General features: G+C 41.0%; 4 protein-coding genes across 10 annotated transcripts; 2 read left to right on the top strand and 2 right to left on the bottom strand.

The window, feature by feature from the left end:
- Window positions 1-15,289: 15,289 nt before the first annotated feature.
- Window positions 15,290-22,000, top strand: nadk2 (NAD kinase 2, mitochondrial). Of its 5 annotated transcripts, none has more exons than XM_026297603.1 (12): window positions 15,290-16,087; window positions 16,175-16,263; window positions 16,354-16,442; window positions 16,768-16,849; window positions 16,935-17,018; window positions 17,839-17,978; window positions 18,186-18,279; window positions 18,425-18,520; window positions 19,610-19,665; window positions 20,130-20,183; window positions 20,275-20,398; window positions 20,488-22,000. In XM_026297603.1, the coding sequence occupies exons 1-12, from the start codon at window positions 15,851-15,853 to the stop codon at window positions 20,624-20,626; spliced, it is 1,284 nt and encodes a 427-aa protein (XP_026153388.1). In that variant the 5' UTR covers window positions 15,290-15,850; the 3' UTR covers window positions 20,627-22,000. The 5 variants fall into 5 exon arrangements, with proteins under 5 accessions (XP_026153388.1, XP_026153387.1, XP_026153390.1 ...); XM_026297602.1 differs by having other exon boundaries at window positions 18,377-18,520; XM_026297605.1 differs by lacking the exon at window positions 18,425-18,520.
- A 93-nt stretch (window positions 22,001-22,093) lies between these two features.
- skp2 (S-phase kinase-associated protein 2, E3 ubiquitin protein ligase) lies at window positions 22,094-29,022 on the bottom strand. Of its 2 annotated transcripts, none has more exons than XM_026297607.2 (10): window positions 28,895-29,022; window positions 28,063-28,313; window positions 27,861-27,975; window positions 26,523-26,666; window positions 26,130-26,264; window positions 25,337-25,435; window positions 25,083-25,210; window positions 23,655-23,706; window positions 23,256-23,363; window positions 22,094-23,179 (listed from the first exon to the last, which is right to left on the bottom strand). In XM_026297607.2, exons 2-10 carry the CDS (start codon window positions 28,310-28,312, stop codon window positions 22,960-22,962), a joined length of 1,251 nt encoding a protein of 416 aa, XP_026153392.1. In that variant the 5' UTR covers window position 28,313; window positions 28,895-29,022; the 3' UTR covers window positions 22,094-22,959. The 2 variants fall into 2 exon arrangements, with proteins under 2 accessions (XP_026153392.1, XP_026153394.1); XM_026297609.2 differs by having other exon boundaries at window positions 27,861-27,972.
- A 4,879-nt stretch (window positions 29,023-33,901) lies between these two features.
- macir (macrophage immunometabolism regulator) lies at window positions 33,902-41,376 on the top strand. Of its 2 annotated transcripts, none has more exons than XM_026298003.1 (2): window positions 33,902-34,004; window positions 38,952-41,376. In XM_026298003.1, the coding sequence occupies exon 2, from the start codon at window positions 38,959-38,961 to the stop codon at window positions 39,610-39,612; it is 654 nt and encodes a 217-aa protein (XP_026153788.1). In that variant the 5' UTR covers window positions 33,902-34,004; window positions 38,952-38,958; the 3' UTR covers window positions 39,613-41,376. The 2 variants fall into 2 exon arrangements, with proteins under 2 accessions (XP_026153788.1, XP_026153789.1); XM_026298004.1 differs by having other exon boundaries at window positions 33,923-35,545.
- Window positions 41,377-47,622: 6,246 nt separating this feature from the next.
- pdzph1 (PDZ and pleckstrin homology domains 1) lies at window positions 47,623-52,852 on the bottom strand. Its single transcript, XM_026297754.1, has 11 exons — window positions 52,186-52,852; window positions 51,908-52,069; window positions 51,504-51,665; window positions 51,229-51,330; window positions 50,563-50,673; window positions 50,139-50,317; window positions 49,885-50,042; window positions 49,621-49,663; window positions 49,268-49,454; window positions 48,293-48,428; window positions 47,623-47,922 (listed from the first exon to the last, which is right to left on the bottom strand). Exons 1-11 carry the CDS (start codon window positions 52,850-52,852, stop codon window positions 47,823-47,825), a joined length of 2,007 nt encoding a protein of 668 aa, XP_026153539.1. The 3' UTR covers window positions 47,623-47,822.
- Between the last annotated feature and the right edge of the window lie 5,644 nt (window positions 52,853-58,496).

Here is a 58,496-nt window from a genome sequence, read left to right as displayed (position 1 = left end):
CTGTCTGGTACAGAGCCACTGGTAGAACTTTTCGATATCAGCCACTTCTTGCATCTGCTTCGGGCTTCTGTTGCCTGAGATATTCACTAAGTATTCCATCGCTTGAGGCCATCTTCCCGATGTACTCATGAATCTTTGCTGTTTCATCTTGGATGGTGGCTCTGGTGCTCACCAGTCCTCAGCCTCCTTCCTTCCTCTTAATGTACAGTGTCAGGATGCTGGATTTGGGGTGAAACCCTCTATGCACTCTGAAAAGCTTCCTTATCTTGATGTCAGTGGACTCTACCTCCTCCTTTGGCCAGGTTGTTATACCAGCGGGGTATCTAATGACTGACAGGGTGTAAGTGTTATTAGCCCGGACCTTGTTCTTCCCATTCAGCTGACCTCTCAGGACTTGTTGCTGCTCTCCTTGCGGCATCTACATGATTCCCATTTCCCAGTGAGTCGATGTCTTGTTCACTCCTCGCACACAGCTTGATGTGATTTTGCTGAGGGGGTTCAGGCCATTCCTTTCTCTGGACTTGCCTTACTCTTTGTAGGTATTTGGCAGTTGCTGCTCTCTTTGTGGCCTCTTCATGGTTCCCATCTACCTGAGGGATTCCAAGGTACTTGTAGCTGTCCTCAACATCTGCTATGTTGCCTTGTGGTAGTACAATCCGAACAATATTTATCTAATCCAAATGACATTCCAATGATGTTGCTGTACATCCTAGTATTATGGATCACTGAGTCGATGTCTTGTTCACTCCTCATACACAGCTTGATGTCATCCATGTCGAGGCGATGACTGATGGTTGCTCCATTCTGTAGTCAATATCCGTAACTACTCTTGGTGATGATTTCACTGAGGGGGTTCAGACCTAAGCAGAAAAGCAACAGGGACAGTGCATTTCTTTGATAGATACCACACTTGATAGTGACTTGTGTGATTGTCCTGAAGTTGGCCTCTAGGTTTGTTTTCCACATTCTTATTGAGTTCTTAATGAAGGCTCTTAGAGTTCTGTTGATGTACAGTTTCAAGCATTCCAGGATCCATGTGTGTGGCTTTGAGTCATAGGCTTTCTTGTGGTGGTGCACAGGTTTGTTTGTCTGGTCTTGCAGTTTCAGGTAACTGCTTTATCAATCAGTAGCTGGTGCTTAGTTCCTCTGGTGTTCCTACCAATTCCTTTCTGGGTCCTGCTCATGTATTGATGCCTGCTCTTATCTTATGTGCTATGATGGAGCTTCAATGTTGTGCAGAAGCAGGTTATTGAGCGGTAGTTGGATCCCTTCTGGGGGTCCATCAGGATTAGGACCGTCCTGCCTTCAGTTAACCATTCAGAGTGGGTGCCATCCACTAGCAAATGGATCATATGTGCAGCTAGGAATTCATGGAGTGAGGTTAGCTTCTTCAGCCAATAGGTGTAGATCATGTCTGGGCCTGGTGCTGTCCATGTTTGAGACTCTTTCTCTGATGTGTGCCTGTCACTGTGATGGTTACTGGATCTTAGTCAGGGAGGTTGCTGAGGTCTTTTCTTAGGTCCACCAGCCACTGAGCATTGTTGTTATATGATGCTTCCTTCTCTCAAATGTCTTCCAGTGTTGTTCAGTCTTCCTTGTTTCTATTCTCTGGTGGATAAAGTGGATGGGAGGGCTGCTCAGGGTTTCACCCCAAGGCCTGTTGTATTTCTTAGGTAAGCCTTTCTTCATCACATCTTTCTGCAGTTCTGATAGATGGCTAACATCTCCTCATGTTTCCTTGATCTTGTATTCCAACGTATTCCTCTACAGAGGATAGTACTTCTTATGCAAATTCATCTTGTTCATGTCATAGCCAAGCATCTATCCCATCTTGTTGGTTTCAGTGATGGTAGCCTTTGGGATTGTTCGTAGTACTGCATTCATGTCTCCTAGAGGATTTTCAGAAGGTAGTTCACTTGGTCTTGGTAAAAGCACCAGATGTTCTTGTTATCCATTCTTGCTACACATGCTACAAATGAGAGCAGGAAAAACTAAAATATTATACAAATAGACAAAACTTAACTTATTGAGCATGTCCTGTATCATATCTTTAATTAAAGACTGAAATGCAACTAGTGCATTACAAGGTCCAAAAGGCATAACCAAATACTCAAATTGTCCCATAGGTGTGATAAAGGCCTCTTATACTCATCACCTTCTTTTATACAAACCAGGTGGCTAGTTTGGTAAACACCAAACCACCATGGAGGAAGTCAAATGTGGAGTTAGTGAGTGGAAGTGGGTACTTATTTACAGTTATTACATTAAGCCTACTATTAATGCAGGAGGCTCAATCAATCAGTATAAGTCTATAAAATTATCATCAACCCCAGAGTCAATTAAAACCTTCAGGATCAAACTAAATAAGAAAAAAATACAGTTCCACACATCTCAGATTTGAGGGCTTCTCGTCATTAGACTAACTAATACCCCCTTGGTTATTAGTGAGCCCTGCCTTTTCCATGTAATGGGCATTTCACCTTGTAGTGCAACCTTCCTACAATACAAGCACTGTTGTTTAGGATGTCCTTGTCTCTGCCACTCTTCAGGTGGGAGGCGCATACTCCCCAACTATATGGGCTCCTTGATCTTTGGAGGATAGTGCAGGTGCTGGTAAATTAGGTGTCCAAGCTTTCGACTCTTGGTGGCCGATATACGGAAGTTAATAGAATATGTCACCACTGAATCAGAACCCTGTTTAAGAGACAGTAATATGCTGCTGATCTGAGATTTTTGTACTGGGTGGTCAAAAACTTCATACAGCTTGGCATAAATAAGTCATATGACTCACAACTGGGAGATTTATTTTTGATCTTTGATCTTTGTTTTATCTGTAAAATGTGAGTTGTTGTTGGTCAAAAACTAAAGAGCACTGACACAAAATTTTCTACAAATACCTGTCATCTGAATATCTGGCTGCTATGGGAATGTGGGGCTCACAAGAGAGACTAGGCTGGAGGTCTGGGTGACTGGAGAGACGGCCGAAGCTGGTTCAAAAGTTGAGGTGGTAGCTGCGGTTTGAGGAGATTGCAGAGATGTGATTTATTTCAGACAGTCATGAGAGTGTTCATTGCAAGTAAAGATGTCTTGAAGAGAGTTCTTTGTTTCATGAAGGGCCACACCAAGTTGACCCACCAAAGAACCTTGTGTTTTGCTTTGTCAATCTCTGCTTGGTCCTTGTTGTGGTCAGGAGATTCTGTTACGTTACAGTATCGTAGAACCAAAATGTAGACATAATTGAGAGTTAGCGAGAACAATAATATATTCACAAATGCTGATAACTGAAGTATACAAGAACTGAGAGGAACTCTGCTCGCTAACTGGAGACTGAAGGCTAAAGACTGAGGAGTAGCACACCAAAGAGAGAGCAGAGTGAATCTTCTGACAACTGAAGATGCTCAGCACACTGCTTAAGTAGACGACCTGATCACTTACGTGGTACAGCTGCGTCTAATCAGCTGGTCTCTATCACCACCTCCAGTGAAAGAGAAGGAGAGAAACACATAGGGCACATACACACCACCACCAATTCTAACACTGAAAGACACAAGGTACATTCAGCTACCAAAGGTTTTCTCACACAACAATATCCCTGTTCAAAAAGTAACCATTCCCATCCAACAGCATCTCACGAAATGGCCATATTTGAGTAATGAAAAATTACCACACACTGATGTGGGACTTCTTATGGGAGCCAACAACACAAAGGCAATGGAGTCATGACATATAATAAATACTCAAAATGACAGGTCCTGTGATACAACCCAGCTGTGCTGGGCTGGATGGTCTGTAGACGTGTAAAGAATGAAAAAGTAGCTCCCACACCATCGGATCTCTCTGGCAGAAATAGAATGGCCACTAGTCCAACAGTACAACACAGTCTTTCCAGAGCATCACTGTTATGACAAGAAGAAAAATGTATCCTGACTTTCCCTTTGGGGATGAGTAAAGTTTATCTTATCTTATCTTATCTTATCTTATCTTATCTTATCTTATCTTATCTTTATCTTTTATCTTATGTCTCAGGAAGACTAACAGTTTATGCTCTCTGTGCAACCAAGACAACCAAGAATGTTCATGGACATTACTGAATAAGGCTTTCACTGAGACATGAAGATGTTAAATAGCTGAACAACCACTGCATGTCAGAGCAACGAGGAAACTGTTTGAGATGCAAACTGCAAAAAAAAAAACAACAACAACAACAAAAAAAAAAAACAGAGTATCCCTGGAAAACTATGCAGCCATTATGAAGAGCTTGTTTGATAAGGGCTATGCCACTGAAGTTCCCTAAGAGCAACTTCATCGCACTAACAGGGTTCGGTACATCCGTCACCATGGGGTCTACCGTCCAAGGAAGAAGAAGAAGAAGATCCATGTTGACTGCACAGCTTAATTCCAGGATGCATCACTGAATGGTGAGTTACTGCAGGGTCCTGGCCTCACCAGTACACTTATTGGGATGAGCCAATAGCACAGACCGGATGAAGATAGTGATTTGCAATCAAGAAATGGAGTCGTTGGGTGGAAGAACTTACCCACCTCTTAGACTTCAGCATAAACCACTGGGCTTTGGACACTCAGTAGAGGCAAGGTTGTATCATTTTTCAGATACAAGCAAGAATGGCTGTGGTACAGCATGATATCTGTTGTTGGTGAATAAGTATGGCAAGACCCACTGTATAGGGAAGTCTAGGGTGCCTCACACCAGTACTCGCAGTGAAAGTTGAAAAGATGCTGCAAGAAAAAATACATATCTCACTGCAGTTTTCTGCATGGACAATACATTATACAGTGAGACTGTTCACTTTAAAGCCTTTATGGCAAACAAGATTAATCTCATATATGGGTCCAACCAACCTGAGCAGTGGAGGTATGTCAGGACAACTCAGTATCCTGCAGATCAGGTAACAAGAGACTTGTTGAAGGCTAAAAGTTGCAAGGTTGCAAGGAAACATGGCTGAGTGGACTACAGTTTCTGTTGCAGCCTGAAATTCAATGGCTACAAAGACTAGATGAGACAAAAGAAGCTTGATCCCAGTTTGTATTGTAGCCTCTTGAGAGTTGGAGGACAGCTGCACAGATTCTCTCAAAACAATCCAGAGTTGTTTAATTCATCTTACACAATGTGCATGAAAAAATTGACATTGTGGTCGTAAATACATGTTGTCACAGCTCAGTGTAGACTACATTGGACCCTTTGATGTTAAACAGGGCCAGGGAACAGTCATAAGGTATGGTGTACTGTTTATCTCCTTCACTATCAGGGCAGTACTTATCAAAGTAGCATATAGTCTTGACACCAGCTCCTGAATCAACGTGCTAGGACCTTTCATGAATAGTCTTGGAAAGGTCACCATTATGCACTCTGTCTGCTCAAATTTTTGTGAGCACTGAAAAGGAGTTATGAGAAGCCACTGAATCCAAGAACTGCTCATACATTGAAAAGCCTAAGCAGAAGAAGGCCATAAAGTTGATTTTCAAACAGGATTGTTGGAGATGACAGCTGGCCTGTGAAGCTGAAAGCATACTCAATAATCATCTCATTGTGAGACCATCAGATGATCCAAGAAATATGGAGCTGTTAACACCCAACCACTTGCTACACATGAAAGTTCAGCCCAGCATGCCTCCAAGAACCTTCCACAAAGATGATCAGTATGCTCAGAGACTGTGGAGGCAAGTGCACTATCTAGCAGACTTATTTTGTACCAGGTGGGCTAGGGAATACTTACCTCTTTACTAATGAACATGTGGATAATGGGAACAATCATCCAAACCATTCCTGACTTTAGTGGTATGCAGCGTGAAGTTACGGACCAAAACCACGACTTTAGAGAGACCTGTAAATATATTCTGCTTATTACAAGAGGCACTGTAAAGTAAAGAGGACTACCTAATGAAGAAAGAATGTGATGAAATATGAAGCAATGGCAGATGGCCGCCCAAACTGAGCCTGGTTCTGCTGGAGGTTTCTTCTGTTAAGGGGTTTTTCCTCTCCACTGTCACTAAGTGCTGCTCATAAGGGATTTGTTGGGTTTCTCTGTAGAGTTGAGATGATTGTATTGTGATTTGGTGCTATGTAAATAAATTGAACTGAATTGACATGAACTGAAGGGACTGACAAAAGACTTTATAGTTGTTTAGCTTAGATTAGTTTATTAATAGCTGAAGACTTAGGATTTAAGTTCATTACAAAATTCTTTAATGGCACTTAGTTTTTAATGATTTAAAGAAGTGTTCTGTTAACCAGTAGGGGCCAGATATGTATATATAGAAAGCTATAACATTAAAAAGTCTATAAATAATTAATATCTTAAAATAGTTAAAATGTAGAAATTCACAGTTTGTATTTCGTAGCGTAAAACAAGAAATTCGTGTATATTTCATGTTCACTGGGCAATGCTGAGAGTTATGCCACCTGCCCTGTGCAGTTAGTCAGTCAGAGTCGACATGGGAGTGTACAGTTTTTCTAACGTTTGAAGTGAAATGTAATTAAGACTTCTGTTTTTTGACCCAGATTACACCTCAAGTCATTTGCGTTAGATTCAAGTTCCTTGTCTATCGACTTATATGTGGCTTTGAAGACTAACAGAGGGAATGCCACTACCAGTTATGTTTAAGGCTATGGTTAGGCTTACAACTAGGATTAGGGATTTACAATAACCGTAACCATAACCCTACTTCTGGAAAAAGCTGAGAACCCTTAACCAAGGTTGGCAGCCCCAGAAGATGTTAAGGGCTTACATTGCCCTTATACAGTTGCTGCAAAAAATAGGGAGAACTGGGGATTGTCCTTACAGTGACCACAAACTCTTTAAACATATGTACGTACGTGTGAATAATGCATTCATATATTCTTGAAAAAAATGCAATCACAACCTTTGACATGCACACATCTCATTTTTGATTAACTCACTCACTCACTCACTTTTATATGAAGCCAAAAGTAATGAGGAAATGTTTTTCACATTTAATCTGCAATAAAAAACAACATTATGAAGATGACATTATATATTCAGTGAATGTCTAACAGTAATTCAGTAGTATGCAATAGTGGTAGTTATATTTGTCCAAATTTTGAAATATTTGTCCTAAGAGATTTAGATATATTTCAAAACCTGGCCAATTAACACCAACATTTTCTGTATGTTTGTTTTATTTGCTTGTTTCTGTGATTTTGGTGAATTGATTCTTTAATTTATAGTTCCACTTACTTAGACTCTTCATACACTCTCTTATTTCTCCTTTCTATAAAAAAAGTCTGTCAAAGAAAAGATAAGCGGGAAATGCTAACACTTTATCTAACTCTCAGTTCAATTAAAACATCTAGTACCCACCACACACGCATTTAAATAGCAACCATACCTCTTTGACCTGATGTTTGCTCGTCAGTTAACAGCGTTGAGGGTCGACCTTGCAGGCCTGTAAAGCAGCAGCAGAACAGGGCAAAAAACAAAAGGGGTTCCGATAGGATTTAGGAGGACAGACTGACTGGAAGATGAAGTTGGAAGAAGTGTGTGGGAAGGAGTGCTCTTTTGCACCTAATTGGAAAAAGAAGGGAGGGGAGAACATCCAGAAGAGAGAGACAGAAAGGGAGGGAGCATGAGAGGACAAATTAGGAAAATGGTCCTCCCATAATAACACTATTAGCCCTGTGACACAGTTTCATTTAAGGCCCAGATGTATGAAAAACTTTGTTGAGAATTGTTTGGAAAATCATCATAGAATTTCTTGCTTGGGAATAATCCATCTAAAATTAGATATGTTCCCTACTTGTCAACTAATCCTCTATATTTCCTTTTTCATATCTCCTCTGCCACTCTTTGTGTTTTAACTTGCTTGCTTTAACGGAGTCTGCATTGCAGAGACACATATCAAATTGTCACTGGCGTAAAACAATAAAACAATAACCAGGTACCACTGATACACATCATCTCACTTGGGAAGAGTTATAGTTTAAGGTAATTCCACAGAGCAAACGACACACCGCAATTAGCTGAAAAAAGTAGAGCTTGTGCTGTGCTAAGTGACCTCACTGTATGGAAAAATATTCCCTGGTGAAACTAAACATAATTAGTGAAGAATACCCTTCAAATCAGGTCACTTAGTCTTTTACAAACACTACTCCAGTCAGTGTCACACTAATGAATGAAATATTTTCATACTTGTTTTCTGGTGATCTCAGAAATGTCCTCTTGTCTAGCTGTGGATTTTAGAAGAGCTGAATTTTTCTTAGCTCTATTAGCTTACCTTTTTATGTCTAACATTAGTTCAAAGGAACAACTTGAGCACTTTATCCTGAAGTTCATAATCCCTGTTTTTGATATTCATATATTTACATGGTAGAAATATGCTCTGGTTGAGAAAGACACTATCATTTAATGTAATGTAAAGAATGTACACATCAGGATATTTTTAGTACAGTCGATATTAATGTACAGGTTGAAATAGTTACTGATTATATACATTTTTGTACGGATTTTGTCATTCCTAGTAAGACTTTTAAGGTATATCCTAATAACAAACGCTGGGTGTCTAAAAACTTAAATGAGAAAAGACTGTTGTGGAGCAGGAAGTAACAAAGATCAGTAAGGATGAAGTGAGGAAGGCGTTGACGAGGATGACGGGTGGAAAGGCAGTTGGTCCTGATGACATACCTGTGGAGGTATGGAAGTGTTTAGGAGAGGTGGCAGTAGAGTTTTTGACTGGGCTACTTAACAAGATCTTGGAGAGTGAGAGGATGCCTGAGGAATGGAGGAGAAGTGTGCTGGTGCCCATCTTTAAGAACAAGGGAGATGTGCAGAGTTGTGGAAACTACAGAGGAATAAAGCTGATGAGTCACACAATGAAGTTATGGGAAAGAGTAGTGGAGGATAGGCTGAGGTCAGAAGTGAGCATTTGTGAGCAGCAGTATGGTTCCATGCCAAGAAAGAGAACCACAGATGCAATATTTGCTTTGAGAATGCTGATGGAGAAGTACAGAGAAGGCCAGAAGGAGCTGCATTGTGTCTGTAGATTTGGAAAAAGCGTATGACAGGGTGCCGAGAGAAGAGCTGTGGTTTTGTATGAGGAAGTCTGGAGTGGCAGAGAAGTATGTTCGAGTGGTGCAGGACATGTAAGACAGTGGTGAGGTGTGCTGTAGGGGTGACAGAGGAGTTCAAGGTGGCGGTGGGACTGCACCAAGGATCGGCTTTGAGCCCCTTCTTGTTTGCTGTGGTGATGGACAGGCTGACATATGAGGTTAGACAGGAATCTCTGTGGACCATGATGTTTGCAGATGACTTTCGACTTTCAGGTGAAATTTATGGAAAATGTAAAAAGTTCATACTACAGTGATATTATATTATGAAAGTAGGGCATTTAAGTAGAAGTATGCAATGGTAATTTCTTCATCTCAAACAATTTATTGAAACAAAAGCTAACAACAGTGGTGGGTATACCACAACAAAAAATTTCAATGTCTCAATAAATTGTCAATTGTTAGGTGTCGTCTTGGTCTCATGATGTCAAAATGTGAACAGCATGATGAAGGGGACTGTTTAAATACAAACTGTCATTGAACCAGAACATTTAGTGGTCGATGGTCATGGATCAGACACTTGTTATGATTTTTGTGGTTAATCACCTTGTTAGAGAACACGTTATGCAATAAGTACTGAAACATTGAACAGTTGGACATGCGCATTCAAAAGTTTAGAGAAGGTCAAATTAAGTTCAGCTGTAAAGGTAATAGTGCATTCTGAAATTCTGTAAAAGTCAAATATCCCTAACTTTTTGTGAGTAGTGTATGTTCGAGTGGTGCAGGACATGTATGAGAGCTGTAAGACAGTGGTGAGGTGTGCTGTAGGGGTGACAGAGGAGTTCAAGGTGGAGGTCGGACTGCACCAAGGATCGGCTTTGAGCCCCTTCTTGTTTGCTGTGGTGATGGACAGGCTGACAGATGAGGTTAGACAGGAATCTCTGTGGACCATGATGTTTGCAGATGACATTGTCATCTGTAGTGAGAGCAGGGAGCAGGTGGAGGAAAATCTAGAGAGGTGGAGGATTGCTCTGGGAAGGAGAGGAATGAAGGTTAGCCGCAGTAAAACAGAGTACATGTGTGTAAATGAGAGGGACTCAAGTAGAACGGTGAGGTTACAGGGAGTAGAGGTGAAGAAAGTGGAGGATTTTAAGTACCTAGGGTCAACAGTCCAGAGCAACGGAGAGTGTGGAAAAGAAGTGAAGAGACGTGTGCAAGCAGGTTGGAACAGGTGGAGGAAAGTGTCTGGTGTGATGTGTGACAAAAGAGTGTCAGCAAGAATGAAAGGAAAGGTGGACAAGACAGTGGTGAGACCAGCAATGTTGTCTGGTTTAGAGACAGTGGCACTGAGAAAAAGACAGGAGGCAGAGCTGAAGGTAGCAGAGCTGAAGATGTTGAGGTTCTCTCTGGGAGTGACGAGGATGGATAGGATCAGGAATGAGGACATCAGAGGGACAGCTCATGTTAGATGTTTTGGAGAAAAAGCCAGGGAAGCCAGATTGAGATGGTTTGGACATGTTCAGAGGAGGGACAGTGAATACATTGGTAAAAGGATGCTGAGGTTAGAGCTGCCAGGAAGGAGGCCTAGAGGAAGACCAAAGAGGAGGTTCTTGGATGTAGTGAAGGAGGACATGAGGATAGTTAGTGTGGGTGAGGAGGATACAGAGGATAGGGTTGAATGGAGGCAGATGATTCGCTGTGGCGACCCCTGAAGGGAGCAGCCGCAAGGAAAAGAAGATAAATGAGAAAAGACAGGCATATAGAAATCAGGTTGAGGTGGCTCTGAGGGACACACAGAGACAGATTAAAAGACAAATACAAATAAACAAAAAATAGAGGCATCTTTTACACAAGGTAACTCTCAATATGCTTGGCAAGAGATCAAGAATATGACAAATATTCCCCATAAGGGAAGACGCAGACCATCTCCGGTGCTCCAGGGACATGAGGAGCTGGAGATGGCAAATCAGCTCATATTATTGTCACTTTGATAGTGGAAGTGGTAATGCTATCCCAGTGTTTGCAATATCATCTGTTAGAAATCCTTCAGTAGGTTTCCACATTAATGAAACAGAGGTCCGAGATTTTTAGGAAATGTAATCCCCGTAAAAGTCCAGGTCCAGATAAGATATGTGAAAATGTTTTAAAACATTGTGCTGTACAGTTAGTGCCAGTTTTTACCGATATTTTTAGAGCATCCTATTATTCTGGTATTGTTCCTGTCTTATGGAAAACATCCACGATAATTCCAGTGGCAAAAGTTTCTAGGCCCTCAGGTTTAAATGATTTCCATCCAATAGCACTTACATCAATCAAGTGCATTGACCACTTAGTGAAAAAGTACATTGTATTTGAAACACAGCATCATATAGATCCTCTGCAATTTGCATATCAATCCTCTAAAGGGGTTGATGATGCAATTTTAACTGTGTTTGCACCTACTACATTCACATTTAGAAAAACCAAAAAAACATGCAAAGTTTCTTTTCGTGGATTTCTCATCAGCTTTTAACTCTATTTCTCCTAATATATTAGCTGCCACCTTGGCCAAAGAATTTTCATTAGATAGCGGGATGCTTGCTTGGGTAATCAATTTTCTTAGTCTTAGAATACAGAAAGTCAAAAAAGGAGGATCTATTTCAGATAAAATGATCACTTTGGTCAGAACTCCCCAGGGATGTGTTTTATCTCCTTTATTATTTATTTTATATGCAAATTCTTGTGTAAGTTCTTTTAATAACAGACAAATTGTAAAGTATGCAGTATGTAGTGAGCCTTTTACACGATGGGGATGAAGAACATGGGTCTGTTTTAGATTTCTTTTTAAACTGGTGGGAAAATTCAAATCTCCTTTTAAATATCTCCAAAACTAAGGAGATGGTTAACAATTTTAGACAGAAAGAGCAAAGTGTAACCCATCCTACATTGATTAAGGGGCAGCAAATCCTGTTAGTGAAAAATTATAAATACCTTGGTATAATGTTGGACAATAAACTTAGATGGGATGCATGGACTGATTGTGTAAGCAAAAAGCTACAACAGAGAATGTATTTCTTAAAGAAATTATTGTCTTTTAATGTTGATAGCAGAATGTTGCTTTTGTTTTATGGGGCTTTCATTGAAAGCACTATGACATTTTGTGATTTGTTGGTATGGTAATCTTCTGAGGCCCAGAAGAGTTCATTGGGGAAGGTGGTTACAACAGCAAATAAATTGTTGGGAACAAAATTAAAGAGCATAGAGAGTATTTATAAAGAAAGAGTGTTACACAAGGCATTATTAAACATTATTGTGAATGATAAAAGGCATCCTTTATCGTATACTATTGAATTGTTACCATCAGGTTGACGATATTGTGTTACCAGATGCTCAAAAAATAGGTTAAAATGATCATTTATTCCACAACCAATTAAGTTTTTAAATTCTTCTTCCCCTAGTGGTAGTTGATAGTCAGTTTTGACTGGATGTCTCAATTAGACTTATCAGCATTAAATTATTGTTCATATCTATTTATTCATGTATATATATATATATATATATATATATATATATATATATTTATTCATGTATGTATATATACAGTGGGTACGGAAAGTATTCAGACCCCTTTAAATTTTTCACTCTTTGTGTCATTGCAGCCATTTGCCAAAATCAAAAAAGTTCATTTTATTTCTCATTAATGTACACTCAGCACCCCATCTTGACAGAAAAAAACAGAAATGTAGTAATTTTTGCAAATTTATTAAAAAAGAAAAACTGAAATATCACATGGTCATAAGTATTCAGACCCTTTGCAGTGACACTCATATTTAACTCACATGCTGTCCATTTCTTCTGATCCTCCTTGAGATGGTTCTGCTCCTTCATTGGAGTCCAGCTGTGTTTAATTAAACTGATTGGACTTGATTAGGAAAGGCACACACCTGTCTATATAAGACCTTACAGCTCATAGTGCATGTTAGAGCAAATGAGAATCATGAGGTCGAAGGAACTGCCCAAGGAGCTCAGAGACAGAATTGTGGTAAGGCACAGATCTGGCCAAGGTTACAAAAGAATTTCTGCAGCACTCAAGGTTCCTAGAGCACAGTGGCCTCCATAATCCTCAAATGGAAAAAGTTTGGGACGACCAGAACTCTTCCTAGACCTGGCCGTCCAGCCAAACTGAGCAATCGTGGGAGAAGAGCCTTGGTGAGAGAGGTAAAGAAGAACCCAAAGATCACTGTGGCTGAGCTCCAGAGATGCAGTAGGGAGATGGGAGAAAGTTCCACAAAGTCAACTATCACTGCAGCCCTCCACCAGTCGGGGCTTTATGGCAGAGGGGCCCGACGGAAGCCTCTCCTCAGTGCAAGACACATGAAAGCCTGCATAGAGTTTGCCAAAAAACACATGAATGACTCCCAGACTATGAGAAATAAGATTCTCTGGTCTGATGAGACCAAGATTGAAGTTTTTGGCGTTAATTCTAAGCGGTATGTGTGGAGAAAACCAGGCACTGCTCATCACCTGCCCAATACAATCCCTACAGTGAAACATGGTGGTGGGAGCATCATGTTGTGGGGGTGTTTTTCAGCTGCAGAGACAGGATGACTGGTTGCAATTGAAGGAAAGATGAATGCGGCCAAGTACAGATATATCCTGGAAGAAAACCTCTTCCAGAGTGCTCAGGACCTCAGACTGGGCCGAAGGTTCACCTTTCAACAGGACAATGACCCTAAGCACACAGCTAAAATAACAAAGGAGTGGCTTTGGAACAACTCTGTGACCGTTCTTGACTGGCCCAGCCAGAGCCCTGACCTAAACCCAATTGAGCATCTCTGGAGAGACCTGAAAATGGCTGCCCACCAACGTTCACCATCCAACCTGACAGAACTGGAGAGGATCTGCAAGGAAGAATGGCAGAGGATCCCCAAATCCAGGTGTGAAAAACTTGTTGCATCATTCCCAAGAAGACTCATGGCTGTACTAGCTCAAAAGGGTGCTTCTACTCAATACTGAGCACAGGGTCTGAATACTTTATGACCATGTGATATTTCAGTTTTTCTTTTTTAATAAATTTGCAAAAATTTCTATATTTCTGTTTTTTTCTGTCAAGATGGGGTGCTGAGTGTACATTAATGAGAAATAAAATGAACTTTTTTGATTTTGGCAAATGGCTGCAATGACACAAAGAGTGAAAAATTTAAAGGGGTCTGAATACTTTCCGTACCCACTGTATATATATATATATAGGTATATTGCCAATGTGAATTGTCAAATGGATGTGAGTGTATGTTGCAAACATAAATTCCCACGGCGACAAATAAATACAATTTGAACTTAAAGATAACATGGGAGACCACAGTTGAAGGAAGTTTTTTGATGCTCCTGGTTCTAATACCATAATAGTAGAAAATTGTACTTCAAGCAGCACTAATCAATATTTTCGTACAAACAAATGATCAAATGACTATGTGTAAAATGAAAGGGGTCACTCATACTGAGAAACCCACAGGAAATTATCATTCCACTCACTAACTCCCCTCATTTGTATTATAGCATCTTTTAACGCATGGATTTAGTTATATTATTTGCAAATTCTCCTCTCATTCGCTTTTTTGCAGCAGGAAGAAACAGTTGTCAGAGAAAAAGCTCTAAAAAGCCACTGCCCTGCACAGCAGACGAACACAGCTGGTGTGAATTTGGAGCATTTAAAGGTCCAATATTTACAGAAATGAAATATTGTATCTATAAATATGTTGTCATTAGTGTCTGTCCTGATTTAATTCTCAATGCTACAGGCAAATTCTTACACCCAAGGGAAATAATCACAGATGTGCAGTTTCCTGGCTATTCAATTTTCCAGTATGTTCTATACTTTTCTCACTAATAATAATAGTTACAGGACATATTAGCTAATTTAGCTTAAACCTGTCACAGCTGCACTTTTATATTATGTATGTGAAAGTAAGTGAAACAAATGTAACATGCAACAGTCAAACAAATACAAGTGTAGTAAAAAAAAAGAGAAATGTCATTTCATCTTCCATTGAGAACCTGAGAAAGGGAGAAATTTGAGAGAAATTTAAAAGTTACATGTTAGGAAATATAATACATATAACCGAAGAGTTACTCGAATAAATGAGATGTTCTAGAGACCTTTAGCTCACACATCCTTTCAATTTTACCACTATTTCGTGTGGCTGTGAACGCATCGCCATCACGTGCTGCAGTGCGCCATACAAAACTAAATACGACAGTTACGTAACCAATCACAATGAACTACGTAAAGCACGTAGATCACGAATACGTGCCAAGTTGCATGGAGTGTGCAGCACTTTCACTGTCCTGTTTGTTTATTATTGTTTGGTTTGTTCGTCGTGTGAACAGCTGGAGGTGCGTGTGGCGGCTCCCTGGCGCTTTGTGTTGTGAGTGAACCCGCTCAGAGTGCGTGATATGCGTGACATGCCTCTCTGTCGACTCGAACATGCTAATAGCTGCTTTAGCTATGGAAGCTGCTAACATATCGCTGTTTTGAAGCAAACCAGAGCCGCTGAGCAATAATAATAATAATAATTATAATAATAATGAATAAGTAGTTAAATAGGTAGGTCGCTTAAGTTACTTGCCCGACTTGAAAAGTAATCCCACCCCACACTTTTAATCGGTTCGCCTGACATCTAGTAGGACCTGGTGACCTTCTTTGACAGGTTTGATTCCTCGATGGCCCGACTGTGACTGGGCAGTGAGTACCTCTGTAGAGAGGCCTGCCATGAGAGCAGCACGGAGCAGGGCCCTTATTCAACACCTGTGACTGGACATTTAGCTGACTTTGTGGTTGTGTGTTCACCCATGACAATGACTCGCTGCCCCCTGGTGAACTTACTATTCCTTGGGAGTCGAGCTGTCAACATGCTGTATGGAAAATCACTCCGCCCCCTACACACTTCGCCATGCAAGGCTTCATTACAGCCACAAGCTGGATTCAAACCAGAAAGAGTAGCAGTGGTGACAAAGACTACACGATATGAGTTTGAACAGCAGCGGTATCGCTATGCAGGGCTCTCTGAAGAGGATTTAAAACAGCTGGTAAGACTGCATTTCACTTTGAGCCCTGGGGGTTGTCTGTGGCCTGTCACTGCGTATTTTCAGGTTTGCTGTGTCTGTGTTTTGCAGCTTGCTATGAAGGGCTCCAGCTACAGCGGCCTGCTGGAGAGACACAACATCCACACTAACAACGTGGAACATATTGTGAAGAGCTTGAGGTAAGATGTTGCCCTCCACAGGAAGATAGTGCAGAGCTAAAACTGGGACATTGTTTGTGAAGATCTGTTAAATAAATGCAATGTTTGCAGGAGAGAAGGCATTGACGTATGCGTCGTGAAGAGAGGAGAATATGATACAGAAGTAGTGCGATGGGCAGATGCCATTATCTCTGCTGGAGGTAGAATTTTCTATTAATTGGTCCTTTGTATTGGCATCTTTGCACTTGACCATCCATGCATGTGACACTGATAGTATATAAATGCATAACATGACATTTAAGTCCCAATTTGGTCCTGGTCATTATCACATTGCTGTCTATTTGAATAGATGAACGCTGAACTAAAAGAGTCTTGCTTGAACACAGTTGATTATGTTCAAGCATCACATACAGAATGGGCGGGACTTATTGAACTGAGGAGTTCAAAGAGTCCCATAAACAAAGGCTTCAAACAACAGATGCAGATACACAATACAAGCTCTCTAACTGCAGTTTGTTTTGTTAGGGGATGGGACAATGCTCCTCGTTGCCAGCAAGGTTTTAAGCAAGGACAAACCAGTTGTTGGGGTAAACACAGACCCTGAGAGGTAAAACACTGAAGTGGGTGAAATAATAAGTAGAATTACTTTATAATATTCAGGTGAGTTAATTGTCTTTCTCTTTCAACTGAAGGTCAGAGGGTCATCTGTGCCTGCCTGTCCGGTACACTCATGCCTTCCCAGAGGCACTAAAGAAACTCTGTCGTGGTGAGTTTAGGTGCGTATTCACCCATGAATGATATGTGCACCTTGTCCTTCCTTAAGGTCAGCATGCCTTGTTCCCCTGTGTGTTGCCTTGTAATTTGCATCATCGCTTTTCATCTCATAAGTCATAACATACAATCAAGTTGCTTTGTAAGCCACTACCAAAGCCACTGAGTCATACAGTAAATTTCTCAATTTTTTTAAAATTGCTATTTGAAAATGAGTAAACACAAACACACTGGGGCTCTTTCTTTTTTTTTTAAGCTTAGAGGCTTAGACGAGTTTAAACCTGTGGTGTCTGGAAAAAGTCACATGGTGTCTAAAACCCCATTGCCTTGGCCTTGAACTCATTAGGATGGCTTTTAAATCCAGTTACCTGTCGTGTAAAAATCACCTAACTACTCCCTGGGGTCACTGTATCTGAGGTTTACAATAAAGCTGTTTTATTTTCTGAGTCACTTTCTTAAATGAAATCAAGTCATCTGCACACACCTAATGCTCACTGAGAGACTGTGCAGTATCTCAGAAAACATGGAAAAACAGTGCAAATATTTGTGAGTTTATGATGTGGTTTACTCAAACATTTATATCCTTACCAAATTTCAGTACTCATCAAAATAATTGGTATTCTTGACATCCATTAATAAGAGCAGGATATTTGATGTAGTAATTAGAACTACACCAGATTTTGTACATGATAATAAAGGTCGTAAACAATGAGGTTGTTGTTAGAAGAATGTCGTACACTGTTTTTATTTTAGCGTGAAACTAAACTATGTATTGCATTAACAGACTCGCTGGTTTAGTTCACCTCACCTGTGTGCTGTGTTCAGGTGGCTTTGGCGTCAGAGGACCCGTTTGCACTTGGAAGGCACAGGAATCAATCCCACCCCGGTAGACCTGCACGAGCAGCAGCTGAGCCTGGAGCAGCACAGCCAAGCTCACCGCATCACTACCCTGGACAGTCAGCAGAGTATGACTCCACCACCCATCTTGTGTGTCTGTCCCAGTCCTTCTGTGTGTCTGTGTCCTCCTGTCTGCTCTCCTGCGTGACTGACTCACTGTTGCTGTTGCACTGGTGGAAATACTGTATGTGTGTTAGCATTAGGGCCATTTTATATTAGGAGACCATTGTGTTGATGATGATGTTAGGTTGATGTGTCTGTATTCGATTTCTCAGGGACAGGAACACTGCATGAGAACTACTCAAAACCCTGTCTCCTCCCTGTCAGGAGCTTGAATGAAATCTTCATCGGAGAATCTCTGTCCTCCAGGTATTTAAACCTGCTTGTTATAACCCTCATTAATTCCCAGCCCCTTTGCCCTGCCCATCTCTCTACCACTCATCAGGGGAATTTCTGTCCACCACAGGGTGAAGTTAAAATCCTTCAAACACCATGTTAACCTCTTGCTCCATAGGGCTTCCTACTATGAGATCTCTGTGGATGATGGCCCATGGGAAAAGCAGAAGAGTTCAGGGCTCAGCATTTGTACTGGAACAGGATCCAAAGCCTGGTATACATAAGTATAATCCACATTTGCTGGAATTATGTTGGAACATGTGGTTGGCAAACATGTTTTGGCTAACCTTAAAGACAAAAAATGGCATAACCAGCCCGGAGGACATGAATGCTGAAATTGTGAACTACTGAGAAACATACTAATTTTTCTTTTGAAAGGTTTACATTGGGTGGTACCAGAGGAAAGGTCAAGGGGTCATTTTTGGGCTCATTAGTTTGTGTCCTTGGAGGATTAATATGTTCATATAATTTCATGGCAAATTTCACTTTAGGTATAGATGTTTTCTATTGGATCCTCCATTGCCTTTTGTGAAAAATGCTGTAGCTAAATCAAAGTATAAAAGGCTCCCACTAGTTTAGTGAAGAACTGAATGTGAAACAGCAGTACAAGATGTTTGTGTTGTAGAGCTCAGATTCAGCTGTGAAAGGATCAGGCAACTGACCAGGCTGATCGCTAAAAAATTCAAATTGAGAGTGGGGTGCAGCATTCATGGATTAATGCAGCACAGTGTGATTAAAGCAAGTAAAACTGTGTCTGAGAAAACTGTATCATTATTACTCATGGTATGACAGAGCCATTAGCAATATTCAGCATTTGATGCCCTGGTTTGCATGTCTTCCCTGCTTTTGGTCTTTACTCTGAGTTAAACAAACCATCTCTTAGGTTGGCATGGGAGTGATACTGGTCTTCTTGGACAGCTCTTGGAAACTAAGCAAATCTTTTCCTTCTCCTATCTGTCTTTTTTTAGATCACCCACTCATACCCTGTAGGCTTTTACGAGGCCTGTGCACCACTTGCATGCATGTGCAAAGTGCTATTTGGATTTTGATTGATTTATGTGGAACTTGAGAACAAGCAGTGACCTTCAAATATTCCTGTTGCTCAGATCTGAAGGCTCACATAAGACTTCAGTTGTCCAATTGTGAATAAATAGCTAAACATAAAATTCAAAGTAGATGAAACCTGAGTTTTTGTCCTAAAAGGAATGAAGCACTGACTTAGAACCGGTATAGTGCATTGCAATAAAACCTGTATCAGCGCATTTTACACCTCGTTCATGATTTTCTCTCTCGGTATCCACAGGTCTTATAACATCAACAAACTTGCAGAACAAGCTGTGGAGGAGATTTTAAGAATTGGTATGTATGCATGCAGTTTTTGTTCTTAGTCTCTGTGGAACCAAACTACATCATTATATTGTTATATTGTTGAGATGGACCCAATGTAATGACTATTATGTTATATAATTGTTATGATAACACAGAATTTGTTAGTAGCTTAACTATCAATGGCTGCAACCATATGGTTTAATAAAAGGGAATGAATTGGGGGTGGGAGTAAATAAGTTCTACTTCTTCCCACTCCTTTTATATATGTATATAAGTTTTTATCTGTGTAATATGCAGAGATATATATTTATATATATATATAATGTATATGCTGTATACATATCTACATTTGTATTTAGTATTTCCATTGTGAACAGTGTACATATTCTTCATAAGCTTGATCATATAAGCTTATCTTCATAAGCTTGAAATAAATCAATCAATCAAAGCAAAGTAGGTTTGACACCTGTCTTCGCTGAATTCCCCACCCCCAGGAAAGTCCCAGACAGGTCTTGATATCCCAGTAAGTCGTGAATTTATTGAAAAAGGTGAGTTAGTTAATTCCCCTGAATTTATGGTTGATGTGTACACTTTTAGGGACTTTTATGTTGGATGTAATGACGTTATCTGTTTGTGCAGTTACTGATGAGTACAATGAGTCTCTGGTGTTCAGTCCGGACGACAAACGCTTGTTGTACAGCGTCAGGGAGCCCATCGCCAACAGAGTGTTCTCCAGCAGTCGGCAGAGAGGCTTTGCCAGCAAGTGAGTGAATGTTTCTCAGTCTCACAGCAAGATCAGAATATGAGTTCAAACATTAAACAAACAGTTTTTTTTTGCCTGTGCTTGTCCAGGGTGTGTGTTCGCTCTCGTTGCTGGGATGCCTGCATGGTGGTCGATGGTGGGACTTCATTTGAATTCAACGACGGCGCCATTGCTACAATCAGCATGAGTGAGGACGATCAGCTCCGAACAGTGGTTCTGCAGAACTGAGTGCAGAGCACATGAAACCTGACTGGTTCACAGTAATGTTAGCAAAGGCTCTAGAAGTGTTGAATATTTTTATACCTGACAAAAGGGTATCAAGTGTTACTATTGTTTTATTAAATGTCTGTATTGTGTTTCTTCCAAATCAGTTCAAAACACTAATTTTTCTTCTGCTTTTTTTTAATCTCTATCCAGCTGTCATTTGTACTTGCTATTTTTTTTTTTTACCCTTAATTTATTTGTGGTAGTTTCACTGAGAGGCAACCTCTCCTGTACAGAAACATACCGATCACATCGCATTCACACCTGGGAGCTGGCCAGTACAACCAGTCTGACCTGCTGGTCATTGAGCAGCTCCACTGGAGCGGAGAGGGTAGGGGTCTTGCTTAAAAGTAGTGCTGATGTGCTGCTTTTTCACTTGGCCCACCCAGATTTTAACCAGTCCCTGGGACCTACTGTTAACTGATGAGATGAAAAGGCCAGGAATCTGAAAAGCTTTCTTAATAGACAGCAGCTTTATAAATACGTAAATATGCTTTGGCATCAGATTTTGGGGGATTTCATTCAAACACAAGGTTGACTTTTTGGGCTATTAAACAATTTTTCACAGTGGCTCACTTATATAAATGACTTTTTCAGGGTTTTCAGGACAATGTATATGGCAGCATGTCAAAAAGGAAGGAACATGTCAGGCTTTGATATCCACACATAAGACATCAGTGTTGATATGAGTCTGCACATGACGTGTTAAAATATGTATAGAATATCACCATCCTATCAAAATGTCTAATTTTTCTCTCTACATACACATGGTGAACTGAAAGCACATGGGTTGTTGACTTGATATTTTTGGGATGTAGCTTATAGGTCTTCCTAGCCATTTCGGTGCTAAAGCGAGAGGTTGGAGAAAAAGATGAAGTGGACGACAAAGACCCCTAAAAAGAAAAGAAAATGACTTATGGAAGTGTAACTGAAATATAACCACATGTTCCTGAGTTGGATGTGTAATATTTTTGTAACAAATCAGTTTTAAACTATATCAACAGATAGCAATGCTTTATTCTGTATAGGCACAGGGACATTTTAAGTTTTGCAGTTGCAGTGATTCCAAAAGTTTTCACAAATTTCAATTAGTTCTCTTGCATACTTGTAATTCATCTTCAGCTGTACAACATTGCTGGTGCACCTTGCGACATCACCCTGAACTGAATTCTGAAGGAGGAGGCATCCTCTCTGGGAAGCAGTTTACAGAATAACCAGAAATTGTAATATGTATTGTGCCAAAGGCAGGGCTCCTCATGGAAATAAAATGTCACTATGTTAGGATGTGTTTTTTAATCACATGGAATGCTGGTATGGTAATAAAAAGGGTTTGAGTTCTTATGTCTACAGCTGAGTTTTTAACTTCAGTAATTTACTAATTTTAAGGTAACTGTGTGTGAGACTGAAAAGATTAAGTTATTGATCCTTATTGCCCACAACTTTTTTTAGCAGTGTCGAGTTTAAGTTACTACCAAACCATGCAATGTGGTTGAAAGCTATGGGAAAACCTGGATCGTAGTGGATCTTAAAAGTTGAATTTTTTTTGTCAAGCTTACTGCTACTGTCAAGAATAAATGTCCATGCTCAACAATAACTTACAATAAAAAGACAACTGAAACAAAATGACACATCAGGTCATTTACTTGGTAAGGAAACAGTTTACAAGCTAAAAACACACGTTCCATTACAGTTTGGTTTGTATGACATTTGAATGAATTGTAATCTAGAGTACTGGTCATACTTTACACCTACGCTGTCATAATGAGATCATAAAAGTTACTGCTGTCCACCTGGAGAAATCAAATGTATGTTCATTTGGAGACTCCAGAGCCAGAACCATCATTTACCATTAAAACCTCTTGTTAAAAAAGCTGAGAACAGAACATTTTCCTAACATAGTAAAACACCTGAGGAATCAAGTCCCAACTACTAGTCCCAACAGCTGATGAGAAACATTTCAAATGAACTTCCTTTACAAAATATTTTAAATTAAGACATAAGTGGAACCTAAAACAAAAAAGGGAATACAAGGTTTCTCTTAATGTATTCCAACAAGAACTGGATTCAACATCCAAATCTGGTTTACCTAAATAAAAAACATTTGTCTAGAAGCTTGCATGTTCAGTACTTAATGGTCCATGGTTTAATACCGTTAATGCCAGCCAACATTGAAACATGTTCCGTTGAAACACTGAAACATAGCTGCATCACTGCACCACAGGCTGAGTGTGTGCTGGAGGATACCGCAGGGTAAGCCACATTCAGCAGCATACTAAGCTTAGAGGAAGGGGTGGTGTTTACAGCTTGAACCTTAGCCGACACTTCCTGCTCCACATGGTGTGGTCGCTCATGGAGCCAACAAGCCTGCTGGTGGGCGTGGGCCGGGCAACGCTGGAGAAAGGTCTGGAGTTGATGCAGACATGAGGCATCTCTTTTTTCAGGGAGTTCAGGTGATTGTCATGCACCAGGCCAAAAGCATCCAGCAGGCACAGTGTGGGGATTGTCTTACTGAGGTCACTGGAAGTGAGGCACGAGTTAAGTCTGGGGTTCAACAAAGAAACAAAGGACCATGGACAGCAGCAGGGAAACTTACCTGAGGGCTGCGAGGTGAATGTGATAGCATCGACTCAGGGACAGGTGCTGCAGACTCTTCAGTTGTGCAAGGACAGGCAGACTGTCAGCCATCACCAGAGTACTGTCACTGCAACAAAGGAGTAGAGGGTGACGCTTAAACGCTACATTCAAAACATCTGACTGGGAATGCCCCTCTACTTTTTTTAAACTGCTCAGCAAACAGCAGCCTATACACACGTCCAACAGATAGCATCATGCTGAACACATATGCATTCAAGTCCTGCTCTGTAACATTTCCAAAAGTGTACATTGTTCACTGAAGTTCACATTCATTGGTTCCAGAATTTGTTGTGGTGAAATAGGAAAGCATCTGCAACCAACGAATTGTTCAAAGTTCTCATGAGGAATTAAACTGTACCTTATATCGAGAGTCTGAATATGAGGGCATCTCGCCACCAGCACCTTCACATCTGTAAAAAGATAAGTACACTGTTATGTCATGTGTTTATTTCTGAGAAATCTAAACACAGCTGAGGTATGAAGCTACATACTGTATGTGGTTGGTTTATTTATTTAATTTCATATGCTGCAGTAACTATACTATATCATTAAGATCCTAAATGTCCTCAACAATATCCCAATATTGTCATTTGGCAGTGCACAAGCGTGAAAGCCCAATTAAATATTCCTTAATGAAGGTAAACTGTCAGGATCAACAGCAGACAAAGTCTGAAGCATAATGAAGCTTTGGATTCTTTGGACTCCAGAAGAACAAGCTGAAAATCATCCACAAAAGGTCTAAAGTGTGGCAGAACTTTAAACAGAGATTGAACAAGATGGTGCTCTGCAAATTACAAATGATTTTACCAATTATTTTGCATATAAGATCAACAACACAAGCAACCTGTGGAAACGTCTAGGAGGTATGTAATTTAATGATTTATTTTTATTTATCCAGGTAGGTCAGTTGAGAATCAGTTTTCATTCGCAATGAAGATCTGACTGAGAGGCAATGTAATGTATACTGGCTATATGAACATGGATTACTGATCTGAAGTAACCATTTGCCAGCATGTTGTTATGAGTTCAAATTGTCTGAGCGTTGCCTGAACTGTTCTTCAAAACTCACTCGGTCTGAGTGCTCAGAGCAGGGTGGGTTTACTGCAATAAGAACACGGTCAAAGTCCTGGATTTCATTTTTGACATTTCAGTAGCAAATCACATTACAATCTAGTCATTTGTTCAAAACAATGCTGTCACACTTTCTTTTTCAAGGATGAAAATATTAGCCTACATATGAGAAAGTTAAACAATGTCAATTGTGTTTTTTTCTTTCACATATCATCTTTACACTTAAAAATAACAAGAACCCATAACATCAGACTGGAAAACACAGATTACCAGTTAGGACTGGACTATTTTTGTTGGGGAATAATAACCTGCTGTGCATACTTTGACATATTTGTTTGTTTTGAAGAGAAGATTATTTACTAAAATAGAAATGACAAGGCTTTAAATATAATTTTACATTCATTGTTATACCAAGCAAGAGATTACATAGTTAGATTAAAAGGAAAACTATTGCTAAATTTAAATTGATAGAAAAAAATAACTGACAAATAACAGTTAGGAGCGATCCTTAAAATAAATCAGATGAAAACCATATGTGAATGACTAAAAACCACACACAGCTGCTCAGCAGTGTGTCCAATAAACTCTGGGTTCTATAATATGTGTCAAGATCAGCCTGGACTGTTTTTACTATAAGTTATCAGTCAACACAAAGGTAGAGCTGGGCCTGTAAGGCAATGAAATGAACTACCCAGATATCAACACCCCCACTTACCATCAAGCATGAGGCTTTCTCTGTAACCACTGAGATTGAGGTGAGTAACACTGGAACTCAGATTATTAACAACACTCTTTACATGATCATTGTTGAACTCACACCATGATATATTCAACTGCTCTATGCTGCAAAGAAAAAAAAAAGACAAAACAAAAACACAGCATTAGTAAAGTGCAGAGATGGAGCATAAAGAAATTCAGCTGGTGGTAGGAGAACAGGGGTCTGACAGCATAATGGACAGAGCAGCTGACCTGGAGCAGGACTTGAGCATCACAGCCAAAGCACGGGCAGAGAAGCCAGAGCAACCACTCAGGTTGAGCTGCACCAAGTTTGAGTTCTCAGCCAGAGAGCTGAGAGAGAGGATAAAATATCAAATATTCATCTAAAATTTGTCCACAAAACCACAGAAAGACACATATACACACACAGACCTAACAAAGCTGCAGATTTCTGTGTCTGCATAGACACTGAGAACCGTGAAAATTGGACATAATCGGTAGGAAACTGTTACATGTGCCATGTATTGATTGTGTGTGACTTTATTTGCAGGAAGAGGAGGTGTGTCTGCGGGTCAACCCTTGGTGGATTGGTGCCCTTTAAAAAGGAGAGTGGGGACCTTAGCTCGGGGGCGTCCTAGACGGTGGTCCGGCAAGCCTGACACATGGGATCCAAGGAAGAACATGGCTCCGCCTCCTCTTTGTCTAGATTCCTGTTGCGACGTAGCAGTCCTGTGGCTTTCGGTTCCTTTCTGTATTTGCTTAGTTAGATCTGTTAAGGTGTTGGGCGCGGTGGCTTGTTTTTTTCAGACAAAGAGGAGGCAGAGCCAAGTTCTTCCTTGGATCCCGTGTCTCAGGCTTGCCGGACCGCCGTCTAGGACGCCCCCGAGCTAAGGTCCCCACTCTCCTTTTTAAAGGGCACCAATCCACCAAGGGTTGACCCGCAGACACACCTCCTCTTCCTGCAAATAAAGTCACACACAATCAATACATGGCACATGTAACAGAAACGTTAGCCTACTCAGTGGTGCCACTGGTGAAAGCTTACTTGATGATGGTGTCAGAGAGCTGCAGACCCTCCAGGCTCAGATGCTCCAGCAGCCCACAGTGACTTATGATGCTCTCCAGAGCTGAGGTGGGGATGATAGAACTGGACAGGTCCATCTGGACAACCTGCAGTGTTCTGAACAAGTAAAAGGCCAAAGTAGGACAAATGTGTCAAGCTTTCTTTAAGCCCTGCACTACAGAAATTTTGATTTACCTTCCTCTTTCAGAGAACGAGCAATGTGAAGAAAAAAAAAAAAAAAAAGCCTATGCATGGAAAGCAACCAGTTTGTATTGAACAAACACAGAAATATAGACATATAGCAAGCTAAACTACAAAAATAAATTGTGAATATAGAATATGATTGGAGTTATTCTTACTATCTGGTGGACTCACCCTAGTCCTGTGCAGTGCAACTCTTCCACAAAGGAGCGAGGGCAGCGGAGCATGCGGACCCCAGTTTTCAGAACCTGCGGTAGGGCCACACCCATGCGGGTCAACCCCGACAGATCCACACTGTGCCACAGAGACTCATCAAACCTGGGACGCAAACACAGATAGGCCATTGTCACAGTCAGATTCCCTCTATCACCAACCTTATGCCTTCTCTCTCCTAGTTTGTCCTTTGCTCCTCCATTGGATCCCCCCAGGGTTGTCCTTTCACCCTTTATTTATATACTAATGGATGTCAAAGTCATTGAGACAAACACCACATCATTAAATCCACACTCTGAGCACAGTCCTGTAGTCTGATTTGAGCAAATCTTTTTTAAACATCACGTTGGGGGAAATTAAAGATGTGCATTGATTTTAGTAAGAAACCCACTGTTCCCTCTTTTGGTGGAACAATATAAGTGTCTGGGCACAGTATTTGATGATAAATTGCATTTGGAGCCCCAATTGGATACTGTATCCAAAAAAAGCCCATCAGCATCTGTTCTTTTATAGAAGAGTTGTAGTTTAGAGGGTGATAACCACTTTTATGAAAACATTTTATTCTTGTGTTATTGAATCTGTTTTGACTTTTTATCTCCTGGTACAGGTTACTTTCTGTAAAATTAAAAAAAACGTGAAGTTTGAAGGTGCGTGGTAAAATTGCTACTACCTTGATGACTTATAAAAGGTTAGGTCTTTGAGGAAGGCTCGATCAATGGTGACTGATTGGAGCCACCCTCTGTGGTGTAAATTTAGGCAGATACCACCAGGATGTAGATATATCCTACCACAGTGCAAAGCAAACAGGGTGAAGAGATCATTTATTCTTGCTGCTATTAATCTGGTGAATAGTATGGTGTCATTTTTTTATTCTGTATATCCTTGAAGCACGGCAACTTCCTGCAAAAAATTGGACATTATAATTGCGGGTCCCTCTCTAAAACCGCACCACGTCTGCTTCAGCACTGCCAGCTCCACCCTCTCTCCCTCCCTGTGTATTTCACAACCTTAGTGTAATTCGCAAACCTCTTATTTGACAACCACATGAATCTTGTCACTAAAGTTTGGCTACTGCTCACCCATCCCTCTCAAGGGTGCCCCTCACTGTTTTTAGGTGCTCTCAAAGTCAGAAAGCTATTTAGTCTATTCACGATAAATTTCATTCCGGTTGATCACAATGACGTTTGTTGGTTTAAGCTTGATAGTACTCAGCAGTTTTTGGACCTGTTGCAACATAAAGGATCAGAGTCTGACCAGGTGAAACAGGTCACAGATACAACCTAGTGATGGGAGACTCACACTAAGCGGTACCAGCGCTTGCAGACTGTAGCCACCCTGAGGAGGTCCTGCAGAGGGAAATAGAAGAAGATCCTGAGAAGCAGCTCATCTGGCAGGTGGTCCCATGAAAGGTCTGCTGAGAGAAAAGGAAACAAAGCTAAGTATGACAGTTTTTCACAGCTACAAAAATACTTAAGGGGGGGGGGTCAGAGAGGTTTCTTACCTGATGTGGATTCTTTCTTCCTCCTCGATCTCCTGGCCAGGACAAAGTGGCAGTTGTGGTTCTCTTTCCCCTTGTTTATGAGCCGCTGATGCTTGTGTCTGGGGGAACACTGCTGGATGAGCTCTGTTGGGGTGCATTCGGTGTCCAGACCCCCACTTAGGCAGTCTCTGGACTTGCGTTTGTTGATATTCTTGGGCTGAGACGACATGGAGCCCTGAAGACTCAGACAGGGTAGGTCCTGCAGAGGCATGCTGGGTAGAAGGAAAAGCGTGTCAAACACTTAATCTCGAAATGTTCACCAGTCGACACGACAATTATCTAGTACTTGTGCAGCTCAGTCATATCGCTGAGAAGGATCAGTCAGCTCCCCCCGGCGGACACCCCCTGCCCGCCATATTGGTGCGGCACCAGCACAGTGACCGCGCAAATTCAAGCGACCAAACATGTTGTCGTTTCTCTTTTCAGCGAAATGTGTGTGCAGACCTGCACTGGCTTTTTCTTCCGAAGTTCTTTTACCGTCACACTTTAACGAGCGGGAGGGATGAGCATTTAACCAGAAGCGAGGGGAGGCCTGGCTGACGAAAGCGCGGTATCGATTATTCCCAGCTTTATTTATACACGAAGGCTGGTCAGACTGCAGGCTTCCTATCTTTACTGGAGACATATAATTCACCCTAAACTTACTGAGTCTAGTACAACTAATTAACTAAGGATAGTTAACTAGGAAATCTTAACGTTACATTAGTCTTTGCTCATTTACACTATTGTTATACTATACTATGTTCACTATTTGACACGAACACTGAGCTAAGGTCGAAGCCATAATAATTACCTGTCCTTTGGAATCGTCCTCGGTTCCGACCCGAATGCACGACCTGCAGAAACGCGCACATACGGTAACTTTACGCTGCAGCCCTCCAACCGAGACTCTTTAAACTCAGCGCCACCACCGAGGCGGCCTGTATGTGACGTCAATGACGTGTCTTCACGTTCTACGTCACGTGTCTTCGGCGAGGACGGATGCAACATTCAAGACGCTCGTTTTTTCGGCGTTCCCTGACTCTGCCCGAGAGACACCATCCATCCATTTTCTATACCCACTTATTCCTTAACCAGGGTCATATGGATCTGCTGGAGCCTATGACAGCTCTTTTCCGGATGGAAGGCAGGGGTACACACTGGACAGGTCACCAGTCCATCACAGGGACTCATATAGACACACAAAGACAAATAACCACACACACTCACACCTATGGGCAATTTAGAGTCACCAATCAACCTAACATGCACGTTTTTGCACTGTGGTAGGAAACCGGAGTACCCGGAGTAAACCCACACAAGCACAGGGAGAACATGCAAATTCCACACAGAAAGGTTGCGAACTCAGGACCTTCTTGCTGTGAGGCCACAGTGCTAAACACTCATCCATCATGCTGCCTCCCGAGAGACACGTCGTTTGCAATTCGATTAATATAATATGCTGCCTCAGCGGAGCACACCGTACATCCGTTAAAGACCTAATGACCCAGATCCTCACGCCACCTGTTTCGGTTTCATAAGGACAGGTGTGTGTTGTAACACACAGGTGTGCAGCAGTTGTAATAGCAGCAGGCGCAGTGTTAACAGCAGTTTTTCTTAAACGTGAAATTAAACTCTCATCACACTTTCACAAGTGGGACAAAGCTTCTATATTCCACATATAACCATAGAGTGTGAGCCCCAGCCACTCCCTGCTGTCTGGATCTGCTCTTTATCACTGAGTCACATCATACACCCTGCCTAAACTGAACTACACTTAAACTGGCTTCTCTAACACTGCTGGAATTCCCTCCTTGCCTATACAAAACCTTAAATTTGAAAGCAGACTCTGTACTGTTGAACCAGTCCTTGATGTCTCTGGTTTAACCTTCATCGTAGGCCACTTTAGGTCAGTGTTCATCTTATCCAACAGCCTTTTGTCCACCAGTAATAATCTCCACTGCAGTGGTAAAATCTAATGATGACACTGTTCTTTCTAATGCCTCCTGCCTCCCTCTGACCTCTAAGTGCTGCCACACTGTAGTAAACTACTGAAAATTTCCCCTCACTCTCCCTCTGACTATGTCTGGCTGTCTTGAAATACTCCAATGCTGATACGACTTCATGTGTGTGCGCTCCAAGCATCCAGAAAAACCTGGTAGTCCTGCTCTCTGCACTGAGGTGCTGATAAACTTAGGCTTTCTTAGTTAGTTTGCTAACCTCTAGGCCAGTACCCTGAAGAGAAGGTCACCTTCTAAATTGAGAAGGTAGATAGAAGCAAACTGTCCTACATTAACAAAATCTTTCTCTTTAGGAATAGAAATCCCTTCTGCTCTTCTCCACAGTCAAGATATATATTCTTTCCCCATGGTACTCTAATGTCCTATCCTAAAGAACCACTCCAAGGCTTTTATCATCAAGCAGCAATGTCTAATGTAGTATCCAAAAGATGTGCATCTAGACAGCAAAACATGGACATTTTTGTAATACTTAGCAGTCAGCAGCTTAGTTTTCAGTATTGCACAGGAGGACAGAAAGAATCCACAGTGTGGAGTTAGATGACAGGTTGTACAAACAATATGGCTGGAGAGATAGAGAGAGCAGTAGACAGGCCATTTTTAGTTTTAGTTTGAAGGGGACAGCAACCAGGACAAGAACACTGATGTTACACTGCTATTACTCTGAGCATGTGATCTACTATATGAAGCTTCATCCACAGGTCGAAGTGTCCTTGGGTTGGTCTGAGAGTGTGTGAATGATTGTGTGTGTGCAAATGAGTGAATGGGCAAATAGTGCAAAATATGTTGAGTGCTTGGAATGTAGAAAGCCCCCTATGGAAGTTCATTCACTTCATTCATGCTCAAACAAACTGTTCTCTCTCAAAAGCTACCAAAACGTATTATTGAGGACTCTGGAGAAAGATAGGTTAATAATTCACATGCTCTATTATGGACATTTCCAGGTTCTTATTTTTATAAGAACCACTGTACACTGTATGTACACATACACTGTATGTAAGGACTCTCATTAAATCTCACTGTGCAGTAATGAAGTATATATTTTCACTTTCTGTTCAAAACAGCCCATTTAAGCTCCGAGCAGTACTGAAGGTTTATTTCACATTTCACATTTTACCATTTATGGTTTCTTCAGGGGCTTGAGCACCAAAAGATCTGGAGCAGTTGGATTACTTATATCCAGTCTGCATAAGTTTGAAACCAGCAATGCATGAATTGCATGACCATGCCATATTTGAAACATCCACTGGAGACTGGGGATGAGACGTTTCCTTCGGGCAGCTATTCCAAAAAGTGTACTGGATAAAAAAGTTGATTACAGTTGGAAATGGTTATGGTACAGTACTCACTGATGTGAAGAATAGAGAAGAGAGATGGGTGTATATTCGTGTGTGCTCCTGTGATATCAGATATTATGCACAAGGTGATATACATAAATTAAGATTAGGTGCAGTTGGGCTATATTGTATGGTGTGAGTGTGGCTGTCGCTTCCAGGCAGACAGGTTGCAGTTAAGGCACCAGGGGAGGATGGATGGTTGGATTGGGACTGGACAGTCTAATTTTGACTTTCCTAAACTTTCAAAACAGTTTGACCTGGGGTGCATTAGCAAAACTAAGCAGAAAAAGTATAATTTGTGCCACACTTAGAAAGTTTGCTCTCAGTGTGCAGTCCCCTCTTCAAACTCTCCATCATCATTCCACTACCCCAAAAGCCCTTCAACAACGGACTGAAAGACTACACACCGGTCACCTTGACATAGGTCATGAAGTCCTTTCAGAGACTGGTAAGGGACATCACAGGCCCGCTGCATGATGCCCTGCAGTTTGCCTACCGGGCAAACAGGTCAGTGGAGGATGCAGTCAACAACATAGCACAACATTACAACCTGCAACATTTCAACTCCCCAGGGAGTAGTGCTCCTGTTTGTGGACTTCAGCTCGGTATTTAACACCATTGTCCCAGACATCCTCTGGTCTAAACTGATCCAGCTCACTGTGCCAGCCTCCACCTGTCAATGGATAACAAGCTTTCTGACAGAGCAGAGGCAGCAAGTGAGGTTGGGGAGAAGCACAGGAGTTCTCCAGGGATATGTGCTCTCCCCTCTGCTCTTCTCTCTCTACACCCGCTGTTAAACTCCTGAAGTTCACAGATGACACACCAGTCTGATCTGAGATGGCGATGAGTCTGTGTAGAGACAGGTGTTTGAACAGCTAGCTTTGTGGTGCTGTCACAGCAACCTGGAACTGAACGCATTCAAAACAGTAGAGATGTCAGGACTTCAGGAGTAGCCCCCCTACCCTACCTCCCCTCACCACACTCAGCAGCACTGTATATGAGCTTGGAGTTTCTTGCATACACATTCTCCCAGAACCTGAAGTGGACATCCAACATCCGCTCCACCATCACGAAGGCACAGCAGAGGATGTTTTTTTCTACATCAGCTCAGGAAGTACAACCTGGTACAGTTCAACAGGGCAATTACTGAGTCTGTCCTGTGCTCATCCATCACTGGTTTGGTTCAGCATCCGAACACAACAGGAGCAGACTCCAACAGACAGTTTGGGCTGCAGAAATATTTCTGCCGACCCCTCACATCCTGAGCACAAACTGAACTCCACCCTCCAGACGGTGATACAAAACACGGTACAGCAAAAAAACAGGAATAAGAACAGTTTCTTTTCCCACCTGTTACTCTGATGAACAGGTATCTCAGATATGAGCAAACACCCAAACTGTGCAATATGTTTGTGCAATTACTGCAAATTAGTGCAATAACTGTAAAATCACAAACTCTAAATATTTGGTAATATACAACAATCACCTAGGAGATCTTCCTCTACACTTATACTGTTTCTTTCTACTTATATTTCTTTTTATTTATTACTTATGTGTTTATATTGTTGACTTATAATAACGCACATTGCGAGCCATGGTACTAGGTTCAAATTCCTTGTGTGTCCAACATAGACTACCTGATTCTGATCTGTGGTTAGACCTTGATCACCTGTAGGTTAGTCTTTTACTGTCACTAAGTGCTTTTAACATAGTGGTGAGTAATTTAACTAATTTACCTGTTGCTCTAACATGTATCTTGCAGAAGTGGCAAGACGTTATACCATAGACGTTTGGAGCTGCTGCCACAGTCTTAGCATGATCCCCAAAATAGGCAACTTGGAGAGCTGGCAGGTCAGTAGGGTTTTCCACTGTACAAATGCAAAATCTTTACAACACTATACACACTCATACACACTAGGTTGTGTATGAGTATCAGAATATTGTAGTTATGTATGTTATGGCACCATTTACCAAATAAGCTCCATCTGGCTCACAGTAAAGCGGCTCCATCTAGTGGTCCAAAACAGTCCTATAACAAGACAACTGTACTGATAGGAGTTATGGTCAGTCCAGCAGGTTGTATAACATTGACACAAATACATTATTATGGATTCCACTGGTAGGCCATTATGTGCACTTTACTGAAACCTCGTCTCCATGTCAACCTCAACATTTTTAGCTTGTAATTCATCAAAGCCACATTCAAAGTCAAAAAAGTCACAGTCAAAGTTCTGACCTACTATAAGGATTTCTTTTTTTAGGGATGGAAATGTGCTTCTACACGCAGGAGTAACCTATGTGATATTTATTTTATATGGATAAAAAAACTCATCGTTATTGTCAATAACAATAAGTAAATATATTTACACACACACACACACACACACGCACACACACACACACACACACACACACAGTGTAACGTGTGTTATAGTGTTTTTTCTGGAGGGCAGACCGGAAGTGTAGTTTTGCTGCTGCTGACGGAGCGCAGGCGTGAGGCAGCCCAGGCTGGGATCGCACTGTTGGGAAGGTTGAACATCGGATTCATCGCGGTGTAACTAACAGCTTTGTAAGTGTGTTCAGTTTTTATTGTGCCAGGCTCGTCAGACACGATAGATGCAGGACATATTTGGTGAGGATTAGACGGAGAGGATGAATGAGCTCACTCCGACTATTGGATCCTGCCAGTCAGGTCTGATGACACTGGCAATTTGAAATGGTCAGTGTGTCGCACTTAGGAATATTACAGCCATGGCTTCTTCATGGTGGTGGGGTAGTGAGCACATCGTGCCAAGGTGCCGTTTGGCAGTGCAGCAGAGGACAGGATGCGCCCGGCCCGTCGTCTGCTGCACTGCCATCTTTCCCACTCCAGCGTCCTCGGCTGCAGGGCGCACAGTAGATGCTATGGCTGTTTGCTGTGACATGTGCGGCCTGTTATTGCAGTCCTGATACACTGGGAGGGGTTTCCTCTCATGTTTAGCCTCTTTGCCCCTGGCTCAGCTTGGCGCACGGTGTAGCCGCGCCATACTGCGGTGTCTGGTCGCTGTCATCTGCCTGCGTTTGTGTGGAGATAACTAGATCCACCAGACTCTAATAATGAGGGCAGATGAAGCAAACAAAAATGGTTGCTGAGTGGTTTTATAACGTGGCATAAGACAAGAACTCACCTCTCCATATTTTATAAAACACGATTTATTTAGTTTGTGGTGCTCACACCGTTTAAAATGTAATATAATAAATAGCATTAAATTCACAGCAGGGTTCATAAATACTGTCCCTCTTGCTGCTAAACCCCAGAATACAGTCTGAACCCCTCACCACTGTCTGTGGCTCGTTGTTTGTTGGCGCATCAACCTGTATTGTTCGTGCTTTACTATTAATTAATACTATGAATGAGTGAAGAATTAATTCTGTGTTATTTAGCTATGTGTTTTAGCTATGTGTCTTATTTTGCCTCACAATCCAACTCATAGAAATCTAATCTTATATTTCTGACTGTCAGTGAAGGGACATAGCATGGAATGATCATTTTTGTTTCTTGTTACCAAACTGACCTCTGATGGCAGGTTCCTTAGACACCTAATCACGTTTACTTACTTTAGGTGACTGAATTTAAACATTAAACAATGACTGACAGCATTATTCTACTGCAGACATTTGTATCAAAGTGGTCAAAGGTGACATAGAGCATTTTTAGAAAAATGACTTCTTATTAAATGTGCTGACAATATATCCTGACAGGTAAGTATGAGTAAGGTATTTTGTGTGGAGAAAATTCTGGTCTCTTTGGCTCCTCCTAGTGTTGTAATGCAATTTCTTCAAATCCACCCCACCCAAAATGAAAGCAACCAATTAGAGCCGGGGGTCTCAGTCGGTCTTTATGCAGACAGAGCAGCCCCCCTCCCTGTCCCTCTTCTTCCTCCAGCCAGGATGAAGGGGGGAGGCTGAGACCCCCTTCTCAGAGGGAGAACAGTGGTCAGAATTTTCCTCCTGCACAAACAGCAACTTACACATGAAGACAGAGTCAGGAAAAGAAAAGGCTGGAGGTAACATTGGAGCTGCTTTTCCCAGATTCTAGAGAGCTGTGGATCTTTTCTGGCAATCTGACAGGTAATTTATTTCTGCCTGTTTCTGTTTGACTGTGTATTTTGAACATTAACCATGTGAGGTGAAGGGGGATTCTGTGTTACCAGCTGGCTCATATCTTAGTCTTATCGTGCACTCAGTGCTGAGGCAAAGTCAAGGTTCTTGTACTAATACGTAGAAGTGATGGCAAAGTAGCTGCTTGTGTTGGCTAAAATTGGTTTTCAGCTAACATGGTGGTTATGTCCTGCTGTGGTAGCAGTACCATGTGATGTGCTGTAACCGTGATTAAATTTGTGTGAAATTGCTAAATACATTCAGTGCAAGTCAGGGCACCTTATTTTTGCTTTAATGGGGTGAAATGCAGGACTGAATCAGCAGAAATGTCAGATACTTTGTCGGACATGACTATTAACATTATTAGTAGACTAAAAGGGACGATTTTTTAATTGTTTTTAGACCAGGTTAGAAGAATTTGATAAGGTTTATGTTTTCTTGCAACCTAGTCAACTCCTTGATAATAGACTGATGATGATTTGGAACTAAAGATGAGCAAGGTCAGCATCAGCCCCTGGTTGGCAAGGACCTACCTAGGGAGGACTTAAGTTTATCAGCACCTCAGTGCAGAGTGCAGGACTACCAGGTTTTTCTGGATGCTTGGAGCGCACACACATGAAGTCGTATCAGCATTGGAGTATTTCAAGACAGCCAGATATAGTCAGAGGGAGAGTGAGGGGAAATTTTCAGTAGTTTACTACAGTGTGGCAGCACTTAGAGGTCAGAGGGAGGCAGGAGGCATTAGAAAGAACAGTTTCATCATTAGATTTTACCACTGCAGTGGAGATTATTACTGGTGGACAAAAGGCTGTTGGATAAGATGAACACTGACCTAAAGTGGCCTACGATGAAGGTTAAACCAGAGACATCAAGGACTGTGCTTTCAAGTTAAAGGCTTTTTATAGATTAGGGGTTGAAATTTATGTAGGTTGTATGAGGCATGCCTACCTCGAGGGTCATACACTTGGAGACATAACCAGGTACAGAAGTGAAGTAAGAGGTAAACTCAGTGGAATCATAAACAAAACACAAGAGATTTTGTTTGTTCATGAAAAGTGTAACAGGCATAACGCAGGGCAGCTAAAGACAGGTAGGGACTGGGGAATGAGATCATATTTAGAAACTAAAAACCACTCATAGTGCGTCAGGAGACAGCTATCACTGATCTAAGGCCAGACCTTGAATTGTGATCAGAAAGATAAGATAAACTTCATTAAAATAGGAGGTTGTGTATTTTCTGGAGCTAAGTGTCATGGGAGGATGCAGTAGAAAATAGGAAAAAGATGTACAGAGTGGCAGCAGAAACAGAGGCACAGTGAAAGGCCTTATGTCTCCCCAGTGGAGGATGACTGCAGGGTTTTTTCTCTGTTAGCTCAGTTGGGTGTAATGGCAAAGAATAATACTATTGATACTGCAGCCAGGCCTAGTGGCTGTAGTGGCTATTGATGAGGTTATCGACTTATACAGTGATGGTGGTTTGACAACTGAGCAGGAGTGGCTCCTTAATGACGTTACCTAACAAGCCAGCTGGGCTAGTCACTGTAGCTTAACCTAAGCACATGTAATGCTCATGTCAGACTTGGGTGAGGACAGGATTCATGAAAGAAACACCAGGCCAGAGATGTAATGGGCAATTACTGGTCAGACTAGTGGAGTTAGATAAGTAGGGATAATGGCTGCACTACTGCACCGGCGTGACTGGTGGGGTTGGCCATGGCAGCTCAGTCTAAGTAGATACAATGTAGATATGATGCTGGAAGAAGTGCTAAGCATTTATTCATTGAATAATTGTTAAAAATCTGGGAATTTCTTTTCTTGTCCATTTTCATCATTCAATTACCTCAGGAGGCAAAAGGCTTTAGCTGCACCCCAGCACGAGGAAACAAGTGTGTTCAGGCCTTATAATGCAACAGCTGTGACTCAGAGCACTTGGAGATCCACATCAGCCTTTTTCTGATATGCTAGTCTCCACTGCCCAGCTCCCCTGCTGTGCAAGAGCTGGTTGTAACAGTTTTATCATATATCATATCATATCATATCATATCATATCATATCATATCATATCAATCATATATCATATTTATTATACAATTATTTTGTTCTAATATATTATAACTGTTGTGTTCTTTCCAGAGGGTAGTGGTTTTCTCCTGCATCAGATGAAGACCCACTGCTTTCCAAAATACAGATTTCTGCTATCACGTTTGATATTTGTGAATGCTTTATACCTGTCTGTGTATGGTATTTTTCCATGAACCAAATAAAACCTTTCAGCTGCCCTAAAATGTCATTATTGGTGTAGTGTTATCATTTGTAGAGTTCACATATCACACTTTCTTACCAAAAGGAAACTACTCAGCACTGTCAGCACCGTCATTGTTCTTGGTGGTGACAGCAGGGTCCCAGCTGGTGATGAAAGCTAATATGGACTCAAGAGATAGTGGTGTAGAAGTAGATTACTACTTACGTTTGACACATTAAACATTTTCAGCTGCTGCAAGAAATACTAGTGTGTGGTGGTTTGGTGGGATTCTGCATTACATGATGGAAGTGAGATTTTCTGTGACTGGCATATTTTGTGGTATGGGCATATATGGTCGTGAAGTCCAACAGGTTGTCAGAATACTATTACAGTAGATGTAGAGTGGATAGTACAGTATGCTGCTTAATTGTTGTACTGAGAACTACTATATCTGCAAGTGAGATATTTTTACAGTTTATATCCACAGGTTGTTATGGCTAATTTATTGAAGTGATGTAGTTGGTTTGCCAGCTGGGAATCTGCCACACACTGTGGAGAATTTGAGCTTTGTTTTTTTTTTTTTTCCATTAAAATAAGTTTTTATGGAATCAGAGATCCTTTATGTATTGGACAATAGGTAGCATTAATTCCATTTTAAAGGTGGATATGTGTGCTGAGTGACGGAGAGAGATGTATCCATAAACATAGCTGTATAACCTATGAATTTTGCTTCAGGAACCTGTGGCACAGAAACACTTGATCTTGGTTTCTGGACATTCTCTGTTGGTACTAAATAAAGTGACTGAAATGATGAGAAATGAAGACAACTGCAGACAGACAATCAGGGATATAAATAACCAGGTTTTTCATGTAACTTTTATATCCTGAATATAATCAAAAATAAGAACGAAATCAAAGCCAGAATACTCATGTCCATATAAACACCTTCACTGTTAAAGCAAAAAGTCTTTAGAGTCTTAAAGTTATGACTGGCTTGGCCATTTAGAAGCAACTGGGTCATGTGCTTTAAGCTATTCAGTGAAAATGTTGGTGTTTTGTGTAACTGCCTTATTGCTCTCAGACACAAAGATGACTAATATGATGTTTTTGTTGTTTTTTTTCCCCTTTTGTCAGTCTGGATATGTCTGTAAGGATGGAAATGGATATCAGTGGCGTGTCCAGGGCACATGTCTCCATTCTTCCTGCAGCTGAGATCAAAGCCACATTGAAACCAGAAGCAGAGAGGCCTCGCTGTGCCAGCACCCCATGTTCACCCATCAGAGGTACTGTTGCAGGATACCAGATCCTTCACATGGACTCTAACTATCTAGTGGGCTTTACCACTGGTGAGGAGCTGCTCAAATTGGCCCACAAGTGGTCGGAAGGCACTCCAGAGAAGGCCTCTGTCTCAGAGGCAGTGCCTGGCTCCATCCAGAGTGCTGTCCCAAAGTCAATGGACTTAGGCATCCACCGGTCTTCACGAAACTTCAAAGGCAAAAGTCGCTATTACCAACCCTACGACATTCCTGCTGCCAACGGACGGAGACGGAGGCGTATGCCCAGCTCAAGTGACACCTTCCTTAGGTCCCTGGCCCACGGGGAGCCTGGGAGGGGTCTGCATGCTCCACTACCCCTGTGTCTGCTTAAAGGAAAGGGGGCACAGTCCAAGTCCTTGGACTATCTTAATTTGGACAAAATAAGTATCAAAGAGTCTTCAGATACTGAGGTGTTACAGTACCAACTGCAGCACCTCACCCTCCGAGGGGAACGCATGTTCACCAGAAACAAGACATGAAAGCACAGTGGAAGGCCTTTTTAAAATGTCTTTCACCCTATGGGAGATTTAGGTGCTATTTCCAGCTTTGTTTCTTTCTACTCAGAACAGTATATAAGCAGTACTTTAAGAAGACAGTCTGATCATTTTCTTATGATATTAACTGGGGGGTTTACTTTGTATTGTACACATAAAATGAAGAAAATTAATCCTCACATTGTAATGAGATTATTGAGGTTAAAAATGTGAATTATATAAACATAGCAATAACTGGTGAACCTATTTATTAACAGTGTTGTGTGTTTGTACTGGTGAGAAACACACTGATATATCAGCTTACAGCTGATAAAAGCACATATCACATACCGAATCAGCTTTAAAATGCACCATTGCAATCAGGCCAATAATATTTTACTGCATATCAGAGGTTGTGTTGATAGAGGTTTGTGCTTTTTTTAGATTATGGCACTGCACACACAATTAGCAAGTAATACCTTTCTTGTGTTGCTGATGTATTTATTTATTGCTGTTTTATTGATGTCAGTCAGTATCACTGTATTTCTAAACCACCATCATAAGATGGGCATGAGGAAAAAAAATCCTTTCAACTGATTCAAAATCTGTTTCCATAGGGTAGGTAAAGATTTATAAAAGTAATATGCGACCCAGATGCCTCTTGGACATTTAAAGATGTATTGGTCACTGTAATCCTTCTCTCTGTCCATATGGCTGCAAATGTAATCCTATCTTTTCCTTAATGACTTTTTCGATTGTGTGGTCAGCTTATGGACCACTAGGCATCAGGATGCCCAAAAATGATTCCCTTTAATTGGACTATATTGTAATATGTGGGGGAGAGGTTCTGTTTTCCAGTTTGTCTACCCCAGACTGCAGAGGCTTCATTCTAGCGTCACCTGAACTTGAGAATATATTTTACACAGAATGACGACTGGATTCTACCCTTCATCTCTTACAGTTAGTCACACAATGAGAATTGCTTCACAGCCAGTATAAAAGGGGATCTTCATAGTAACCAGTAACTCTCTCAATGTGCATATGGTATGCTGTATGTGTAGAATAATTATATAGACTTGAAAAAAGCCTTACTCCTAGTCACCTAAAATAACTGTGATCCCCCCTTTGAAAGTCAGCTGTTGTAACTTGGTCCTTCATAGAGAACAGCTTTGGTCAGTTTGGATTCTAGTAACCACTAGCAGTAACCTGTTTGGCATGGTGGGAGGCAACACAACATTTGTGGGGGTTCCCATGCACAGTACAGACAGGCAGATGTGTATGAGTATCACTTGAGTCTTTTTTGCATTTATTGGGTATTTTAATTGGTTATTGTTGGCAATATGTTGGCTTTGGAAAACCATATTTGGTGCATCTTTAGTTACATGGTTGTGTGTACACAGCACTATGTAAAGGATGTCTTTTTAATGAGTGTGTATGTTCCCCTTAAGTTGGTAATGGCTGTGTTTCCAATGCCTATACTGCAGAAAATGTATTTTCTGCACCCAATTGCACTGTTGGACATCTACTACAGACTCTCTCTTGGAAACATCAGTGCACCTTGATATTGCGGCACAACCATGGCACCAATTAGGCGTTCACAGTACACGCTGCAATATTGTACATAAATAAGCCATGTGAACACTTAACAGTTCTGTGGAAAATCTGTACACTCCTTGAGTTTTTTTGCACAATTTGTTGTGCTGCCTTGAAAAGAAATGGTGATCTCTGCATCGTTTTCTATTACACTAAAACAGTAGACATTTCCATTAATTTATTGAGCGTGTAATATTTGAAGCCTGTGTGTTGATTTTTTTTTTATGTGATGATGGCATCTTCAAATTGTTCTGTTGTAGAAAATGAAACAAGCTGAGTAAAACTGGTGCAGTCTGTGTGGTAATTTGAACCCACTCATCTTAGTGTGTCCAGTCCATGGGAGCTGTGTGTGCATTGCTGGCTGCTAGTGTCTCTTGAAGGTCACCAGAGCAGGAAATATTCAAATACTATATAGGGGCTTCAAATATATATTTAAATGTTGATACATTTTTGATAAGTATAGTCTGTTGATCTATTTTGATTTTGAAATATGCGGTAGGCCTACTTATTTTTGCAAATGGTACACATTTACATCAATGAGATGAATATGAGATTTAAAGCTGAATATCATAAGACATCCACATTAAATTGTTTTGATGATCAAAACAAAAACATGTCCATAGGTCAGCAAGAACATGATAAACAATTTTTTTCTCATTCTTTTTTTGTAAATGCATTTCCATTCATTCATCCATCCATCCAGAAGTCCATTGAAAAATAATGCAGTGAATAAAACATGATGTATATGACTTAACCTGAAATGCTAGAGCCACTGGAGGTGAAACACTGCAGTAGATAAAAACAGCAGATCAGTTATAAGGAATCTGCCACCTTCCTCATGTTAATACATGAAAAAAATAGATCTACCAAATAGTTTTTTTTTTACTCATGCTCTTTTAATAATGTCACCCTGTTGGAATCATCATCTTCTGTTTTAATGGCACTGACCATTTATCTGCAGTGAATAGAAATGCATATTAGTCCATGTTTTTTGATTTTCTGGAATCATACTGTGACGATCTAGCCTTTATGAGTTCTTTGGGATGCCAGCCAGGTCTCTCTCCTGGGATATAAGATGTTTGGTCTTTTTAATGAACCAGACAGCACAAAGGATGTACACCTCACCTTTACCCTGAAACCAACCTAATACAAAATCACCACCAACCCGTGTTCTCGTTTTATATATTTACACACTGATATATCCAAAATAGCCAGTACATTTTTTCTGGTTTTGATTAAAATTTCCACTAGATGAAAACCACAGTCTTACTGTGTCTTAGGTGGAATTGACATTCACACTGTAGCTAAACATTTTTGATCTTTCACCAGCATTTTTTGAAGAAGAAACAGAATTACAACAGCTTAATGGTAGGAATTACAAGTAGGTCCATTTAAAACTAAAACCTGAACAATAGAGGATGTGAAATGTTGACAGTCAAGCTGTAAATGGAATGTAGGCCTTGTGTAAATAGTTAGGTTGAAATAATCTTTACTTTATTGCACTCATCCTATGTATTCTATTCATTTAAATTAACAAAAATGTCTGTTTGATTAAATGTATTATAGGAAAAGCTGCCTTATGCTATTGTGTTGTAAATGTTACTGTTGTTGGTGACATCAAATCAAATCAATTTTATTTGTATAGCGTCAAATCACAATACAAATCATCGCAGGGCACTTTACAAAAACTAAAACTAAAAACCCAACAAATCCCTTATAAGCAAGCACTTGGTGACAGTGGAGAGGAAAAACTCCCTTTAACGAAAAAACCTCCAGCAGAACTGGGCTCAGTTTGGGCGGCCATCTGCCTCGACCGGTTGGGGTGAGTGGATAGAGCAGACAGAAAAGAACAGCAACAATAAACAACACCACTGCAGGTTGGTGGGGCCAGTAACTGCACATCAGCTCCAGGACCAGGGAAACCTGCAGAAGGTACAAAGAGAGAGAGGGAGAGAGAGAGCACAAGGTTAGTGACATTCAATGGCGGAATATACATGTGAGGTGGGGGGAGAGGAAGAGAGGGGAGGGGAAGGGAAGGAGGGGAGGGGGGGCTCAGTGCATCGATGGTCCTTGGGCAGTCTAGGCCTATAGCAGCATAACTAAGGGATGGTTCAGGGTTGCCTGAGGCCAGCCCTAACTATACACTTTTGTCAAAGAGGAAGGTTTTAAGTTTAGCCTTAAAAGTACAGAGAGTGTCTGCCTCCTGAACCCAGACTGGGAGCTGGTTCCACAGGGCAGGAGCTTGATAGCTAAAGGCTCTGCCTCCCATTCTGCTTTTGGAAACTGTGGGACCCACAAGTAGACCTGCACTCTGAGAGCAAAGTGGTCTATTGGGATAATATGGTACTATGAGGTCTTTAAGGTATGAAGGAGCTTGATTATGAAGGGATTTGTGTGTGAGAAGAAGGATTTTAAATTCTATTCTGGATTTTACAGGGAGCCAATGAAGAGAAGCCAATATAGGAGAAATATGATCTCTCTTGCTAGTTCCTGTCAGGACTCTGGCTGCAGCATTCTGGATTAACTGGAGGTTTTTTATGGAGATACTGGGACATCCAGATAGTAATGAGTTACAGTAATCTAGCCTTGAGGTAACAAATGGATGGACTAGTTTTTCTGTGTCATTTTGAGACAGGATGTTCCTAATTTTGGCAATGTTGCGCAGGTGAAAGAAGGCAGTTCTAGAGATTTGTTTTATGTGTGAGTTAAAGGACATGTCCTGGTCAAAAATAACTCCAAGATTTTTCACAGTAGTGCTGGAGGCCAGGGCTATGCCATCTATAGTAGCTATAATTTTAGAAAAGTTATTTCTGAGGTTTTTAGGCCCAAATACAATAACTTATGTTTTCTCTTAATTTAAAAGTAGAAGGTTACTGGTCATCCAGGCCTTTATGTCAGTTAGACACGCTTGAAGTCTGGGTAACTGATTTATGTTAACAGGTTTCATAGATAGATACAGCTGAGTGTCATCTGCATAGCAGTGGTAATTAATAGAGTGCTTCCTAATGACATAGCCTAAAGGAAGCAGAATCGGTCCTAGCACAGAGCCTTGTGGAACTCCATAACTAACTTTTGTGCATGTGGAAGGTTCATCATGGACATGAACAAACTGGAATCTGTCGAATAAATAGGATTGGAACTATTTTAATGCTGTTCCTCTGATACTAATCACATGCTCCAGTCTCTGTAATAAGATTCTGTGGTCAATAGAGTCGAATGCAGCACTAAGGTCTAGGACAGGGGTGTCCAAACCTTTTGCAAAGAGGGCCAGATTTGGTGAGGTGAAAATGTGTGGGGGGTCGACCATTCAGCCTGACATTCTTTGAAACATTAATATTAAATGCAAATGAACTATTTAATGATTTTTTTTTATTGCAAAAGGCTTTCACTTTTCAAAAACAAAATGAATGATACACAGATTATAAAGATGAAAAAGTGCATATTAAAAACTGTGGTTTTGATCGTCACAAAAAAATTAAATTCACTGAGATTTTAGAATTTATTCACCTCAGATGGCTAAACAAATAACTTGCCTGCACTAATGTGATGGGTGATACTGAGATCTCGACTGTAGTAAATAGGCCAGGTCTGGCTCAAAGAAAGTGGTTCTGATGAGCAAGCTGTCACGCAAGTGAGAGTCACTTAGTCTTGTTCTTTTTGAAGTTCATAACCGAGAATATTTTCTCGCACAAGTAGCTCGCCTTTGTGGCATTTTCATTTGACTCATGGGCTCTTGTAAAAAAAACGCTGCTGTGCCGTTAAAACAGCTTCCAGTTGCTTTAATTTTTCATAACGTTCCTTCACAGTTAGCTTGTCGTAGTTAGCATGTTTCTTCTGGTAGTGTCTCTTGATACTGAATTCCTTGAAAACAGCCACAGTCTCTTGGCAAATTAGGCAGACACAGTTGTTTCGTATTTCAGTGAAAAAATATACCAATTTTCCGCTAGTCCTGGAAGAGATGGCCCTCTCTGTCAACTTTCCTTTTCTTCGTTACAGTCGCCATTTTAGAAATGGGCTGGAAAGGGTCATGCAGCGAGAGTGCGGCCACGGGTCTGCTGCCATCTTCTGGTGAAATATATAAAACAGTGCTGACGGGCCACACATGATTAATTTTATGCCAGAGGCTGCGGACCGATGGAAATTTCGCAATTGTCCCCCGGGCCAGACTTTGAAAACAAGTCCATTATCTGAGGCTAAGAGAAGATTGTTGTTGACTTTTAACAGTGCTGTTTCTGTACTATGATGTGAGATAAATATGATAAGTCTAATAAAGATGAGCCAACTAATAGCAGGGTGTCTTTAAGTAGTCTAGTCGGGATGGGGTCTAAGAGACATGTTGATGATTTCGATGAAGCAACTACTGATGTAAAGTCAGAGAGCTCTATGGGAGAGAAGCAGTCTAAACATAACTGAGGTCCTACAGATGATTCAAGAGCTACTGTAGTAGAAGATTCATTTATTGCAGGTATAGGAAGCATCTGCTGAATTTTATCTCTAATAGTTGTGATTTTATTTGTAAAGAAACTCATAAATTCATCACTGCTGAGAGCTAAGGGAACACTGGGCTCAACGGAGCTGTGACTTTTTGTCAGCCTGGCTACAGTGCTGAAAAGAAACCTGGGATTGTTCTTATTTTCCTCTATTAGTGATGAATAGTATGCAGTTCTGGCTTTACGGAGAGCTTTTTTATATGTTAGTAGACTGTTTTTCCAGGCTAGAAAAATTTCCTCTAAGTTTGTGGAACGCCACTTCCTTTCCAGCCTTCGTGATGCCTGCTTTAAGGTACGAATATGTAATTTATACTATGGGGTGGATCTCCTCTGATTCACTAACTTCTTTTTCATAGGGGCCACAGTACCAAGCGTTTCACGCAGTGAGGCTACTGCACTGTTAACAATATGATCCAGGTATTCTCTAATGAGAATAAAATTGGAGTGGTTAAAATAGCCCCTCCTTCTAAAAAGCAGACATTTCATATAAAAAAAAAACATTCAATACTGTTATTTCAGACATTTTGTTAACAAATGACTGTTAAATGATTAAAGCTTATTTCAAGAAACTTCCGGTTTTATTCTGTCTAATGGGTGACTGCATCCTTCAATTAGATAGGATGTAGATATGAAGAGAGATGTAAAATATTAAGCCTTTATCTATTGGTACTAGGCTGTAAAACCCAAATAGCCCCCTGCATTAGAAAGCATTTAACAGGCATGACAGCGTATTTTAACAGATGAATTAAAAATAGCCATATTGTATCAATAATTGTTTCAATGTTAGTGTATATTGTAACAACTTTTAACAGAAATCCTAAATCAAATTGTGAAGGACTCTGATTCTCACTGTTACAGTTACATTTATATGATTGTTCAGACAAAAAGTTCCTGCTACTAATACTATACTAATTCTGTAATACTATTAATGTTAATATAAGTGAAAGCAACGATCTCAACCATTAGACCCCTAGTGGTCTCTGTCAGTATTACAAGTAGCCCCTGGAAGACAGTGTGTGTGTGTGTGTGTGTGTGTGTGTACAAAACAGAACTCAGTGCACATCTATCATTCTCCTATTATATTAACACACATATTGAAAGGGGTTGTGGCATGTCCTATTTATTCGATCCATCCTGCCATGACAGTCCTTCTGTTCATGTACCAGTAGAATGAGCTGACGTGGTTATTCTCTGCCACCAATGAACAAGTGGCAGAGCTCCATCCACCAACCCACCTACTGAAGAGGACACAGTCAGCACACGAGGAATATAAGGTGATTTTAAAAAGCCAAACAGGATTATTAAATCAACCCCACATGGTGTCAAAACAGATGGGCTAAATGTGGGAAGGCCAGTGCCAGCTAGAAAAAATAAAAACATTGTGTAAATGAGTAAAAAAGACCTAATTTTAGATATTTTGACCAGACATATTGTAACTTCAGCTCTGTACCAAAAATGTCATCAACATTTACTGGCCATTATGATGGAGGAATGATCAATCTATCATGTGTGATCAGATAGACAGCAGAACTGTTGTAAAACAAACTCAAAAATGCACATATGCTTTAATACATATCCTTTAATTACATTCTCATTCAATGTTCACATGTGCAACTGAGGTATCTTTGTGTGTATTTTGCATACTTTGTTAGCAGTTTTAAGCATTGAATAGTGATTATTTGCAAGTAGCAGACAAAGACTGAGGACTTAATTAGAATTTATCTGGCTAGTACACTGATACATTATTATTGGTTTTCGTGTATCAAAAGCATGAGAGTGCATTCTAACAATTGATTATATATTGTAGAATAATCAGTAGAAATGTATAGAAATAATATTTTCTATCCCAAACTGAAACCTCTCCAAATTATTGGAAATAATTGTACGACAAGATAACAATGTAGGATAAATGAAATGAAGTGAAAAATATAAAGCAATGTTTGTTTTTCTCATCTCTCAACTTTGCTTTTGTACTTTTACATTTGCAGGACTGCTTGTCTTTTGAGCTGAATGTAAATGAGGAGGCATACATTTAGGGCACTAATAACTATGGCCAAAACATGGCAGCACAGAGAACAGTGTGCAGGAATCTGTAAACAGGAGGCTCATCCAGTCCTGTAAGTATTTACGTTTTTACATTCTGGTCTCTTCTGATGGTTGAATCATGTAGTCCTGAAGGGCCTGATGTAAAGGCAGCCACTTCTTTATTGAAGCTTTGATGGCCATGATCCATCTGTGAAAAACACCAGAAATATGACACGAATATGAATATGAAATATTATATGTTCTTTTTAACTGGCGCTCTCCTCACTCACTGGGTTTCACCTCTATGCACTCGCAGAGCTCAATGCATGTAACATTAGAACCAGGAAAAAACAAAGATTTCTTTGCTTTGTTTTACCACATATATTTCAAAGGTCTGGTTAATTTCAGTGATTTTTTCCAGTACAAGAAGTGTTGTATTTATTAGGTGGCAAAACATCCTCAGGGTGAACTATCCGTAACTGATTTGAGTGCCTAAATTGAAGCATACTAACATCAATCATGCGAAAGTCTTACAATTTCTCAAAACTACATTCGAATTATAATATTCAGTTTCTCACCGAATATTCTCATTTGGATTTTCAGCACAGAGATAGAACGTCATGAATTCATCAGATGGAGGTTTCAGCTCAATGCAGGATTTCTTGGATCCATAGGGCTGCTCTCGCACCATGTAGCCATGAAGGTAGATCCCACCTAAAGGCACAAATTATGATGTATGCTGATTAATGTAGAACTCCTTGTCCTAGGTGTTTAGCATTTACTTCACTTGTCTCATCATTATGGGAGTTTGGTGCACAATTTAGCTTAGGAAAAACAGCTGTCGAAAAAATAAAAAAGAACGATGCGATGCAGGTATTTAGTATGTGCACTGCATATAATATTCCACACATAACCAAATGACATGCCCTACAAATGCTGGCAAACCTGTCACATGCATGGCAACATGAATTTAAGACACAATAAAGCAACACACACACACACACACCTGAAGGTTGATTGATACCCAAAATGTCATGAAAGCAATATACTTGTGCTAATATCCTGTATTTACTGGATTCACACTCAGCAGTAGGCCTTCATCTATCATTAAAATCTTGTACAGTCTACACTACCTCCGCTTTCACAGACAGCTGCAGCCTGCATCACCTCTTCTCTTGCATCTACATCAGCAATGACCAGCAGGAACCAGTAACTTTTGAATTGGTAGCTGATTCATACAAATTACACAGAGAACTGTAAAGTATATTAACAAATTCATCCAATATTTCTACATATGTTCATTTGGTTTGAGAAGTCCACAGCAGATAATTTACATCATTTTCATAAACATCAAACAGGTCTCCATTCAAAATAGCTACTGATTTACAGCAACCCTTTTTTATTTTTATGGACACTGCACCCTGGTCCTGGTCTTATGTAGTAATCAATATTTTATATTTTTATTATCAGTAGTAAATGGTGTCTTATATTATGGAGATGAAAACCTTTACAGTGCTTATTATATACATATGGAACATGATATATATCCATACCATGTGCATGAGTTGCGCGGATACCGCTGTACAAGTAGAGGCATGCATCCTTCAGAATGCAGTAGTGCTGTACCCACATGTCCCTGCTTTTGTCAGTTTTATGGAGCAGTCCAAGACACTCTGGGTTTTTCACAGCCAGCGGGGGCAGATTAGAGTTGTGTCTGGTGACATCCACCCACACGTGGTTCTAAAGCATGAGAGGTAATTGAGGAGATTAGTGTTAGGCTGAAAGCCAAATACGATGCATGTGAAAGCCAGCCAGCAAGAGCCTGACACAATACAGTTCTCTAATCATCACAGTCATAACATCATGCATTTAGGCCCATTTGATTTAAGTCAGATTAAGATGTTACCTGTGTGATCGGATGAATAGCCTTCTCCATAGCTTCCAGCCACCTAAAACCACAAAGACACAGCTCAAACATAATAAAACTAAAAAAAGTACACAAGGCCTTGAGCTACAGCGCTTTCCTGAAGTATTTAGTGTTGATTACAGATTTTCATTTCTATTCAACAGATACATGAAAGCATACAATAGTTATTATATATTTTATTCAATTAATCAGCTCTAATAAAAACACTTTATTTGACTTAGAACAATTTTATCTGTATTATACCGTTTCATCTCCTGGTTTGAAGTGGCACAGAAGAAGTACACTCGATTAGCAGACTGAGGGCAGCACTTGAACACAAATGGTTTTCCTAGGGAAATGTCTTGTCCCACCTCAGCCCCTTCCAGCTTTACTGCTGACAGAGCTCTCCTCTTGCCTTCATCCTGCATTGAGTATGTGATAATGTCAAAAGGACATTTCTTGTTTCTTTTTTGTGTGTTTCCAGAAACTAGAACACATAACAGTTGCTCCTTGCTCACCCGTTTGTGTCTGTAGTAGTAAAGGCAGCAGTCATGTGTAAGCACAAACCACCTCTTTCTCCAGCCTTTAATCAGACCAGACTGTGTACGCTTGTGAAGATAACCACGGCATGCTGGCCGAGGAGCGTTAGGCCCACGTGCAATGTCTGACCCAATGATCAAAGTTAGAACATCAGGACCTGCAATAGCAACAATTAATCAACATCCAGTTAAGTATTGTGATTCTTTACTCAAACACTCATTATTCTAATATAGCAAAATTGTTACAATTTAAAGCATAATTACTGTAGCTGTTTCACCTTAAACACCTGCTATGGTTTCCCAACTTTAAACACACATTCAGGTGCTCTCTGAACACTACGTATTCAAGACCTCAAGTGTGCTGTGTGAATATCACCCAATTTCAGGTCTACCAATATCATACCTTGCCTGGCTAAATTAGCAGCCTCAGAATGAGGGATGCTGGTGACATCAGTTCCATTGACTGCTAGAACGTAGTCTCCCACCATCAGCCCCGCTTCCTCAGCTGCCCCATCTGAAACCACGGCAATGAATAAACTTAGCTTACAGAGCAAACACCAAGATCTTAACAAATGACACCAACCAACTGAACATCCTTAGTGAACAAATAGTTTTGGTTGGTTGCCTCGCAACTTTCCAGACTCCAGGAAGTCTCTGTGTGAGTTTCCTCCCACAGTGCAAACACATGCAGGTTGGGTGATAAGAAGATGCAAATATGTATGTCTGTCCACATGTGTCAGCCATGTGACATGGAAAACTCCCCTGGCTGTATCCCATTCTCTTTCCCAATGCATGCTAGGGCAGCTACTGTACATGTGGCCCTGATACAGAAACAGTTTATAATTCTTTTCTATATTCTTTATACTATACTACTGTATCCATGTGTTGCACTGGTTTCTTTTCATAGACAGCTTTTCAAGGTTTCTTAACTCACGTGCACATTCCCACTACTGCACTGCATTTGTCTTAACATTTTTATTCCTTTAAATGCCCTTATGCCAAAACCTAAGGACACCCAAACATCTCATTCACAGACTACACTTAAATGACACCGGAGGAATTCACTTACTTGTGTCAACCTCTGTGACCACAATAGGTTTAGAAAACTGGATCCGAAAGCCCCAAGGATACTCTCCTGTCCCTTTGCTGATCTTAACTGTCCTTTCACGAACTGAGAGGAGGGGAGACAGTTAAATTTTAGTCTACAGCTTTGCCTCTGTATCGTGTCTGGACCACTTCTTCAAGCAGGTGTTTCTCATTCAATCCACTGAAGAATGACTGAGTTTTAATACTATATGACAGTAAGATAAATAATCTTGTAACCTCATAAAATCTCCAGCTTACTTGAGACAGCTTGAGTTCTGGTGTTGAGACTGGGAGGAACGGCTGTAGGGCCTACATCGTCTCCTTGGTAAATCCATGCTGAGGAGTGGAAAGTCTCTGTATAGAAGCCTCTTTTTTCATTGTCTTGAATAGTCATTTCTATAGAGTGAGTGTCCTCTGATACTAGAAAAAATACAGGCGAGTATAACCAAATATATGATACAAGACAATGCAAATAAAGAACATAAACAACCGCTGAAGGCACAGGATCTGATGAGCACAGTTGCAACTAGTAGGAAGTTACATACAATATAGACTATAGTGCTCTCTACTACTGCTTTACCTTGACAACACCTTAACAAATGTATAGCAATGATTATTTAGACTTATTTAGAAATATTTCCAAGCTCATTCCCTAATATTACCAGACTCCTCTGTGATGTCACTGGTTATTGAGTTGCCTCCAGCAGAGCTCCATTGCTTGCTTTCTTTAAAGAGACTTCGCTTCTTGGCCCAGCGATCAGATCCACTGCTGTCCGGGTCTTTATGAGCCACAGGTTTCAGATGCTCTTTGGCCTCTGAGGAAGCTGGAAATGACAAGAAACAACCACAATAGGTGAGTGTTACATAAGTATCCACGTGAAATAAGTTGCTTGTTATTTGATTATATGCATTACATGAGACAAACATTACAATAACTTACATCTGGAAACAATCTGTTTATCAGCCTTGTCAGTTTTACTGAGCTGCTCTTTTGCATGGATTTCCTTAGGGTCTTTGGCAGGAAAGGGTTCAATGCCTGTAGGTTTGTCTGAATCCTCTGTACCCCTTCCTCCTGTGTAGAACTGCTGATCATTTGTCTCTTTATTCATCAGTGACATGGAATGCATTGTATTTCCTGTTTTAGGTTCAACGCTCTTTATAGCCTCATTTTGGTTTACTGAATGAGTATCTGTATTCTGCAAATGGGACATGCAGGGGTCTTCTACAGCAATTCGAAGCTGTTTTTCCATACAAGTACCCAGTGACGATCTTGTGTCCATCTGCAGAAATCTTTGCTCGAGTGCCCCAACAGTTATTGTCCTGACTGAGGACTTATTATATTTGCATAAAACAGAATCCTCCTGACTTGCATTTTCAACCAGACCATTCTGGAGCAACACTTCAGAATGGTTCTCCAGCATTTGTTCCTCAGAGCCACTGTAGGATGGACGGGTGACTCGTATAGGAAAGGCTTTTGGACCGAGCTCCTCTGTAAGTGGCTCTGGGCTGCGATATTCTACTTCTCCCATGTCTTGGTCAAATCCACTGTCTGCTACTTCACTCTGTTCAACTTTATCTTCACAATCATCACTGTCCACACTTCCCATGTCCTTACAAACACTCTGTCTCAGGTCAGCATCCTGTTGTCTGAGTTCAGAATGATTGCATCTGATGCTGCTTTGTTTGTGGACAGTGAACACATCAGGATTGTCTTCAGAACTGGTCGTTGAGAATGGCCTGAGCAATGATTGCTTTCCACTGTGGCTGATTTCTGAGACAAGTCTGGAGCTGTCTTTGGAACTATTTCTAAATCCGGGAAATTTGTCATTACCCTGGTGAGTCTTTTCCAGCCTCTCAGTATGGAGAGGAATCGAAGACATGATCAGAGAGGAAAATGATTCACTGTAGGGACGCAGAATATCCTCTTGCATCATTCCTAGATCCTGTGACATCCCAGGAAATGTTTGGCATCTTTTCTTTGGTAATGAACATGCTCTGTGCTCTACAGTAGCAATACTGTTATTTCTAATCCAGGATTTTCTCTGCTGATAGTTGATGAACTCTTTGGTGAAGCTGGACCTGTTGGTGGACAACGAGGGTCTCATGAGCCTGGGCTCATAGTTGTCAGATTCCGATAGCTGTTCCAAAGATGGAGCCAGATCAGCTCTTTCCTCCACTTCTCCAGAAAATGGGCATCCAGATTCTTCACTGCAGGTTATATTAGGTGTTGGGTGAAAATCCCCTTTCTGGTTATCACCAGAACTAGAAGTGTCAATCCTACAAGAAGCCAGGTCAAGTGTTAGGTCTTCTAAAGTGTTGCATTTAATGTCTGCAAACTCTTGGGGTGGAGGAATGTCCCAGGACTGATCAATATTGAAGCTTTTGTGAAAAAGTTTTCTCTCTCCTTGTGCTTTGATATTTAACAGTAGTGGTGGGCTTAATGGAAGATTTGTCAACAAACAATTTGTTGATACTTGTTGTTTGTAGTCACTGCAGCAATGACAGTATTTTGGACTGTCCCACTTTTGTGTTGGACTGAAAGATTTTAAATCTCTGTGAGCTTCTAGTTGTTCATCCATCCTACCAAAGCTAAAGCCACAATTTGTGTTTTGACTTGCATTGTGATTAGTCACATTTTGTGATGGTTGCTCAAATAGCTCACTGTTTGGTGTCCTCTCACATTTGCTTTTAAAAAACACCTCAGAGCTCTCCCTCTTTTCATTCATTACAACAAACGTGGTCTTATTGATAGAAGAATTATGTTGTAGAATTTCATGAATTTCCAGTTTCACAACTGAGCTGTTACAGTTAATTTTCATGATGTTCGTAACTGGTGTTAACAAGTGGGTTGGATTTTCTGACATGGGTTCCTGTGATTGCTGAAACACAATCTCTGGGGATGAATCTTCCATGTCACTGACAGACAGTAATGTTACAATTTTCACACCCTTGTCCTCTATTGTTTTGGTATAAATGCTGCCTTGGTTTGTGAAAGAATTCACATGATCATCCAGTTTAAATCTTTTCTCCTTGGGTGGAGAATTGTTGTACCTTTTTTCATCTTCTGATACTGACAAAATATTTTCCTTCCCAAGAAAGTCAGTTTCCCTCTTTTCACAGACATCATCTTTGCTTTTGTTTTGCTTTTGGAAGGTATATGATGAGACACTCTCTGAAAGTAAAGAAACAGCAAGCTTTATGTTAAATATATCAAAAATAATAATAGCATTTATATCATGGGAAGATTTAGAGATGGTCACGGTCATCCATCCAAGTTGACTTTACAGACCATGATACACATACATGTACTGTAAGACTTTTTATTTACTCTGCCAAGAATGTGTTGAAAATAAAGCATATTAAGTATTAAATACTAAGTCCTATCACAGTTCAATTCCAATATCTGTTTTATACAGTAGATGCATGCAGTAAACATTAAAATGACTATAAATGCAAAACCAATCATGAAATCTTCCACAGAAAATCTCCACAGAAACATTATGATTAGACCACTCAAATTATAAAGTGGTTTACCAAAAATGCACACTTTGTTGAACAATTTTTTATTAGGTCACTATTACCAGAAACAACACCCCACACCAATGAAGACACTTTTGTTTGTTCAGGTGGTCTGAAGGTCTGTTTTCATTTTACTTCATTACATAGTTTTGAAAATGCTGTTTTGTTGGTGGTAATTTTTCAGTCCCTACAATAGTGTGAATACACACTATTATGGGGACAGGTTGCTCTGCAGTGGTGAACTTAATGTGCTTTTATAAAATTGTATCTATAAAACCTACATTTCAGTATCATTAGTGGTCTACTCATGTGAAGAAGTCCCACCATGGCCAAACTGCATGCAGGTGTGAGAAAAATGTGACTTAACTAAGCACCAGATTAACCTCGCTGCACCCGCCACTCCACCCAACACTCCAACTCACGTTTACTGCTGCTGGAGCTCTTCCTCCTCTTGCTGCTTCTCCTCCTCCCTCTCTTGCTCATTCTTAAATCTAGCACAGCCTCACACAGCCTCACAACTGCAGGACAAATAAAAAATACAAAGGGTTATTAGTTTTATACTTGACTTTCATACTTTTAACTGTAAAATTCTGCACACATTTGTCAGATGGCACAAAAATGTAGAAACATTATGCAAAATGTTTTAAAATATTAACTGCAAATATCTAATTATATGTATCAAATATTTGGTGCTCAAACGCTAGCATGAGAAATTCCTCAAACACCTCTAGTGACAGGTCATTCTGTCTGAATGCTCACTGGCTCTAAATATAGTATAGTTACAGAGTATTTCATATATGTGTACATATATATATGTACATACACATGTTACGATCGTTTGCATGTTAAAAATCTTGGCTCTCTGGAGGTCATAATGACCATTCTGAAACTCTCAAAAACAGCTGACTTACCTTTTGCTGTCCAGTCCTATTGGGTCCTGTCAAATCTATGTCAGACATGAAAAAGACAAGAAGACCATGTGTGAGCACCTTCTGCGTTTCCACAGTCTGTGCATCCCAGACTGCTCCACTTCTTATTGTTTCTATTCTCAACGTAAAGCAGCTTATTACGTTTAATCTCCTAAGACACGGGTGATGTCAGTGTGAAGCCTGTTTATTTAGTTGCCATACTTTTCCACTGGCAAAGGGGGATAAATGAGATAAAATAGATCTTTAATCAACAAGTTATTGGATATATGTATACTGTATGCATACAGTATATATATAACAAAAAAAAAAAACAAAAAAAAAATTCCCTTCTCACCCCTATGGGTGGTGTGTGTGTGTATGTGTGTCTTCCTCAATCTCGGGTCCTCTACCAGAGGCCTGGGAGTTTGAGGGTTCTTCGCAGTATCTTAGCTGTTCCTAGCACTGTGCTCTTCTGGACTGAGAGCTCTGATGTTGTTCCTGGGATCTGTTGGAGCCACTCTCCCAGTTTGGGGGTCACAGCCCCGAGGGTGCCAATTGCCACGGGGACCACTGTTGCCTTCACCTTCCACATCTTTTCTAGTTCTTCTTTCAGCCCTTGGTATTTCTCAAGCTTCTCATGTTCCTTCTTTCTGATGTTGCTGTCACTTGGGATCGCTACATCTACCACTACGGCTTTCTTCTGCTGTTTGTCCACCACTACTATGTCAGTTTGTCGGTCTGTATCTGGAAGTCCCACAGGATCTTAGCTCGGTCATTCTCCCTCACCTTTGGAGGTGTGTCCCATTTTGACCTTTGGACCTCCAGCCCATACTCGGCACAGATGTTCCTGTACACTATGCCGGCCACTTGGTTACGGCGTTCCATGTATGCTCTGCCTGCTAGCATCTTACAACCTGCTGTTATGTGCTGGATTGTCTCAGGGGCATCTTTGCACAGCCTGCACCTGGGGTCCTGCCTGGTGTGGTAGATCCCGGCCTCTATCGATCTTGTGCTCAGGGCCTGTTCTTGTGCTGCTACGATTAGTGCCTCTGTGTTGTCTTTCAGTCCAGCCTTTCCAGCCACCGGTAGGACTTTTCAATATCAGCCACTTCTTGTATCTGTCAGTGGTACATACCGTGCTAGGGGACCAGGGCAACCTGATGAGACATGGGCTACTGGAACACGACACTCATGGACGAGGGCTGAGAATAGATAGCTGTTGGAATGCTACTACATGAGTAACCCCAGCAATAGGTGTTATATGAAGAGGATGTGGGACCTATGGAAACTTCAAAACCCACCATCTATACTAGGGCCAAAACAACTAGTAGCTCAGTGTTCCAGCAATTGCTATCAAAACTGGAGATCGAAGAGATACAACACAAATGCTATGGCAAGGGGGAGCCAGGATGCAAGGTCGGGGGTAAACAATACCATCCCCACCCGAGATTGGGTACCAAGCCCCAATAACAAGCCCCCACATGCTCAACACAAGAGCAGCTGACCTGAGAGTGAAGATCATGAGTAAGATGGACACCTGGAACCTCCATAGCAGGTTACCAAGCCTAAGTGATGTACCCTCTGAAAGTCTACTAGAAGATGTGAATGCAGCATTACGAACACCCCTACTGTGACCATCACTGAGACCAACAAGCTGATATACACCATGGCAACAGTGATCCTTGAGACGCTTGGCCACAAAATACACACCACCACCAAGGAGCAGTACCCTGTATGGAGAAGGAGGTTAGAGGCAAAAATAAGGGCAACACGAAAAGAAGTTAGCCAACTATCAGAACTGCAGAGAAGTGGGATGAAGTTGGGTAAGAAGTACAGCAAGCTGTCCATACCAGAGGCCAAAATGGAGACTGCCAAACAACGACTCACAGCCCTGGCCACACGTCTGAAGAGGTACACCAGAGAAATAGAATCAAGGAGAATAAACAGGATGTTCTCCACCGAACTGTCCAAAGTGTACTCTCAGTGGCAGGGTAGTTACATTAACACCAAGGCTGGAGACTGAACAATACTGGAAAAACATATGGGAGGGGGAGGCATCACATAACACCCAGTGGCTGGTGGACCTGAACAGGAACCAGTAACCATCACAACGGCAGATATCCAAAAAAGGGTCTCAAACATGAAGAACTGGACAGCACCTGGGCCTGACATGATCCACACCTACTGGCTAAAGAACCCAACTGCACTCCATGAGTGCCTGGCAGCTCAAATGAACCAGCTGCTAATGGATGGGACTCGCCCAGAGTGGCTAACTGAAGGCAGGGCAGTCCTGATCCTGAAGAACCCCCAAAAGGGAGCAGTCCCATTCAACTACCGCCCGATAACCTGCCTCTGCACAACATGGAAGCTCCTGTCAGGAGCGGCTAAGATGAGTAAGCCCATGGTTCAATACATGAGCAGGGCCCAGAAAGGAATGGGTAAGGACACCAGTGGAGAAAAACATCAACTACTGGTAAATAAAGCAGTCACTCGAGACTGTAAGACCAGACAGACCAACCTGTGCACTACCTGGATGGACTACAACAAAGCCTATGACTCAATGCCTCACACACGGATCCTGGAATGCCTGGAGCTACACCACATCAATAGGAACATAAGAACCCTCATAAGGAACTTAATGGGACTGTGGAAAACAGTATGAATATCATTTGGACTGGACAAGTGTGGTTGAATGATAACAAAGAGAGGGAAGGTTGTAAGGACTGAAGGAGTTGAACTGCCAGAAGGCAGCATAGTGGATGTTGAGGGAAGCTACAAGTACCTTGGAATCCCACAGGCAAATGGGAACCAAGAAGAAGCCGCA

This window comes from Mastacembelus armatus, chromosome 12, assembly GCF_900324485.2.
Source record: "Mastacembelus armatus chromosome 12, fMasArm1.2, whole genome shotgun sequence".
NCBI lineage: Eukaryota > Metazoa > Chordata > Actinopteri > Synbranchiformes > Mastacembelidae > Mastacembelus > Mastacembelus armatus.
Note: the sequence above shows the minus strand (reverse complement) of the source record. Positions and strands in the feature narration are given on the sequence as shown.

Bases quoted from the DNA above. Each gene is read 5' to 3' on its own strand.
- nadk2 (XM_026297602.1), top strand. From the start codon at position 15,851: ATGACAATGACTCGCTGCCCCCTGGTGAACTTACTATTCCTTGGGAGT. The intron at 16,088-16,174 runs GTAAGACTGCAT...TGTGTTTTGCAG, and splicing joins AAGAGGATTTAAAACAGCTG to CTTGCTATGAAGGGCTCCAG. The intron at 16,264-16,353 runs GTAAGATGTTGC...CAATGTTTGCAG, and splicing joins CATATTGTGAAGAGCTTGAG to GAGAGAAGGCATTGACGTAT.
- pdzph1 (XM_026297754.1), bottom strand. From the start codon at position 52,852: ATGGGAAGTGTGGACAGTGATGATTGTGAAGATAAAGTTGAACAGAGT. The intron at 51,331-51,503 runs GTAAGCTGGAGA...CCCTCCTCTCAG, and splicing joins CAGAACTCAAGCTGTCTCAA to TTCGTGAAAGGACAGTTAAG. The intron at 49,455-49,620 runs GTAACATCTTAA...CTCATGCTTTAG, and splicing joins CTATTCATCCGATCACACAG to AACCACGTGTGGGTGGATGT.
- skp2 (XM_026297607.2), bottom strand. From the start codon at position 28,312: ATGCCTCTGCAGGACCTACCCTGTCTGAGTCTTCAGGGCTCCATGTCG. The intron at 26,667-27,860 runs GTGAGTCTCCCA...TTTGCGTCCCAG, and splicing joins AAGCGCTGGTACCGCTTAGT to GTTTGATGAGTCTCTGTGGC. The intron at 23,180-23,255 runs GTAAGTTTCCCT...CCTCACTTCCAG, and splicing joins ATTCACCTCGCAGCCCTCAG to TGACCTCAGTAAGACAATCC.
- macir (XM_026298003.1), top strand. From the start codon at position 38,959: ATGTCTGTAAGGATGGAAATGGATATCAGTGGCGTGTCCAGGGCACAT.